This window comes from Bombina bombina, chromosome 4 (assembly GCF_027579735.1).
Source record: "Bombina bombina isolate aBomBom1 chromosome 4, aBomBom1.pri, whole genome shotgun sequence".
NCBI lineage: Eukaryota > Metazoa > Chordata > Amphibia > Anura > Bombinatoridae > Bombina > Bombina bombina.
In genome coordinates this window covers 1,103,057,424-1,103,129,512 of record NC_069502.1, presented here as the reverse complement: position 1 = coordinate 1,103,129,512, position 72,089 = coordinate 1,103,057,424, and the positions used below count along the sequence as shown (strand labels likewise).

Below are 72,089 nucleotides of genomic sequence, written 5' to 3'. Positions count from 1 at the left end.
TTAAAATGTACTGTCCCTTTCAGAGGGGTCTGGGCGTTCCTGATTTGGCAAGATACAGATTAGCAACACGAATACAAAGAAAAATTGATTGGATTCAAAACTCAAATAACAAACAATGGGTCCAATTAGACAGAGAAATTCATCAAGTGAGCAACGTTGGCTGGTTGGGGTGACTGAACCCCTCCCAGAGACCAAAGTTGACACAGAATTATCCCCTTTTCACAAAACTTTTCTTCCATTGGGACAAGTTACTTGCAACTAGCACACATATATACACTAGACCCTCCCCTCTAAACCCCATAAGAAACTACCCTGAATTCCCCTTTCTCCCACAGTTTGCCATCCCCATACAGAATCACCCTCCACTCCCAATACACAACATGAAAATTATCCTTTCAGAAGGGAAAGTCATTGCAAAACAAGATCTATCTGAAAGGAAAGATTGGATACCCCATTCTTGGCTTACACATATGCAGCTATCGCATTATCTGACCACACACAAATATAAAAAGAATATAACCCGACCACTAACAGCGACCGAAACACTATGCATGCTACAACATCCCAATCAACACACAATCTCCTCATATACAAAATAATACCAGACACAGGGATGAGTTCCCTCTCCCTTCCTATAAATACATGTGGAACACAGATCTAGGGCTTGAAATAACCCTCAAAGAATGGACAAAGATATTCTTCCACCACAAAAAAGTCTCAGTATCAGCAAAATATTTAGGAGATGAACTATAGGTTCTTATACCGTTGGTACTTGACTCTCTTGAAACTACAAAAAATGTACAAACACTATAACGAACATTGCTGGGGAGGCTGTAAAGAGAAAGCAGATTTGCTACACATTTGGTGGTCTTGCAAGAAATTAGGGACATACTGGCAAGACATAATAGCACACATGACTAAAAACACTCTCCTCTCAGATCCCAGTAGGCCTGAATATCACTCTTTTTCACAACATACCGAACCTCAAAGCAGTGTTAATTTTGACGGCAAATTTCAATTTAGTCTTAGTTTTAGTCTTTTGACTAAAATGCCATTTTAGTTTTAGTCGTATTTTAGTCATCTGAATTGTTTTAGTTTTAGTCTAGTTTTAGTCGACTGAATCTCCAGTAGATTTTAGTCGACTAAAATCTAAGGGGTTTAGTTAAAGTGTAATGCATTATTTAAGCATTTCTCTATAATTTGCAAACTCCAGGAGTAAACATAACACCTGTTAATATTTATGGTATTAAGGTTTAAACATGCAATACAGACACAGATTTAGCCGTGGTGATATGTAACATCTTTATTAAACTTAAAATTAAATAAAACCAAGTTTCATAAACAAGCAGAAGTGCAACTTTAAAATATAAAAAAATCAAAACTGTAAACTGTATTGGCTGTATTGCACATATTACCTAATATAAAACCTTTAACAGTTCTCTGTTAATAATTAAAACAAGAATCAAGTAACTCAACACAACAAAACGTTTCTGCAGCTAGCACAGGCATAGCAAACCCATTTTCGTGGTTTATGCTTATTTCTATAGGAAGAATCAATTGATTGTTCACAGATTCGTAATATTTTCGGCAAAGATTAGCACTGCTCTAGAACTTCCAAACTCATTATATACTCCTGGAGTAAAGGTTTATTAACCTGTTTTTATTTGTGGAATTAAGGTTTGAACATGCAATACAGATTTAACAGATTTAACTGTTGTGGTATAGAACATGTCTTTATTTATCTTAAAATTTAATAAAATTAAGTTTCGCAAATTTTACAAAAGAGAAGTAATTGGATATGGATTGATTATAACACCTTGCATAAAATGTTTTTGTCAGCAAATTTTGATTTAGTTTTAGTCATAGTCTTTTGACTAAAATGTAATTTTGATTTAGTTTTAGTCATAGTCTTTTGACTAAAATGTCATTTTAGTTTTAGTCGTATTTTAGTCATCAGAATTTCTTTAGTTTTATAGTCATTTTAGTCTAGTTTTAGTCGACGAAATTAACACTGCCTCAAAGACGAGGCTAAACCCTCACTACTTTACTTTATGATTAGTAGCGCTAAGATTCTGATGGAAATTTCAAAAGGTACCCATCCTCGCTACTTAGAAACGTCAGGTCAAAACTTTACTCTCCCTGGAGAGATACCACTTCCTCAGAACAGGTAAAATTGACAAACACAAAATTATGCTCATGAGATAGAATTCCACCAAAGACACCTAAAGAATAATTCATCCCCAACACTTACAATCTACCCACTCGTGCAACCCTAGCCCTTCCCCTTTTCCCCAATACCCTCTCACTTATATTGAACAGGCTACATCTGATCATTAGTCTAAAATAGCATGCCCTAGGTCACTGGTCCCCTCTTTACTTTTTACCGTTTGTTATTTCCTATATATCGCTTATTCACTATTATTTTAGTATAGTAGTTACTTATAAGCTCAAATTTTCAACAACATGCTTGTACTAAACACAACTCCTTTATGCTATATAACACAACATGTGAACTGTACGAAACACAACTTTATGCTATATAAGCCTACAACATGTGAACTGTTTACAATGTGTCCTTCAGCGAACTGTTTCAACTACCCAAAGTGAGTTCCCTCTATACAAAAGGACATTCAACATTTTATTTGCTCTGAATGGAGCCACATGGACTATATCACTTTTGAAAAATATGTTACACTTTGATTTTCTGTGCCATTTTCCGGTCCTGATTAATATGTTGTATTTACAAGCAATATTTTTCTTCAATAATAAAAAAAAAAATGAAGGGGAAAAAAAATGTAATGTCCCTTTAAACCCAATGTACCCTTCACATTGGCTGTCTGTAGCACTTCCAGGGCTGTAGGAGAGCAATACTTCTGAGTCATGCAGAAATAACCAGAGCCTGATTATCTAAAGGTATTTGGGCTGGAGAGATTAGTAAAGAATGCTCACCAGTTCTTCTATCTCCCTGGTGATATTATCTAAAGCTATTTTTTACCCTGAAAACAGGGTGTCTTGCTAAGGGGTGTATACTGCATTTTTGTATGGGAAGGAGATGCAAACATTACAAAAGTGCACAATGAAAATTGTAATTTAAAAATCACACAAAATGAATAATTGAACCATTCACACAAAATACACAGGAAAAACTTGTATTGTTAAGGTGCATTAAAAATCTTACTTTATCAAAAATGTAATATTTGTTTGTAAATTACACAGGAATTAATCATATTTAGTATGCATGGCTTAAATTGTAAATTTAATTACACTGGATGTGCAAAAAAACATAAAACTATGTACGTATAAGTACAAAATACAGAGCGTAATTGTTGTTTTATCATAAAATGGGTTGAACGTGGGCATTCAATGGGTGTTTATGAAATTGCCTATCAAATGCATGCGTAATCATCTAAACATTACCGCCCTACAGATCTCACTGTTTTTTCTCATAACCGAAAAGGTGGCGAGGTTGTGACAAAATACGCAGAATACTAGGAGTGAGCATTTGGATTATTTGGATTAGTTAAGATCCGAATGTGAAAGAAGGCAGCTACTCAAGGGATCTGGGTCTTTTTTTAATTTTGTGAAAATCCTGTGAAAGTTCAGCACACTAGGATTTGTGCAAATCCAAATCCAAGTGTGTTGAACTGTCAGAAGAATAAATGCAGATCCGAAAAGAGACTAATCCTAACAGCGGCCGCTTTCTTCCGCATTCAGATCTGAACGCCTACCCCGAAAAACAAATGCATACGGAAATAGAGGCGATTGTAAGATGCTATACACATAAAGCAGCGTAATATGATTTGTTTTTGACGCAGGATTTCATTTTTAATGTGCGCCCCTGCAAAGTTTCCCTTTCCAGCGAGCTCCACTACTTTCTAAAGGAGATATCTCGCCATTTGCAGGAACTGCCCCTTTTAAAGATAATTCCATGAGGGCAACGTGAAAAACCACGTCTGTTCCAACGAACTTTAGATCATCAGGCACCCAGTATTTCTGTTGGTGAAACCCGCTCTCGTAAAGCCCTGAAAAATAATACAATTTTAATCCATTTTAAAATGATCTTATCTATATTGAAGACTGGGTAAATGCTAAAATGTGTCTTTAAATTAGATTGCCAGTGAATACAGTATATTAAAAAAAAAACACACATGTTCCCTGAGAACAAATAAACAGAATATGTACATATAACTGTAATTGCATGAAACAAAATTTCCCATGCAGAGATTTTGCTGCACATATTTAAAGAAAATGAGTGATACTTCTACAACAAGGAACTAGCTGTATTGCACACAGAATAGGTGAGTACATACATTTTCCATTATACAAACATTATTTGGTAATTTTAGAAACCTGAAGTCTATGAAAATGCATTCTCTCATCATAGATGGTTAAATATGTCTAACATAAGTGTTATAAAAATAATCTATTAGAATCAAGTCTAAAGGGTGCAGATATAGAACCCAATTTTTGGTGTGGATCAGAAAACGTAACAGTGAGAGACAACTGCATGAGATTTGCAGCATGGATTTTTGTCAAACTGTTTAGAATCCTTGGAAATTCACTGGGATCCAGGAAAGCAAACACAATAAGTTAAAACAAATACAAAAAACAGCATTCTAATTCAGGATACCTTGGTGTGAACTCTGTCTCATTAGCATTAATAATGAAAAGAAACGTTCAATTTATCCTCACAGCATGGGGTTGATGGAGACTGGACACTTCACAAACTTTTGATTTGCATTCCTCAGGCACTAATCCCAAACCACCCACAGGTAAAATTGTAATGTAAAGTACCTGGGTTGGTATAAGAGTTTTTATCCTATCTTTAAATAAAGTGTGTCTTTAGGCTATTGTTTAATAAAATCTCCCAGGAAATAGACTATAGGGAAAGATATTGTCTTTACTTGTGCTGGGGTTAACTGTACCCACTACTGATTCTGGAAATTAATTTGTTAAATCTAAATAATTACTATGCTTTCAGAAAAAAAAATCCTTAAATTGCACCTCTAGGTTTTGGCAAAAGACTGTGTGTATTAAACATTTAAAAGGTGTTGCAAATAAATTAAATTTATCTGCAACTGTTTATATACAGCTGTTAATCCCATGCAGATGTATACTGAATTGTAAATGTCTGGGGGGATTTATATGTGACTGTAGATAGTTGGTTAATTTATAATCAAATCCTTGATAACATTAAAATCTGGTAACAATGCCTTCTAATAATGTCATTAAAAAAGAGCACTTAATGATGCAATTAGCAGTTCAATTTGCATAAAGAAAACACAGTTACCATAACTTCACTGCTTGATTTGTTGCTAGAATAACCATTCGAATGTCTGGTGACTTTTGCATAAATTAAACAATTTAACTGAATGAAAGGACTTTATACTTATTTATGATTCATCTGTATAGTTAGCGTACATACATTATTGAAACATAATAATTCCCATGCACTAATATCAAGATATCACCCCATAAATTTGCATTCGTTTATTTTATTTTTTTTCTTGTGATTCTAACATAATATTTTAAACTTAAGAAAATACAGCACATTCAGATGGCTGCTCCAACACAGCAAGTTCGGCAACCTATTTTCTGCCAGTAGATGGCGCTTTCTCGAAGCCTATTTAGGAATATATATTCTATATTTTTTTTGCAAACACAATTTGAGTCACAACGTATAATAATCTAGATTCTAGTGGTATTTTTTTTACATTGGGGATTTTCCTGAAATTACAAAAAAACAACAACAAAAAAAAAACTGAGAACTACTATAATGTAATATTTTTTTCTTTATACCATTATGCAAGCTGAAAATTGACAATTGTTTGGGACATTTAAAATAATTGTTGCAAATCAAACTTATTACAGGCAAAAGTTATTTAATTTGCATTTATATTCAAATGCTTTCTTTTTTTAATTATTTTTTTTTTGAGGGAGTTTGTATTTTCCCCAAGAAAACTAAATGAGACTGTAAAATGTAACGGTGGACTTATTGTTATAAGATCACTTAATGTTGCATTTAGGTAGTTATGTAACCTGCTTATATAATGAGCACACCACTATTTGCATCTGTATGGCTGGTGAAGTCAAGATACTGTTTATGTTGTTTTAATTCACTGTTTATTGGGAATTTGTTTAGTGGCACATATGTAATACTAAACCATTTATAATAAATATCCATGTTGATGTAGTTTTATAGTCACTAAATGATCACATTAGTGTGGCGAAAAGCTGATTTTTTAAGTTGATCTTTACATGTGTACATATGTAAATATCCTTAAAGGGACATGAAACAACTTATTTATTTCATTATTTCAATCTATCATACAATTATTAACAACTTTAAAACGTACTTCTATTGTAAAAATCTGCTTTATTCTCTTGCTATCCTTTGTTGAAGGTGCAGCAACGCACTGCTAGGAGCTAGCTGAGCACATTGAGTGAGTTAATATAAGAGTAATATATATATGCACACACCAAGCAGCAGCTGATCCTGAGCCTACATGGGTATGCTTTTCAACAAAGGATACCAAGATAATGAAGCAAATTTGATAACAGATGTAAATTGGAAAACAGTTTAACTCTTGGACCATATTGTATAAACTATACTTTCTGTTTAAAAGCAATTCCATATATCCACTACACAATTTAGAAAAACAGTGCATTACCTTGAGCAAACTGCTTGAAGTACCCAACCTCAAATGCTGGCATTTATATATCCATTTAAATATGGACTTCCTGTGGTTTGTTTGATCATGTAATATTTTATGAAATTGTTGTAAAAGCAGTGCGCAACATACCAAGTCAGCATACAGCATTTCTACTTAGAGTTGCACATTGCACAGAACCTGCTGTAGAAGTGGAATGTTTGAATACAAATCCACTAAGTTTGGTATAACACACATTACAAAAAATTGAAATACATATTTGGGAGTACAGCCAATAAGACCAAATAGTTATACAAAACAAAGTATTGGCACACATCTACTTGCAAATAAAAAGAACATATTTAAATTCTGGAAAAATGCCTGCAAATTTATGTTAAAGGGACAGTCTACACCAGAATTTTTATTATTTTAAAAGATAGATAATCCCTTTATTACCCATTCCCTAGTTTTGCATAACCAAAACAGTTATATTAATACACTTTTTACCTCTGTGTTTATCTTGTATCTAAACCTCTGCAAACTGCCCCCTTATTTCAGTTCTTTTGACAGACTTGCAATTTAGCCAATCAGTGCTGACTCCTAGGTAACGCCACATGCGTGAGCACATTGTTATCTATATGACATACATGAACTAACACCCTCTAATGGGGAAAACTGTCAATATGCATTTAGATAAGAGGCAGCCTTCAAGGTCTAATACATTTGCATATAAGAATACCAAGAGAACAAAGCAAAATTGGTGATAAAAGTAAATTAGAAAATTGTTTAAAATTACATGCCCTAACTGAACCATGAAAGTTTATTTTGGACTAGACTGTCCCTTTAAAATTAGGATCTTAGTCACACAAAATGGCCATATTCTGCTTAAGCCAGTGACCAACTTACAAGGTGTCCCAATGTTGACTTGTCCTAATGCTACAATGCTTTGTTTTTATGAATTGAATCGTTCATGCTTTAACTCTTTATAGTAGAATGAGACTCCTTGGCTTGATACACAATCCCAATACACTGTCATGAGAAAACCTGTGTTGGGTGGAGTACATTCACCAATGGAAGATGGTCAGCTTCCCTTTATTTTTAAATACAAAGCCACAAAGTTTGGTATAGCACATCTTAAAAAAAATTAAAAAGCATCTTTAGGAGTATAGCATAGGTGTGTGTGTGTGTGGGGGGGGGGGGGGGGGTTTGCAGGCAATATTGCAGCATTTAAAAATGTTTGTTTATTTGGAACTGGAATATTTGTAAACTCGAAGAAAGCAGGAGGACTCCTGGAGTTTAATACTTACATCTCAGCCAAAATACAATTAACATTTTAGGCCTAGTCTCACAAATGGACATAAAATTGTGCTTTGTCCCATACTTCCTAGAGAGGCCAGAAAGCTAAATCTGTAACCAAAGGCCAATTATAGTCTCAGTGGTACTGACTGTAACTAAAGAGGAATGACACTTGGGAATTATTACTTCTGAATATTTAAAATTTGATAGACAATGCAGCAGTGCAGCCAGCGAGGCCAGTCAAATACTTGGTTGTTTTTGGAGAGGTATTAGTAGTAGAAGTATCAAGGTTCTTGTGCCACTTTACAGATCACTTGTTAGGCCTCATCTGGAATATTGTGTACAGTTCAGGAGACCATATCTCCAGAAGGATATAAATAAAATAGAAACTGTCCATAATAGGGCTACTAAAATGGCACATGGGCTAAAATATAAAACATACATAGAAAGACTCTATAATCTATAGTACTGGTTTTCAAACCTGTCCTCCGGCCTCCCTGACAAGCAAGATTTTGAGGATATATGAACTAGAGCACATGTGAAATAATCAGTTGATAAGTAAACATGGTTATTTTACCTGCTCTCATTCAAGGTAATCCTGGAAATCTGGCCTGTTAGGGAGGCCTGAGGGCATGTTTGAAAACCAGTGCTCTATAGTTTAGGAGAGAGAAAGGAAAGAGGTGATATGATTGAAACCTTCAAATATATTAAGAGACTTAATAAAGTGGAAGCTGAAAGAATATTCCACACAAAAAAACAACAAATAAATACCAAATCAAGGGGACAGGACATAATCTTAAATCAGAAGGTAGCAGATTCAGGAGAAATTTGCATTTTTGTTACAGAAAGGGTGGTGGATTCATGGAACAAACTTCCAATAAACACAGGGACTGTATAAGAGTTACAAAATGCTTGGGACATGAATAAGGCTATACTAAGTAAACAGTAACATGTAATATGGGTAGACTTGATGGGCCTTTTGATTCTTATCTACCATCAAATTCTATGTTTTTATGTTTCTATGTCAGTTTTCAAAATACTGCAAATAGCCTAAACTATTGATTTGCAGCATTTTACAAGTTACATAATAAGAACCATCTATAGGACTTGGTGTCCTCCTCTAGCTAGTTATTTATCCCAGTCATGCCTATAAATAGTTTAGCTCAGAAGTTATCCCTTGTGAACTATGATAGCTAATACTCTTGATTTAGTGTTGTTGGACAGAATACCGAAAACTCTAATTTGCACATACTTTTTCCTAGTACAATTGGATCCAAATATGTCTTTCCCATAGCTCTCTCTTTTTTTAAAATCTGAGGTCATCTATTGTCCATAGGTTGCATCATTCTAATTATCTAATCATAAATTGTAATTCTAAAGAAAAAGACCTAATTTTTCTCAAGGCTTGTAAAGTGCATAAACAAGACAATGTATCCTTTTTAATGTAGGAGACCAGTACATCTTAAAGGGACAGTCAACACCAGAATGTTTGTTGTTTAAAAAGATAGATAATCCCTTTATTACCCATTCCCAAGTTTTGCATAACCAACACTGTTATATTAATATACTTTTTAACCTCTGTGATTAACTTGTATCTAAGCATCTTATGACAGCCCCCTGATCACATTACATTTTATTTATTATCTATTAACTTTAATTTTAGCCAATTAGTGCAGTGCCACAGGCGTGATCACAATATTATCTAAGTGGCTGACATGAACTAGCTCTTCCCTGTTGTGAAAAGCAAATTAAAAAGCATGTGATTAGAGGCGGCCTTCAAGGGCTTAGAAATTATCATATGAGCCTTCCTAGGTTTAGCTTTCAACTACGAATACCAATAGAACAAAGCAAAATTGGTGATAAAAGTAAATTGAAAAGTTGTTTAAAATTGCATGCCCTATTTAAAACATGAAAGCTTTTTTTTTGGACTTGACTGTCCCTTTAAGTTAGGAGAGAAAAAAATGGGGGAACATGCAACATTCTAGATATTGAGTTGTTGAATGTCCTACTAATGTCTTTACATCTAAAGGAATATCTGAATGATTTTTAATTTGTTCATTGAAAAATGTAAAAAACAAAACCAAAAAAGAGAACAAATGTTCTTATGCTGTGGCCGATGAATTTATATTTACAACCTTTGACCAATAGTTCAGCATTAAAATGCTACAACTTTTTTATCATTTTTTTCATGGCAAAAAATTGTGTGTTTGATGCTATTTTGTATTTATAATAGGAGTTTCTAGTGTACCCTTTTAAAGGGATAGTTTACAGCAAAAGATAGATAATGCCTTTATCACTCATTGCCTAGTTTTGCATAAGCAACTGAGTTATAGTAATATAGTTTTTACGTCTGTGATTACCTTGTATCTAAACCTCTGCAGACTGCTTCCTTATCTCAGTGCTATTTACATACTTGCATTTTAGTTAAATAGTGCTGAATCATGAATAACTGCACAGGAGGGAACATAATGTTATCTACAGGGCACACATGAATGAGCAGTGTCTGGCTGTTAAAGCTATAAAAATGCTCTCAGATAAAGGCTGTCTGCAGGGGCTTAAAAACAAGCAGAAATGTAGAGGTTTAAGGGTAACTTTATAACATTTAAACCTCTAAATGTCTGACTGTTTCTAAGCCACTACAGACCCCCTCTTATCTCAATGCATTTGTATAGCTTTTAACAGCAAGACACTGCTAGTTCATGTGTGCCATATAGATAACAGTTTGCTCACTCCTGTGGAGTTATTTATGAGTCAGCACTAATTGGCTAAATTAAAGTCTGTAAATGGCACTGAGATAAGGGGCAGTCTGCAGAGGCTTAGATACAAGGTAATCATAGAGGTAACAAGTATATTAACATAACCGTGTTCGTTATGCAAAACTGGGAAATGGGTAATAAATAATTTAGGAAAGACATCAATAATAAAAACAATACTTGAGTCTTGATAAAGGCCTAATCAGGGCCGAAACGCGTTGACCCAGCTAGTAAGCACCACTCCTCTATTATTTTCTATATCTGTATCATCTACACTATTGGTTTATTTCCATAGAACACTCGTTATTGGATACAAAGGTACAAGGAGCACCTAGGACCCATTTGAGGACAACTCCTATCAAAAAACAAGTTGGTTCACTAACTTTCTTTTCAAACAACAGGAGTTACAAAAAATTCAAACATGTTAAACTGACTTCATCGCTTGCTTATTTATTTTTATCACCACTTTTTAATTTGATCAATCACCAATATCACCATTTTTATTAGTGTATTTTTAGTTTTATTTTATTTTTCACACGTGTAATTTTTCAAGTATTGTCTAATATTTTAACTATTTTTGAGGTTTTATATCCCACTGTGGAAACACATTGGGAGTGTTAGCATTCATCCGCACCTACTTTTTCTTCACAATTTTTGTATTTTTGCCACTTATTGCCACTTTTGTATTTTTGTATTTTTGCCATTTTTTTATTTGGAACACAATTTTGCACACCTTTGTTTCAAGTTATGGATGGTCTAGATACACGAATTTAAACACCAACCCCATTACATCATGAACAGCTCATTGGACACTTCAACCAGGATCCTAACACGCATTTAGAGTGTGGACTTACAATCAGTAACTATCATAGATAGCTGCACAGGTTCATTTGCAGCTACACCCTCTCATATATATCCCAGATAGGATCACCACCCCTTTTTTTAACGCCAAGAGGATAGCTGTAATTGCAGAATTAGACACCTTTCTCACTGTCCAGCTTTGCAAATACAGGTTTCATTGATCCATGATTTATTTGATTTTATATGATCTACAAGTTTTTATATTGTTATTGAGTATTGTTTTTATTGTTGCTTATAGTATTGATGTCTTTTTTATTGATGCACAACATTAAACACTCCTTTTAACCAAGTAGTGTGTATCCCACTTCATACACTCTTTTAGCCAAGCAGTGTATACATTTTTCCTACCACCCATCTATAACCTACAAGTTTCCTTTCTGGTTTATTTTGACTTGCCATTAGTCATCTGGGCCTTATAGGCGCTTTGCACACCACACCACTATATATATTCTTTATTGGCCAGCTAGGGGGCCTCTGTGCAGAGCTAGAGGTCCATATCTGGGCACTTGGGCTCTATTTTCTCATTTAAATAAATAATTTAGAATAAACTGTTCCTTTAAAGGGACACTATACCCCAAAAATTTTTTTCATGATTAAGGTAGAGAATACAATTTTAAACAACATTCCAATTTACTTCTATTATCTAATTTGCTTCATTCTTTATATATCCTTTAATTAAGAAATAGCAATGCACATGGTGAGTCAATCACAGGAGGCATCTATGTGCAGCTACCAATCAGCAGCTACTAAGCATATCTAGATATGCTTTTCAGCAAAGAATATCAAGAGAATGAAGCAAATTAGATAATAGAAGTAAATTAGAAAGTTGTTTATAATTGTATGCTCTTTCTAAATCATGGAAGAAAAAAAATTGGGTTTCATGTCCCTTTAAGTGTGGTGAGGACGCACAACATGTCAAAAATGGAACTTGAAGCATGCATAATTGGAGAATATGTGTGCAGATGGGTTTCTGCTTCTAATGCACTTGTGTGCTTTTTTTATAATGTTACAGAGAGTGCTACCACTGTCTGGTAACACAGAAGTGAAATATTTATTGCTTAAAAAATATATAAAAAAGCAAGTATATTGCAAACATGCTTCTAATCATATCCAATTCAGGACGTTCATTTATCCTTACTATCCTGTCAAATAAAGGTATTTTTTATTTGTTAAATCGAATACATCTCTATACAAAAGTGTTGCTCCTTATAGATTTTAATGTAGTCAACAAAACATCACAAATCTTTTATATATATATATATATATATATATATATATATATATATATATATATATATATATATATATATATATGCATTTGTCCTATAAATGAATAACCCATTGACTTTGTGTGCACTTTTTGGACTCATCCAGCACTGCTTGTTAGAAAACTATAGCTTTACTTATACTTTGACAGTTCTTTAACAAGCTGGATTAAAAAAATATTCATGGCACAGTTAGAATCATTAACAAAACAAGAAGAGAGAAAAAATAATTATATGTAGTAGTTTTTATTTATTTTTATACTGATCAGTTACAATACTGAAACTCTAACATGGCTCATGCTTGTGTGTACTTCATATGGGGTGGAATTCACCACAAGGTTTCACCTAGTTACAAGTGAGCATTAGGTCTTACTCCACTTTTACAACTTGAGAGTAAATAATAGCTATTCATTAAGCTTCTACGGTCATAAAATTAGATTAATTTGAGGCAGTAAAAAAAGTGGCAAATAGTGTTTATCTCTTTAGTGGAAGCTGTGAAACAGAACACATAACAAGGGCATTTTATATATCTAGAAGATAAATAAACCTCTTAATATACTCTGGATAAAAATGAATGAAATGATAATTACAGACGCCATAAGAATGAAAATACCCTTTCTTCAAATTATAATTTCTAGAAACCGAATTCATGTTGCATAACGTGTAAATAAATATACGTTGTGGAGATGCATTAACATTAATGCATTACTTTTATTCCTGCAGTACTTGTGCACAACTGTTATGTTGTTGTTTGCATAAATAAATAAACAAGCAATTAAAGTACCTCCTTTGGGGGCGCTCTTTTAATGTGCTCAAAAGTATATACTGCACATGCACACTAAAGCCATAACATTTCTACATAAATATACATGCACATGAAAGTAATTATGCTTTCATTTTAGAGCTAAATATCTCAGCACATAATATTTGGATTTATATTTGATTTTTTCTTTAAAAAAATATTCCAGAAGCTACCCTTCACCTGTTTAATTTCCATATTAATGGCAATCTATTCAGCTATTCTTGTTATAGCCATGACTACATTTGTCGTTTGAGCAAATAAAATAAAATATAGTGTATGTTGCTTTGAAGCCTGTCTTTTTCTTTTTTAATTTTGTCAATTGAATTCAAACCTCCCAATACCAATAACTCCTTACATTTCGGAGATATGACCATTTTAAACTTACACTAACATCAAATTCGTTATTCATATAATTGTATGCTTATTAATAGAAAACGCAGCACTTGGTTCACAATTATTGTTATAAAAATCTAATATATTATGCACATATAACAAAAGCATAATAGATAGATAGATAGATAGATAGATAGATAGATAGATAGATGATAGATGGATGATAGATAGATAGATAGATAGATTGATAGATAGATAGATAGATAGATAGATAGATAGATAGATAGATGATAGATGGATGATAGATAGATAGATAGATAGATAGATTGATAGATAGATAGATAGATAGATGATAGATAGATAGATGATAGATTATAGATAGATGATAGATAGATAGATAGATAGATAGATAGATGATAGATAGATAGATAGATAGATAGATAGATAGATAGATAGATAGATAGATAGATGATAGTTAATAGATAGACAAAGACAAATATAGACAGACATAGATAAATAGATAGATAAATAGATAGATAGATGATAGATAAGATAGATAGACAAAGACAGACAGACACATATAGACAGACATAGATAGACAGACAGACAGACAGATAGATAGATAGATAGATAGATAGATAGATAGATAGATAGATAGATAGATAGATAGATAGATAGATAGATAGATAGATGATAGATAGATAGATAGATAGATAGATAGATAGATAGATAGATAGATAGATAGATAGCTTAGACTATAGACATAGACAGATAGAAAGACAGACAGACCAATAGATGATAGATATATAGATAGATAGATAGATAGATATATATATAGATAGATAGATAGATAGATAGATTGATAGATGGAAAATAGATAAGATAGACAGACAAAGAAACACAGACATACAAATATAGACAGACATAAATAGATAGATAGATAATGGATCGATAGCTTAGACAGACATAGATAGATAGAAAGACAGACCTATAGATAGATTAGATAGATAGATAATGGATCGATAGCTTAGACAGACATAGACAGATAGAAAGACAGACATACATACAGACAGACAGATATATAGATAGATAGATAGATAGATAGATAGATAGATAGATAGATAGATAGATAGATAGATAGATCATATAAAATAGATAATACCAATCAATCTGAAAAACGTGTAAAAATATTCAGGGGGCTAGTAAGTCATACTTTCGCTATATTTAACGATTCTTCCTAACAAGTATATATTTGTATGCTGGCTAGCTACCCCATATATATAGACAGACACATATGTAACAATGAAAAAAGCACAACATATAAAGCACAATACATAGCAATATTACACTATGTATGATTTGCTGCAATTATTCAGTTTCTGCAACTGTGTGAAGCCCCTCCTGTCTAGTTTACAACCACTGAGCAAGTTGTTTATGACATATAACTGTTTAAATAATCTGCTACTGTGTGTTAAATAGTCAAAACAAAAGTAACAAAACGATGTGTATTAGAGGCTTTGTGGCAGCCAAGTGTGATTTCAGTGTGTATTCAATGTATTTATCCATTTAACGACATTTTTTTTTTATTTGCTTAAAATAACTGACTGAAGTCAAAATTCATGAAAGGAAAATAGATTAATCTCTGTGTATAGATGGTGTGATGGGATCATTATGTTGTGTGATGATGACATTAGATGTGATTTAGCTGAATGGTATTGTCTGCAGGTTTTACCATAAAACCCCATGCTACATTATTAGATGGAAAGCTTTCTTTACGCCCATCACTGCTGGTTGCTGAAGCCACTTCTTTTTACCAAGATGAACTTTAGCTTGGAATTCTCTAAGGCGTTTTATTGCTTTCTCTTGTTGATGTTCTTTTCATTGTGAAGTCCTAGGGCTGATTGTATTTGTTAATTAGTTGCTAACAGCACCATAATGTGGGCTTGATGGATAACCATGTCATTAGCACTCACCCCTGCAATTCACATCTCCAGCAGGGCAAGGGTTACCCCATGTTGAGTCCATGATTTGTAGATTTAGTATAAAGAGCAGATCTAACCTACATAGTAACTTTCAGCAGTCCTTCTGTTGCTGAACAGAGGAACATCCATTATACTTACCAGGGCAGACAGTGCATTTGTAAGGGGGGGGGGGGGCGTTAAAGAGATCCATATTTTGGATTGTCCTCAAATTATACATAGGTTTCTTACAGTATAGATCATTATTGTAGTCTGTACATGTGGGTAACATATGCATTATTTTATCATAATAATTCAAAAGTCTTTCATTACTGTGTCTTATTAAATGACTATTTATTGGCTCTGCCAGATTTTTTTTTATTATTAATATTATTATTATTTTTTGTATTCTGACTCATACTTACATTATATGAATTTAAATCTGTATTACTTTGTGTTAAATTCCGAATAAATTATCATGTAAATACCCAGCTCTTTCTATTTTTTTTATCCCCTCCCAATTTTCAGAGGTTTCTTAAAAGTACCTATCTGAGATATTTATCTAAAAACTAATATAAAGATTAGGACTTGGTGATTTGCTTTTATATGACAGTCGTACATCTATGTTGCATAATGTATACTGCTCATATTATACACACTATTGATAATTATGGTGTATTTATTGATTTCAGGTTGTAGTAGAATAGCTGATGTGCAATATAGTGATATATAAAGTGAGACAGGCACCGATAAATAGATAGATAGATAGATAGATAGATAGATAGACAGAGGGCAGACAGAGAGATAGACAGACAGTCAGACAGAGAGATAGATAGACACAGAGATAGATAGATATATAGATAGATAGATAGACAGACAGACAGACACACAGAGATAGATAGACACACACACAAAGAAATATAGATAGATAATAGATAGATAGACAGAGATAGATAGACAGAGAGAGAGAGAGAGAGAGAGAGAGAGAGAGAGAGAGAGATTAGATAGACAGATAGCTAGATAGATTATAGATAGACAGGTAGGCAGACAGACGAATATATATATATATATATATATATATATATATATATATATATATATATATATATATATATATATATATATATATATATATATATATATATATATATATATATATATATAGATAGATAGATAGATATTTAGAGATAGAGATATGTAGATGGATAGATAGATAATAGATAGAAAGAGAGAGAGAGATTAGATAGATAGATAGATAGATAGATAGATAGATAGATAGATAGATAGATAGATAGATAGACATGCAGACAGACGAATATATATATAGATATTTAGAGAGAGGGATAGATGGATAGATATACTGAGATGATAGATACAATAGATATAGATGTTAGCAAAAAGACTATAGACAGAGGATATATATGGATATACTGTACTTCATCTTATTGTGGTCATGTATTATAAAATATAACACTAAATCTGTGCTATTCTGTATATGCATAAAGTGCAATAATGAAAACAGCCACCGACTGAAGTGGTTTATGAAAACCATCCCTATTCCAGCTCAGATAACAGCAGCAGCTTGCTGGAGTGCACGAAGCACAAAGAGCCCGCTTGTGCATTCACTGCTACAGGACACCGCTGCAGGCACTCACTCACTTGCCTCCAGGCTACAGCAGCACCGTGCAGACCACTACACGGGACTACAAATCCCACAAACCCCTGCTGCCGAACTGCTTTGGCCGAAGAGAAATCTTGAGCTGCCCATCACCTGACGTCACAGGGATCAGCGCTCAGGGGCTTACTCTGGGTGGGTTGGATTTAGCTCATGGCTAATAAGCGCTTTAGAAGTTTAAAAGCACAGAGGCAAGTGTCACACGAGTCTTCCTTATATGGGTGAGGTCCAACAGTGCAGGGATTTATCAATATTACAATGTGAGAAGAGACTTGTGCAGCCCGCATCCTTCCATCTGCACACAGCTGCAAGCTGGGGACCCGGACACAGCCTGACCATGAGACGCAGGAAGATCGCAGTGGCAGCTGGTTTCTGCCTGTCCTTTTTTCTGGGCACACTGCTTAATTTGCTGTGCATCCCTGGATTTGATCCCCACCATCACCAGCTGCATAATGGGGTCACCCCTGCCCCTCTGCACCCTTCCTTATATGTGAGGAGCAAGCAGGGCAGGGGGGTCTCTCTGGACCTCATAAAGCAGCTCCGCGAGCGCTACGAGGAGGTGATCCGCTATAAGGAGCACCAAGCCCCTGAGTCTGCCACTGGTCGGCAGGTTCGACCCTTGGAGAGAAGACTTATGGACCTGGCCCAAAGGACTTCTACTGAGCAGCACCGCACATGGCAGTACCAGAGCCAGAATCAGGACATACTATCCCCATCACACCTCAGGTCCAAAATAGACTTGTCTTTGAAGCCACCTTTGTTAGGGTGCCAAGAAATAAGCAATGTTACCAATGTGCGCTATTTGGGTTCTGGTTACACCAAAGCTGTGTATAAAGTGGTCTTGAATGACACTGTGTCAGTGGCACTGAAATCTGTAGATTTTGGAGGGCATGACATACAGAATTGTGTTAAACTGTATAATACACTGGAAGATTGCTACAGATTGGCATCCTTTAAAATTGTTAAAGAAATGATCCTATTGCAAAGACTTCAGCACCCCAACATACTACAGGTAAAGCTGTTTTTTAATTAAATATTGCATCTTTTTTAATGATTTATTTTTAAGTAAATCTGTTACATCCAGGTCAACTTTCTGTTCTACAATAATACCACAATGCAGATCAAGTCATATTTTAGTGGAAATCTGTGTTTATTTTTATTTTTAATAACATAATTTCCTTTTCAAATTCTTAGCATTCCTTTCTGATAATGAATTTATTAAACTATAAACACAAAAGGAGTCTTCACATGGATTCTAGAAAAAAAACAAACAAATTTCTTAGAGTTATCATCTCTACATGAAATGTATAAACAAATGATTTAGATTCATCTCATTTAAATTCATTTAAGGTATTATCTCAAAGTAACCCAATTTTTAACATACTGATTTTATTACTATTCCAGTGGACGTAATAAGGACAATCTTGATTAATATCTTGGTCAATTTTTCACACATTAATATATTATCCAGAGAAGCCCTTTATATATTTTTAAAAATAAATGTATCCCAGGGAGGGAGTCAAAACTTTTCTACATGTAGGAAAAACTCTATTTTTATTATTATAATTAAATATTTTAATGGGCATTTACCACATGCATTCTGCATGATTTATATTATGAAACACATTTTGCACAATATTTATGATGTCTGCATATGTATTTAAGGGAAGCTATTTTAGATATTGTTCTAGTGTAACATGCAGCAGACTGCATAATGTTTAATAGTGGCAGACATTGAAAGGAAATTATCTTTGTGATAGGTGGCTAATGAAAAGTAATGTCACTACATTGCAGTGGCAGGGGAAAACCCATTGGGATTTTCCTCCTGGTCTAGCTGCCTTGTTTATTTACTTTGAAGGTAAATGGTTGGTTGTTCTCTTAGAATCAATTATTCTTAAAACTTTAACTACAAAGATAATTCCTGTGTTTTTTTTAAAGGGAGATTTAAATTGGATCCCAAACTGACAAAGGAACTATATCTAGCATGTTATATGAAGTGAAAAGAAATGTGAGTCTATAGTTCATTTAGGCAGCAGAAGTGTAAATCAAATCCAGTCCTTCAAACTAGAAACAAGGCTATCTGTGTGTCTTAACAGCACACATCCAGTGTATAATCTTTACCACTATTGATAATTATAAAAATATTGTCTGGGGCTGTTTCGCAGAGAAGAAACAAGTGTGTCATTGTTAATTCTCTCTGTCTAACATGATTTAACAATATGTTTTAATCAAATAAGATTATTTTTCATAGGCCACTAGAATATACATTTCCCATTTGCAATATGAGGATTCCTCTACTAGTAGTTTGTATATGAACACATTCACACAGTTTTACTACAGTTTAATGTAAACCTTTGCATTTGTAAAGTATGTTGACTGTTTGTAGATGGATAACACATTCTGCCTTTTAACTTCTTGTTCATTTAATTGTGCCCTGTTTGTTAACTTTAAATTATTTAATTGGTACTTGATTATTATTATTTAACTCTGTTGTGGAAAAAATAGCACTCTTGGTAGGCCCTTTACTGTCAAAACGTGCATTTAACTATCCATCAGACTTTCTCTTCTTTCTTTAAAAACAATAATAATAACTATATATATATATATATATATATATATATATATTTTTATTTATTTATACTTAGAATAACCATTATTTGTGGCTGCAATTAATTTAAAGGACCTGTCCCTTTTCTCATCTAAAATATGCTGTATCAAAGTGCATTGATCATCACAATTTGGGAGTGCTAAAACGTGAATGAGTTGGGATCTACTTTATTTTTATTTTTCTACTTGTGACCATTAAAGACATAAGTATGTGTGTAGTATACAATTAATGTATAAATGTACATGTACTGAACAATAGCTTACATCTACACACTCTTGCTTTTTTTTTTCTTTAACAAATATTTGTAATTCAGAATAAATGTGTAACCTGCATTTATATATATATATATATATATATATATATATATATATAGATAGATAGAGAGATATATATATATATATTTATATTTATACACACACACACACACACACACACACACACATATATATATATATATATATATATATATATATATATATATATATATATATATATATATATATATATGTGTGTGTGTGTTTGTTTGATCAAGTCAATTCTGGTATGTGTGTGTGTGTACATTAAATATCTTCTATTATTTTGAGATATCTAATCTTAATTTATTTTACCCTGCCATAATAATAAATTATATGGCCTATGTTAGATTTAATATATGATTGACAATTATTCAGTTCAGCTCCTGAAATATTAGATATTGTTCATGTCTGGCTTTACTAAACTAACTAACTGATTTGATCTACATAGAATTGGTAAAGTAATGTAATTTTATTTTGGCAAGATCACAAGTTATTAGTAATGACTGATACAGGGGTTAGAAATAGTGAGGGTTTCCATTCAGCTATGTAAAGAAAAATATTATAACCAGAATATATTACTACCATCCATGATCGTCAAACACACTTGTTAATATGTCACTGCCGAACAGCAACATCATCCTAACAGAAAACAGACAGATAAACACACTTTTATGATAGCTATCTACAGCTAGCATTGAAAACATGACTTAGCAGAAGCAAATGTTTATTTCCAAGCTGCATTCTCATCTGTAGCCAATGGAAGCAGGAAAGCTTCATTAGAAACAGATTATTGCTCATGGACTCACTGAGCAGCAATTATGTCATAAATTAGCAGTTGCAAATCACAAGTTGTCTCTATATATAGGTGGTAGATTTGGTAGCAGTGTTACAAGTATCATCCATCAAGTAAACATTTGCAATAGTAATGCCTTCAAATAGGATAGGCTAACATAGGATTTTCTCTACAATTCAAACAGCTACTTAGGATAAAAAGTGCCCTTTAACCACAGCCTTAATGTTTTTTTTTTTTTTTGCTAGAGATGTAGCTGAATACTGTGTCTTAAAATATTTAGCTCTGCTTTAGTGTTGACCATTATTTCAAATTAATTTAATAATATAGTAATACTTGCTAATGTTATTTCTTAATTTGTTTAATACAGTCATTTAATATATTTCTACAATATTTTTTGTTGTTGATTAAGTTGTAGCACAAGAGTGCAAGTATAAAATATATGTAGTGTGAAAGTATATTAAGTTATCATGTATTTTATGCATAGCACAAAAACATGAAAAACAAAACCTGTTCCATGGGAATCAAATATTTGCATGAAAAGGCTCTTAAAGGGACATAAATAAGCAACAATAAAAATGCTCTGATGTGCTAGTCTAGAGCATTTGTTATCGCACTATTGATTAAACAAAACTGTGTATTTAACCCGTGCATAGATTTTAAACACATAGTTAAAGTCAACTTTGAATCTGCAATGCACTGCCGATTCTGAGCTGAACACAGCCGGTGATTGATGGTTACACATGCTACCCATGATTGGGTCAGTGACTTGCTGATTTTAGCTTTGTGTTTAACCCCTTTGTTTGGTTTAAACATAGTTATGTTCAAGGGCAATAATGAGTCTCTTTCACATTATGTAAAAATAGGCCTGCACAAGCTAAACGAAGTATAATGTACCAGTACTTGTTAATTGCTCTAGTGATTAGTGGTAAATAATTATCTATTTATTTATCATCCTTCTATAACTGAGTGTGGATATATAGGGCCTGATCATCAAAAACATCTGATATAGAAAGTAATCTTACAGAATCTTTGGGGAAACATTTTTTAAGGGACAGGAAACCCCAAAATTGTCATTCATGATGTAGATAGTGCAAACATCTTTTAACAACTTTTCAATTTACTTCTATTGTCAAATTTAATTCATTCTCTTGGTATCCTTTGTGGAAGGAGCAGCAATGCACTACTGAGAACTAGCGGAACACATACAGTAAACCAATAATAACAGGCATATATATGTGCAGCAATCAATCAGCAACTAGCTCCCAGTAGTGCATTGCTGCTTCGGAGCCTACCTAGGTATCATTTTCATTTAAGAATAGCAAGAGAATGAAGCAAATTAGGTAATAGAAGTAAGCTGGGGAGTTGTTTAAAATGACATGTTCTGTCTGAATAATGAAAGAAAAATGTTGTGTTGTATGTCCCTTTAAGCATTATATTATCATGTTTGTGTCTTTCCTTCACATCCAAGACCCTGCATAGTGAGATACACTCAAGCTAAAATTTGCCTTTCTAAAATTCTTTAAGGGACCCCACAGTACTGGAGAGACTTGTTAGATAAACTCACTAGAGCGGAGAGCTTTAGATCACTGGGCCCATAGAAATAAAACGGCCTGCGTCCTGATTTTACCCATCCCTCTCAGTTGTTCTTCAAGTGCCAGACAGAAATCTTTCCCAACTTAGCCATTTACTTTACACCCTCCAAAATACTATATATATATATATGTGTGTGTGTATATATATATATATATATATATATATATTATATATGTGTGTGTGTGTGTGTGTAATTTAAAGCATGGTAGAAGAGCACTCAAGCACTTAGAACTTTCCAGATTTTGCAGATAGACCTTCAATAATATTTGTTCACTATTATTTCAATATATTTTACATTGTGGCACTGCTTACTTTGTACTCTAAATTTAAATTCCTCTAGTTCTCAATTTCTGGAATAACCCTGTTTTTTTTTTTTTTTAATTTTAGACACCACTTCTGTGCATTTCTTGGGTTTCATACATTCCTCTCTAAAGACCTATTGTTATAGGCAGGTGCACTTCCATTAAAATGGAAATGTATTTGGTTTGGAGGGTTGTTCATTAAAGCAGATTTAATAATGAGGGGCATTTGGGAAGAGGGGGATTTGGGTCACTGATTTATTGTAACACAAGGCTTAGCAGTCCGCTAATTGCCTTCCAGTTGCTATGTATCAAATAGACTTGATGTCTTCTCTGTCAGGCTCCACTTTTGTTTCTCGACTTGAAAGTTAACCGATCATTTTCAATCTCACATGTCTTAAGATAAAAAAGGGGAAAATGTCTTTTCTCTTTCTCCACCTAATTTAGCAGTGATTACAATATATACAATACAGCAGTGCATACCAATTCCTAATAATTTTAACTATCAATTAATAAAAAGTAATTCCTTGTTTTTTTAAGTAGATTTAAATAAAATTCTGAGCACCCCGCCTTACTTTCTCATGAACACATAGTAATTCAGGTTTATTTCACACTAAATTTAATAATCCAATGCATTTTTTATTACAGTGGTCATAATACTGGAAATTATTATTATAATCTGGTATGCAAGCCTTACAGATGTTCTGTAGAATACTCATGTAAGCTGCATGGTATACATTTCTATTGGATCTCAAGCTCATCCAAAAAGGGAATATTTCATCATTGTGCTATGTTCCGCGTAGAATTATATATATCACATTTCTTAAATTATAAAGTTGAAAGTGATATTACTTGCTTACCTTGTATAATAAGCATTATTTCACCTATCGATTTCATTATGTGGAAGCAGTTTATTCATACAATAAATCAGAATACCAGTTTTCTAAAATAATATTTAGACATGTAATTCAAGCATTTGTTTCTAAAATATGTTGCTTAAAAACAGAACAAAACAACAGGTATTTACTAAATGTAGATACTATCTCCGTAGGATTATTAGGTGCAATATAGAATTATAATATAAAAAAACTATATTAAAGCCCACCCAAAAACAATTATGGGACCTACTACCAAGTTGTAGAACCTATATAAATAATGAAATACATTCAAAACTGCTGAAAGAAAGTACATTGGATTTATGGAATATATTTTCCATGTACTACAATAGATCACACCAATATCATATGAAATAAACCACTAAATAGTATTATAATTTTTTTAGTTAAAAGTTGAGATTTTTGTTAGGTTTTGCTTCTTGATTTCCTGATTCGTCAATATTATTAAAAAATTATTATAAACAAATCTCAGCATTATAAAACGGAGTCATGGAATTTTAGACTTAGAGAAATTAAATTATGTTATTTTTTTTTTTAAATCAGTTAAGTCTTTGTATAGTCTCTATTAATTTCATATATTAGGGTCAATTTATTAATGTGCGAGCGGACATGATACGATGTAGCGTATCATGTCCGCTGCACATCGATAAATACCGACAGCATACGCTGTCGGTTTTTATCATTGCACCAGCAGTTCTTGTGAACTGCTGGTGCAATGCCACCCCTGCAGATTCGCTAGCAGGGGGTGTCAATCAACCCGATTGTATTCGATCGGGTTGATTTCTGTCCGCCGCCTCAGAGCAGGCAGACAAGTTATGGAGCAGCGGTCTCTAGACCGCTACTTCATAACTTCTGTTTCCGGCGACCCTTTAGGAGCTTGTTAAATTGACCCCATAATCTTGAGGTTTTGCCCTTACAAGCAAAATCAAAAATATATCTCAATACTCTTACCTGTTGAAATCTTCTGTGTCTTTTTTTTACTTCCACTAAAGTTTAAGGTACTGTTCAAGTATAATACACCAATTATTGAGTTATGTTGAACATTTTCTTTCAGTAAATTCTGCAACTTTATCAATATTATGGCCCCTATATATTAAATTCCGGACAAACAATGTTCTGTGACTTCTTCTCCATAAACTAAAGTAATGAAGTCAATCAGTTTTAATAATGAAATTGTTTTTCATATAAATTATGAGGCCTGCAAACTTTGCTTGTAAGATTTTGACCCAAGCGTATCTAGGCACACATCTTCCCAGTCTCTTTCAACATTAGACCACTAGTGTCTATTACAGCGCAGTACAAAATTCCACTTTGAAGAACATGACTGGTTTACTATTTTGAGAATTGTAGAAAATCTATGGTGATTGGTTTTTCTTTGTTGCTGAGGAATTTAAAAATCTTAATCTAACCTTTGTCATATAAAAAAACATTTCTATTATGGTTTAGTAGTTATTGCACACCTGCAGGTGAAAGTAACTGCTGTTTCCTGAGTATCTAAGCTGATGTATTTGCTGCACTTTGTCTATGATCTACAAGGAAAAAAAAAAGGAAGAGTGAATCTTGTAAAGTGTGTGTTTGTGTTTTGCAGTAATTGCCCATCAAATGTTATGACATGCTTATAAAACTGAACCTTACCACATTCAGCTCTGCACTGATTTTGTTAGTAAAACATGCCTACATCCGTTACATATTAGCTTTTCACCAGCTTGTGTCTGACTCAGTGCCGACTTTAGAAATACATACGATTCAATAATACAGTCTCTTGAGCAATAAAGAGGTTAAAGAGATGAAGTAATGTAATATTTTGCCCGCATCTAATATGATCAGCTAGTTATTTACAGTAATCATATTTGGCATTTCCGGCATACTTCTCCTTCCAAGTGCTGCTAATTCTATAACTGATTTCCATTAAATGGAAAGCTTTTTATAATATGTTATTTAAATCTTTTTAAAGACAAACAACACAGCAATATATACTTTTTCTGAGTTGCCTTAAGGCTAGTATTACTAGAAAGTTGTTAAGTCCTTTCGAATCGAGATACTATAGATAATGCTAAGGTGTTTGGAAAACCATGAGGAGTTATTTTTTATTTCTAAGACAAGGTTTTGGTGATCATGCACATCAGAAAAGAAAAAGTTTTGTTGAAGCTAAAAAAATTAAAGCACACAAACACATACGCTCATAGTATATATATATATGTGTGTGTGTGTGTGTGTGCTTTTATTTTTTAGCTTCAATAAACGTTTTCTTTTCTGATATATATATATATATATATATATATATACGTACGTCTAAAGCAGTGTGCAAATAATATTTGCAGACAGAAACTCTGATCATTAAGAGTCAGCAACTGATAAAATAAGCCATATCACCACTTAATAGATATCAGAAAACTAAGGTTGAGATAAGGTTACACATCCTTAAAAATGTTTAAGTTTTGTTGTACTTTGCATATATGGAGAACAAATCAATAGATTTTTTTTTCTTTCAAAATGATAAAAAGAGTAAAGTTTATATCTTATCTTTGCTGTTGCTTTAAGATATAACGTCTAGCTGTTTTTGCTCCAGCTTGGGCAACATAAATTTATTTACAATTTTTGTATTCTGTTTATTATTATATTATTAAAATCTGTAAATAAAAAAATATATAGGTTAATATTTTACTGTTGATGTAAGCCAATTTTGTTTTTTTATAGTTAGAAGCTGTGTGTAAAAGAGTGCCTCTTCTGGTTGCCCCATACAGGTCTATGGATGGATTATACAAAAAAAAATAAAAAAAATAGTTTTGGATGAGTCTGTATTGATAATGGGATATGTATACTTCAGAATGTTATAAACAAAAATTCTAAATGATTTATTTCTAATGGAGACCTTTTTCTGATTACATTGATAAATAAGCAGTGTGGTTGAGTCATTTTGCTTTAATGTTTCTATAAAGTCTACTTTTAAAATTAATTTTTGTTTACAAAGTGCAAAAGCACTGAAAAGTGTTTTTTTCTGCCACCATAAGCAATTATTAACAATCTTAATATGCAGTATACAAATTATATTGATTATTAGTGTAAATAGTATAGTGTTTTTGTTTGGTTAATATATGGGTCTAATGTGGCCAATAATACACATATTGTTCACTACTTAATCTTTTTTTTCAATATAATGCAAATTGTTAAAAACTAAATTAGAAATTAGTAGAATTGTCAAACTGCCTTTGTATTTAGAATAATTTAAACATGTAAATAAAAAAAGAAAAATAGGTGAGTCATATTTTTTTGGCCTAAAAGAAAAAGTATATTTCAATTGCAAAGAACTAAATTATTTTTAAGGTAAAATTATAATATACAATTTTTTTTATATTTCATAACTTTTATTTATTGTATATTCTTCTTGATTTCCAATATAATATTTTTAATTTTTCACATCTAAATTCAGTCCATTTTTTTTTAAGTATCCATTAGTAGATAGTGGAAAATAGTTTCATGCGAATCAATCTTGGCTCAGTAAGATTTGTTTCTGAATTTTTAGCTGATGTCAAATTTAAACAATCAGTTATATTACTGCCTTTTATATTTTAGTGTTTCTGGTGGAACTATGTAAATAAGTTGATAAATCCTTTTGAAACCCTACATTAGTGTCTCTCCTAGTGCAATAAGTGAGTCTGTAGTTTGCATAAACTTACACATTGATGACAGCTTAATAAGAGCTTTTATTTTGTGTTTTTGTTCAGATGACTTGTCAGGCTTTGTGCAGAATCTGACCTCTTCTTTTTTTATCTGAAAAGGGCAGCTGTGTCACTTTAATTTGTGGTAACTTGGAATGCTGAATTGACAAGAAATGACATGGCTCTGTGAGTTTGTAGCCTTATGGAAGAACAACTTGATTCCTATTGTTACCTAGAATATCAAAGCACATAACCAATTTGTATTATCTGTTACTGACAGGGTAGACAACCTTTGGAATATAGATTTACAAACAGAGACTGCCAGAGCACATATTTAAACAATGTAAGACAGAGACAAACATTACAAGCAAGTGGCTAAAACAAGCTTTTTGTTGCAGCCTAAATAATGAAATTGCTGTTATGTGGTTGCATGGGAAACTATGAAAGCAAGTTATCCAAATGCTTCATCACTGATTGTATATTTTAAAGATGACATTCTGGAATATACTCAGACGTCTGGTATAACTCTACATGGGCTTTTTTTTAGTGATGCTGGATATTTGGAAAACAAAGGATTGGATGTGTGTGAGTATAATCGTTGGATGTTGCTGCACTGTGTCAGTAGTATAGAAGGTAGATTCTTATAATAATTTATATGTACTGGGATGAATCTATGAATTCACAATATTAAATCAGGAAAATGAAAAAGGCACATGTTATGTTGTACAGTGAAAATATTCTGTAAAGCTATTTGAGATACAGTGAGTAATTAAAGCTTTTACAAATCTTCATCTTAAAATAAAGATGTCAACCATAAGATATCATTTAGAGCAGAGGTTGACACTTTATATCAAATGTGGTAGACACAAAGTTTATGGATGTATGCACCCATTTTAGGAGTGAAGGATATTTTGATATTTATATAGATATTTAAAATAATCCAAAACATTAGGGGACATGGGTAAATTTACAGGATTCAGAATGTGTCTATTCCTCATATGGGGTATATAGTTATATGTGTTCTACAAAGTACACGTTCTAGTGTGCTAAAATAAAACATATCTATGTATCGCCATCATCTAATAGTCTCAGAAAACCGCACTCTCACCTCCAATCATCAGAAACCTTTAATCATTGCACAAAAAGACTAGTACTCACTGGGTTTGTGCTTTATTACACACTAAACAAGTGTAACGTTTCGGGGATCTCATCTTCATCTGATGAGTTAGTGAGATTCTCAAAAGGCAACACTTGTTTAGTGTGAAGTAAAGAACTTTGGAAATGTTTGGATGTTTGGGCCTTCAGAGCGACCTATTCAGTGAGAGCTTTATTAAACATAGACTTCCCAACATTTATACAATTATGCCCTGGAAATTTGTAGGGATGGGACATGTGCAATCAAAGAGCGTGGGTCTTGTTCATGTCTTTGGATTAACTGATGTTTGGACTATCCCAGATCTTCCATTTAAAAGCGAGACATATTAGAGGAGAGAGGGACAGTAAACTTACCTCTACATATGTGACCACCCAGCAAATTATAGTACCGCTGAAAGGTATAATTAAGAAATAAAATGGGATTTTTTTTTTTTTAAAAAAAGGAGAAAATTAAGAGATAAACAAACAGATACAAATGTCATTTGCAACTTCTAAATATGAAAATGCAAATGAAATAATAAATATTGTGATTTTCCCTTCCAATTACCGGTAATACAAAAAATAAAATGGAAAGACATTTTGTCACTGGTTTTCAGAAAATGTATGTGACTCTTTATCCCAGAACGTTTTCATTCAGTTTGGAGTAAATGTTTATTCAAAAATTGATACATGTCCTTAATTCTAAACAAGTGTCCTTTAGAAGTCAGCTGTTGAGCAGTGCGAACAACTGTACATTGTCATGTTGTATTAGTAATGAATCTACTGTGTATGTATCAGGGGATTTTTTATGGGGAGCCAACAAGAATATTCAGCCAGTCATGCAATGTTAGTGAAGACCACAAGATAGATTTTCTATATAGATTTATGTATAATAATCCAACCATCATTGGATCAGAAGTACAATTTTTTTTTTTTATCTTTATTAGTTCCAGCGAAAAAATAAATTCATATCAGGTTACACTTCATTACGCCACACAGGGCATTCATAAATATACTAAGGTATATATAAAAAGAATAACAATGATAAATAATACCACAGATAGCAAGACAAGTATATACCAATACCTGCCATTCAAAGTATAACTAAATATATCGCTGGAGATTTTATGAATATTAAACAACTAATAAACAAACTAAAATAAAAAAAGGAGAAGAAAGAAAAAAAATAAAAATCTATACACTTTCTCTCCTTTCTCTCTCACTCCCCCCCTCCCTGCTACCTCCTTCTCTTTCCTAACCTACCCCCTCTCTTTCTCTCCTTACTGTTCCTTAATTCCTATTTCATATAGTTATCTCCCGAGGACCAGAAGTACAATTATAGGAGCCATGGATTTCAAACCCCACCATATATATTTATATACACTGAACAGATTATTTTAAGTGAAATTAAGAGTTTTTTATCCAATTTTGTGAAATGAAATTAAAGAGAGTTGACAGCACAATTTAGCTGCTATTTAAGAAAGTATTTTTTTTACTTCAGGGAAATTAATGATAAAGTCCCCTTTTAAGACCCAACATTTTGGCTCTAGCAAAAAAAATATTTTTAAAACTTCATGCTAGAGCTAAAATGTTTTATCACAATAAAAGATGTGTAATGCCTGGTAAAATGAGATTATTTCCTTTGGTTTTAAAGGGACAGCCTAGGCCAAAATAAACGTTCATGATTCAGATAGAGCATGTCATTTTAAACAATTTTCCAATTTACTTTTATCACCAATTTTGCTTTGTTCTCTTGGTATTCTTAGTTGAATGCTTAACCTAGGAGGTTCATATGCTAATTTCTTAGACCTTGAAGCCCACCTCTTTTTAGATTGCATTTTAACAGTTTTTCACCACTAGAGGGTGTTAGTTCACGTATTTCATATAGATAACACTGTGCTCATGCACGTGAAGTTATTTGGGAGCAGGCACTGATTGGCTAGACTGCAAGTCTGTCAAAAGAACTGAAAAAAGGGGCAGTTTGCAGAGGCTTAGATACAAGATAATCACAGAGGTTAAAAGTATATTATTATAACTGTGTTGGTTATCCAAAACTGGGGAATGGGTAATAAAGGGATTATCTATCTTTTAAAACAATAAAAATTCTGGTGTAGACTGTCCCTTTAAACTTTTGAGGATATTGTAATATCCAGAATTTTCACTATAGAGTTAATGAGTATTTCTGTAGTATACGGACATTTAGGCATGTTGACAGGAACTGTACCTAACAAGGGCTTTATAGTGTTTCCACAAAAAAATAATAGTGGATATTTGGACTTCAACATTTTAAATTTCTACCTTTAAAAAGAAAGAGAGAGAAAGAGATAACTGTACTTATAAAATATAATATAGCCACAGAAATGTTAGTTAAAAAATTACTAATTAAAATGCAGCCTTACTGTAAAAGCAGGAAGGTAACATGTATATGGAGGAGCTTAGATCTTCATAATGATTAATTCAGTTGTTTAATTAAGTGGTTTCAAGTGTTTTAGAGCAGTGACTCCCAACCAAGACAGTATGCAAAAAAAGGTCAAACTAGTCACGGAATATGACACATTGTGACAAATAATACATCCTTTTTATGTTCAATGTTTGTAATTATGTATTCATTATGTTATCTTAAAGGGACACTCAAGTCAAAATGATTTATTGATTCAGATAGAGCATACAATTTTAAACAACTTTCCAATTGACATCTATTAACAAAATGTGCACAGTCTTTTTAAATTTACACTTTTTTTTGCGTCACCAGCTTCTACTGAGCATGTGCAAGAATTTGCAGAATATACGTATATACATTTGTGTTTGACTGATTGCTAATACTCATTTGAAGTTCAGACTAAGAGCTATTGGTTTCTTTTTTATCATGCATTTGTCGATTATGCAAATCTACTATATGTACTGGTTCTTTAAAGGGCCATAATACCCAAATGTTTAAACACTTGAAAGTGATGCAGCATAGCTGTAAAAAGCTGATTAGAAAATATCACCTGAACATCTCTATGTAAAAAAGAAAGATATTTTACCTCAAAAGTTCCTCAGTAGCCACTTCCCATTGTAAAGGATTTCTAAGCAGCATTTTAGTGTGTTTGTCCTGGGACATCTGAAGGGATTAGCATCGTGCACTCTCATATTATTTCACCAATCAGGTAAAGGAAGCTTACTATGAAATCTCATGAGAGTTAAGTCAAATCTCATGAGATCACAGTAAGAGTTCATGACCTCAGCACTGCTGATGCTGATTGGCTGCTGTTAATTTCTTCATTTTTTTTAAATTTTTTACCTGCAGCTGGGAGCAGCTGAGTATAACTTTTTACACAGAACTTACTCTGGTGAGCTGAGGAGATTGTGAGGTAAAATATCTTCCTTTTATACATAGAGATGCTCAGGTGATATTTTCCTGTCAGCTTTTTACAGTTATACTGCATCAGTTTCAAGTGATTTAGCATATGAGTATTATGTCCCTTTAACAATGCCTATGGGATATCACAAACATGAAAAATGGTAAAAAAATACATTGAGAAATCACAGGAGTTTCCAAATTCCCCATGTCTTAAACGGAAAAACTTGGGGACCACTTATTTAAAATATTACTTTGCAAAATAGCTATGTACTTTTTTTTTTTTTTTTTTTTTCTCTCTCCCTGTTTTTAGAATTCCAAACAAATATTTTAGAATGTTACAGTCACAACAAAAATGTTTATTATCTGTATCAGAAAGCTTTTCATATGTGTCCAAATAGTGAATTAAGCTTATTTAGACACTTAAAGGAATTAAAACAATTTAGGAAATTGTACAACTCACAAAAGTATTATTTTGGACAGGATGTCTTGCATAGTGTGTGGTTTCTTTCCTAACTTGAAATACATTGCCATCTGTTAGTATTGCAAGAATTTTTTTACATTTTGCAACAAAGGTTTGATGGCAATGGTTGATAACTGACCTTTGTAAAGAGACACAGTACTTGCAAAATATTGAATTACAATGCACTGCAGAAAAAAGATTAAAGATGCAATAAGTGGCTGCTATACAAACAAACAAAAATGTAACAGAAATTTAGATAATCAAATGTGGTGTGCTCATATATTGTTTTATTTTTAAAAAAATCTCAGATCGATATGATTGGACTTTTTTGTATTACAGTTTAACAAATGTATATTATTAATTTACAAACATTTAAAGAATAAACAAACACACATACATGCACACACACATACATGCACACACACATACATGCACACACACATACATACACACACACATACATGCACACACACATACACACACAAACACAAACGCACACACAAAGACACGCACAAACACACGCTTACACATGCACACACACACACAAACACATACATACACACACACATATATATATATATATATATTAATATATATACACACATACATAGACACAAACACAAACACAAATATATATTTATATACTTATAACGGGATACAGCTGTGGTCTGTAAAAGCAAATGTGCTTAATGGTAAATCCAAAGATGAATCTTTAAGTTAATATCAACACAGGAGAAAATGCATTTTAAATATTCCTTGTGCTTTATGTTATTACATTACTTTAATAACATTTATGTAAGGTGTCATTTGAATTTTACTTCATGATAAAATAGGTTAATAATTAGAATTTTAAAAACCTCCCAAAACTGTGTTTTTTTCTGTTAATCGATTAAAAAAAGCATTGTGAAGAAGAAAGTCACAATGTTATGTATAGAAAGTAATTCTATGTGTAAAACCGGTCCCTGACACAACACTTTTATTTTGAAACCATGAGTGAAATCCTGTGCATCCTAAACTAATAGTCCAGACAGTACTGCAAAGCACTCTGGGTATGAGCAACAATGCTACATTCTTGCCCTCAGAAGTCACAATCTTCTATGTCTGTTCTAACCCAACCAGCATATCAAAAAGTAAGGAGGCTAAAATACTGATAGCCATAGGGGTATGTTTTCATTTTAAATAGCCCTGAAAAAAATATTATTCCGTTATATGTCACTGGCTTCAGTAGAAAGATGTTTGAAAGTTAAAGCTATTTCCAAATCCTTTTAAATGTGTGATGGTTAAAGAATTCTCATGGACTTGGATTCTTGATGCCCTAAATGTTGCCATTGGGGCCAAAATATGTTCTAAAGATTTAAATAATATATCTTTATGGATTTCCTGGCTCCTAAATAGTCTGCCTGTCTTATATGCCCTGCCAAGCTCATTATTTTAAATGTCTTATTGCCCGCCAGCATACATTCCGTGTTAAGTGACTTAATTGCTTGTTTCTTTATCTTATTTTAGTTATATGGATTTTGTTATCAAGACAGTAATGACATATCAGACACACTGACCACCATTAATGAACTGGGTTCCCCACTGGAGATGATTCAGCTGTTACAATCTTCTTGGGAAGACCGATTTAGAGTAAGTGCAAATCCTTATTTCATGTTTTATATAAATATGTAGTTCAGTTGTATAATGTATTTAGCAACAGTGCTATTAAACTGAATATATTTCTTTTTATTTAACATTACTTTATTCAAAATTCTATCTATCTATCTATCTATCTATCTATCTATCTGCCTGTCTGTCTGTCTGTTTTTCTGTCTATTATCTGTCTATTTCTGTTTCTATCTATATGCATATTTTCAGTTTGTTAATATTAACACACTTTTCAGAATGGGGAAATTATATCCGCAATATCCAAGACTGAATTGATCCCCATGTTCAGCATTATGAAAAAGTGGTATGATAAAAACACAGGAAATTAAAACGTTCTCTGAGCTACTCTGGACTTTATTTTATTATTTTTTTATGTCTCAGTGGAAATCATTCAATAATCATCTAATTATTTGTGAGCCAAAATCCCTTCGTCGAGAGAAAACACAAACTTATTTCACACCCATGAAAAGGTATAAAGAAAAAAATGCACTTGAAGACTAGCAGTACAGAACTGGGTAATGCTACATTATGAACCATAACACTAAACCAGAATAAAAATACTTTATTACAAGGCAATCTAAATAGTGTAGTTAAATCATTGGTACTCATAGTTTCAGTTAAAGGGAAATTAAAGTAAAATAAATGTTTGAAAGGACATTACTTTCTTGTAATGTGTGTTCTGAATGTTTGAAATATTTTATGATAACGTACATACAACAAGCATTGCTTCACATTCCTGTCTTGCAACAAGAGTTAGCAAAGGATTTGAGAATCACATTAAAGGTTTTGGGGCCTATCGATCAAGCTCCGAAAGGAGCTTGACGGCCCGTGTTTCTGGCGAGTTATCAGACTCGCCAGAAACAGCAGTTATGAAGCAGCGGTCATAAAGACCGCTGCTCCATAACCCTGTCCGCTTGCTCTGAGCAGGTGGACAGGAATCGCCACAATTCAACCCGATAGAGTATGATCGGGTTGATTAACACCCCCCTGCTGGCGGCCGATTGGCCGTGAACCTGCAGGGGGCGGGGTTGCACCAGCAGCTCTTGTGAGCTGCTGGTGCAATGCTGAATACGGAGAGCGTATTGCTCTCCGCATTCAACAAGGTCTTGCGGATCTGATCCGCAGTGTCAGATCAGGTCCGCAAGACCTTTGTTAAATAGGGGCCTTTGAGTCAAAGGTGACTCCAAGATAGTGAAATGAGGGGTTATAGTGATGAGAATGATGTCACCAATAATCAATGATTTAATGGGTGAGGGCAGTGGATTAAGAGGGAAGAGGAAGTGCTCACTTTCAGCTTCAGGTTATAAGAAAACATTAAAGGGGCACGCAAGTCAAAAGAAACTTTAATGATTCTGATAAAGCAGCAGTTTTAAACACTTTCCTATTTACTTCCATTATCAAATTGTGCACACTCTTTTTATATTCACACTTTCTGGGAAACAAGATCCTACTGAGCATGTGCACAAGCTCAAAGGGTATACATATACTAGTCTGTGATTGGCTGATGTCACATGATACAGGGGGCTGGAAGATAGAATAATAATTGCATTTTCTACTGCTTATTTTAAATTCAGAGTAGGTGTTAAATCATTGTCTTTTTATTATGCACTTGTTAATTATGCAATTCATCTGCATTGAGTGGTCCTGTAAGGATGAGCTTTTTGATAGATATTTGGTGATACGAGTAAGCAAGGAATATAATAGAGTTAGATTTGTATGGCCCTAGTGTATAGGAGATATTGAAACCTTAAAGGAACAGTAAAGTCAAAATAAAACTTTCCTGATTCAGATAGAGCATGCAATTTTAAACAACTTTCCAATTTACTTCTGTTATCAAATTTGCTTTGTTCTCTTAGTATCTTTTATTGAAAAGTAAAACATGTAGTCTCATAAGAGCTCAGGAGTGTGCACGTGTCTTTAGTACTCTATGGCTCCAGTATAACAAAGCTACAAACAAAGTTGCAAAACACTTCTGTCATAGAGTACTAAAGACACCTGCACACTTCTGTGCGCTTATGAGCCTACCTAGTTTTACTTTTCAATAAAAGATACCAAGAGAATGAAGCAAATATGATAACAGAAGTAAATTGGAAAGTTTATTAAAATTAATCCTGAAAGTTTAATTTTGACTTTACAGTTTAAAGGAAAATGTTGATTCTCTAGTGTTTATGAGAATCAGATTCCAAATGTTAATTTTTCTGTTATGAATGTTTTTTGCTTTACATTGGATGGAACATTGGAAGATACTAATGTTATCATTTATTTGATACAGAATGTCCAAATGTTCAGCAAACATTGAAATTAGTACATGGTAAAAGTTTGGTAAATTTGATTTTTGGGAGTCATAAAGATACATGAATTCCAGGCTAAGAAGCATTTCCATCACTACATAAAATTATCTCTTTATCATTCACCTTTGTCGCTTAACCTGCTCACTGTAGTCTCTAGCTTAAATGGATTGTAAGCGGTAGATAGACGCTAGATATAATGATGTATTCAAATCAAAGATTAACATGAGAACAATATGTTGATATATATTTTTTTAATTATATTAGTTGTTTAAATATTGAAGATATAATTATAAATGTGTTTAGTTTCTACATAGTAATTTAGCTTCTATAAAGTAAAGGGTACCACCATGTGGAAAGCTAGGTTTTCCTGTAATACATCTCTTCTGCTGAGGACTATTAGAGACATAAAACAGGCAACAAAGGATAGTGTGCAACTAAGGGGTTTGCACACTCACTTTTATACAGCTTGATTTATATCTTCTCTATTTGCCCTTAGTAAAAGAGATAGATAAGGGAAAACCTATATTCCCACATTGCAACACCTATTACTTTATAGTACTAATAATTCAAAGCTAAATTACACAAAAGGGAGCAAAATAAATGATGAAAGTATAGTCCAATTTTTTGTTGTTGCTATACATAACTAATATTTTATATTACAATCTCAAGCTATTTAATATCACTTTAAAAGTGCACGGTAATATTTTACTGCATCATCAAAAATATGAAATAGTTCACATAATAAGTGTATACTTTCTCATTTCAGATATGCCTAAGTTTAGTGCGACTTTTACATTACTTGGCTCATTCCCCCCTGGGCTCTATCACACTTTTGGATTTTCGCCCTCGCCAGTTTGTGATTGTAGACGGTGAATTGAAAGTTACTGATTTAGATGATGCAAGTATGGATGAGACCACTTGCTCCAAAAATAGTGACTGTTTTATGGATTTTCCAGCAAGAAACTTTACACTTCCGTGCTCTGTTGATGGGAAATGTGAAAACATGAATGAGAAGAGGAATCTCTATAATGCATACAGGTATGTTTGCATTTAATTACTCAGTTATGATTACTTATAGAAGATGAGCAGGATTTTCTTTATTAAGGTGTAAGACCATTTTTTTTTAATTAAATTTTAATACATGCATTTTTTATATTTAATTTTTATGCTATTATGTTTTTCCTTCTTAAAGGGAGTTATAAATTAAACTCAATTACCTTGCAGCATCTCTTATTATTTTATTATTATTATTATTAGTATTATTATTATTATTTATTTGTAGAGCGCCAACTGATAAACATAGACGGTATACAAGGTAACATTAATGGGGATCGAATGGGTAGAGGGCCCTGCTGAAAGTTGCACTATTGTAGTCAGCTCTTATGAAGATGATCTGCAAACAGTAGGGCTCTTAGGCTTACATGCTTAGGGTGTTCATGGCGGATAGTAATGGAGGAGAGGAACTTGGATTAGGAAAGGTTAGTGTAGGTTGTATGCATCCCTGAACAGTAGAGTCTCTAGGGAGTGCTTTAAGCTTTCAAAACTAGGGGAGAGTCTTATGGAGCGAGGCAGAGAGTTCCACAAGATGGGAGACAGTCTGGAGAAGTCCTGTAATGGGAATGTAACACGAGAGGAGGAGAGTAGAAGATCATGAGCAGAGCAAAGGGGATGGGAGGGAGAGTATCTGGAGACAAGGGGGTAGATTTACCAATGTCTGTCCAACATGATACGCTGTAGCTGTCAGCATTTATCATTACACAAGCAGTTCACCAAAACTGCTTGTGCAATGCCACCCCCTGCAGATTCGCGGCCAATTGGCCACTAGCAGGGGGTGTCAATCAGCCCGTTCGTATAGGATCGGGCGGATTGCAGACCGCAGTCTCAGAGGCAGGGGACCATTTATTGAGCAGCGGTCTTTAGACCGCTGCTTCATAACTGCTGTTTCCGGCGAACCTGAAGGGGAACAAGGACCATTCGGTTCTTGTTAAATCTGCCCCAAGGTCTGAGATATAGGAGGGAGCAGTGTAGTTGAGGGCCTTGTATGTCAGAGTCAGAATTTTGTGTTTAATCCTTGAGGCAATAGGAAGCCAGTGATTGTTTTTTTTTTTTAGTTTAGAAGTTTATTTTATTTTGACTATTAATTTCATTTTACATTAGCAGTAAATATTTTGGTAATGTTCCAGCTGTACTGCTTTTCCCTACTACACCGAAACAGGTTATCTTGGTGATTTGGCCAACTGCAACACCTGTCCAGACCTTATTGCTGGAGGTTTCTACCCAGCAGATCCAACTCTTTAATTCCCGGTTATTTAGCTAAGTCCCATAAAGTTGGGTTATAATAGCAACTATTATATAACAGGAGCTGGTAAACTGTTAAATTTGAGGCTGTGCGTTGTATTTTGGGTCTCTTTAGGAAGATATTATTTAAATATATTTTTCAATTTTTAAACACATACAGTTGGTGTTGTATGGAAAATCTAAGTCTATTATTATCCACTGATATTAACTATGGTTGCATTGAGTTTATATTCCCCTACAATACCCAATAGCTTCTCTTATTGCATTTGTGTTTTTTCTGTATGGCTAAAATGGTGTTGCCTGGCCTGTGTCAAACAGTCATTGCATTGTAGTAGGGATTATTTATAAGGGACAGAAGAGTGTTACCACTAGTTTGAGGAAAGCTCATGTATATATTGTTGCAAAAGCAGAGACTCATTAAAAAGTTGAGCAATCCATGTTTGGTTTTCAGTTAACACACAAACCGGTATTAAAGAAGAAGACCAGGAAAGGGGCATAATAGTCAAAATTTAATTGTGCATGAGTACATTTTCATTTTGGTTAGAAGCACTTAGCAAAATACATTTAGCAAAATTGCTTCTAATAAAAAATGTATTAGTGATTGAGTGGTATATGTACATGTTTTGCACATGTGTAGGGAGCTGGCAGTGATTGTTATGATGCAAATCAAGTCATTGTTAAAGGACCATTAAATACAGTAGAATTGCATAATTAATAAGTGCATACTAAAAAGACAGTGCAATAACACTTAGGGGTAGATTTAATAAGCAGTGGATGCTGTTTTCTATGCCCAAAGTTTTCAGGTCCTTTTAGGTGGTGGACTGCAATCATCCCGATCCGATCAGTATGAGTGACACCCGATTGGCTGCGAATGTGCAGGGGGCGGCATTGAAAAAGTATTTCACAAGAAATGCTTGTGCAATGTTAACGCTGTCAGCATTTAGCGATGTCGAGCAGACATGATTCACTATAGAGAACTCAACATGATAATTCTACCCTTATATCTGAATTTCAGATGAGCATTTCTGACAATTGTATTTATTTCACCCATTTGTTGTCTGTATCATGTTACAGCCACCAGCCAATCACAGACTAGTATACGTATACACTGTGAACTTGCACGCATGTTCAGTAGGAACTGGTACCTCATAGGGTGTGCATATAAAAAGACTCTGCAAAATGTAATAACAGAAGTAAATTGGAAAGTCTCTTAAAACTGTATTTCTCCAACATAGGTGTGTCCGGTCCACGGCGTCATCCTTACTTGTGGGATATTCTCTTCCCCAACAGGAAATGGCAAAGAGCCCAGCAAAGCTGGTCACATGATCCCTCCCAGGCTCCGCCTACCCCAGTCATTCTCTTTGCCGTTGTACAGGCAACATCTCCACGGAGATGGCTTAGAGTTTTTTAGTGTTTAACTGTAGTTTTTATTATTCAATCAAGAGTTTGTTATTTTGAAATAGTGCTGGTATGTACTATTTACTCAGAAACAGAAAAGAGATGAAGATTTCTGTTTGTATGAGGAAAATGATTTTAGCAACCGTAACTAAAATCCATGGCTGTTCCACACAGGACTGTTGAGAGCAATTAACTTCAGTTGGGGGAACAGTGTGCAGTCTCTTGCTGCTTGAGGTATGACACATTCTAACAAGACGATGTAATGCTGGAAGCTGTCATTTTCCCTATGGGATCCGGTAAGCCATGTTTATTACGATCGTAAATAAGGGCTTCACAAGGGCTTATTAAGACTGTAGACTTTTTCTGGGCTAAATCGATTCATTATTAACACATATTTAGCCTTGAGGAATCATTTTATCTGGGTATTTTGATATAATAATATCGGCAGGCACTGTATTAGACACCTTATTCCTTAGGGGCTTTCCCAAAGCATAAGCAGAGCCTCATTTTCGCGCCGGTGTGGCGCACTTGTTTTTGAGAGGCATGGCATGCAGTCGCATGTGAGAGGAGCTCTGATACTTAGAAAAGACTTTTGAAGGCGTCATTTGGTATCGTATTCCCCTTTGGGCTTGGTTGGGTCTCAGCAAAGCAGATACCAGGGACTGTAAAGGGGTTAAAGTTTAAAACGGCTCCGGTTCCGTTATTTTAAGGGTTAAAGCTTCCGAATTTGGTGTGCAATACTTTTAAGGCTTTAAGACACTGTGGTGAAAATTTGATAAATTTTGAACAATTCCTTCATGTTTTTTCGCAATTGCAGTAATAAAGTGTGTTCAGTTTAAAATTTAAAGTGACAGTAACGGTTTTATTTTAAAACGTTTTTGTACTTTGTTATCAAGTTTATGCCTGTTTAACATGTCTGAACTACCAGATAGACTGTGTTCTGAATGTGGGGAAGCCAGAATTCCTATTCATTTAAATAAATGTGATTTATGTGATAATGACAATGATGCCCAAGATGATTCCTCAAGTGAGGGGAGTAAGCATGGTACTGCATCATTCCCTCCTTCGTCTACACGAGTCTTGCCCACTCAGGAGGCCCCTAGTACATCTAGCGCGCCAATACTCCTTACTATGCAACAATTAACGGCTGTAATGGATAATTCTGTCAAAAACATTTTAGCCAAAATAAACACTTGTCAGCGTAAGCGCGGCTGCTCTGTTTTAGATACTGAAGAGCATGACGACGCTGATATTAATATCTCTGAAGGGCCCCTAACCCAGTCTGATGGGGCCAGGGAGGTTTTGTCTGAGGGAGAAATTACTGATTCAGGGAACATTTCTCAACAGGCTGAACCTGATGTGATTGCATTTAAATTTAAGTTGGAACATCTCCGCATTCTGCTTAAGGAGGTATTATCCACTCTGGATGATTGTGACAAGTTGGTCATCCCAGAGAAACTATGTAAAATGGACAAGTTCCTAGAGGTGCCGGGGCTCCCAGAAGCTTTTCCTATACCCAAGCGGGTGGCGGACATTGTTAATAAAGAATGGGAGAGGCCAGGTATTCCTTTCGTCCCTCCCCCCATATTTAAAAAATTGTTTCCTATGGTCGACCCCAGAAAGGACTTATGGCAGACAGTCCCCAAGGTCGAGGGAGCGGTTTCCACTTTAAACAAACGCACCACTATACCCATAGAGGATAGTTGTGCTTTCAAAGATCCTATGGATAAAAAATTAGAAGGTTTGCTTAAAAAGATGTTTGTTCAGCAGGGTTACCTTCTACAACCAATTTCATACATTGTCCCTGTCGCTACAGCCGCATGTTTCTGGTTCGATGAGCTGATAAAGGCGGTCGATAGTGATTCTCCTCCTTATGAGGAGATTATGGACAGAATCAATGCTCTCAAATTGGCTAATTCTTTCACCCTCGACGCCACTTTGCAATTGGCTAGGTTAGCGGCTAAGAATTCTGGGTTTGCTATTGTGGCGCGCAGAGCGCTTTGGTTGAAATCTTGGTCGGCTGATGCGTCTTCCAAGAACAAGCTACTTAACATTCCTTTCAAGGGGAAAACGCTGTTTGGCCCTGACTTGAAAGAGATTATCTCTGATATCACTGGGGGTAAGGGCCACGCCCTTCCTCAGGATCGGCCTTTCAAGGCAAAAAATAAACCTAATTTTCGTCCCTTTCGTAGAAACGGACCAGCCCAAGGTGCTACGTCCTCTAAGCAAGAGGGTAATACTTCTCAAGCCAAGCCAGCTTGGAGACCAATGCAAGGCTGGAACAAAGGAAAGCAGGCCAAGAAACCTGCCGCTGCTACCAAGACTGCATGAAATGTTGGCCCCCGATCCGGGACCGGACCTGGTGGGGGGCAGACTCTCTCTCTTCGCTCAGGCTTGGGCAAGAGATGTTCTGGATCCTTGGGCGCTAGAAATAGTCTCCCAAGGTTATCTTCTGGAATTCAAGGGACTTCCCCCAAGGGGGAGGTTCCACAGGTCTCAGTTGTCTTCAGACCACATAAAAAGACAGGCATTCTTACATTGTGTAGAAGACCTGTTAAAAATGGGAGTGATTCATCCTGTTCCATTAAGAGAACAAGGGATGGGGTTCTACTCCAATCTGTTCATAGTTCCCAAAAAAGAGGGAACGTTCAGACCAATCTTAGATCTCAAGATCTTAAACAAGTTTCTCAAGGTTCCATCGTTCAAGATGGAAACCATTCGAACTATTCTTCCTTCCATCCAGGAAGGTCAATTCATGACCACGGTGGATTTAAAGGATGCGTATCTACATATTCCTATCCACAAGGAACATCATCGGTTCCTAAGGTTCGCATTCCTGGACAAACATTACCAGTTCGTGGCGCTTCCTTTCGGATTAGCCACTGCTCCAAGGATTTTCACAAAGGTACTAGGGTCCCTTCTAGCTGTGCTAAGACCAAGGGGCATTGCTGTAGTACCTTACTTGGACGACATTTTGATTCAAGCGTCGTCCCTTCCTCAAGCAAAGGCTCACACGGACATCGTCCTGGCCTTTCTCAGATCTCACGGATGGAAAGTGAACGTGGAAAAGAGTTCTCTATCCCCGTCAACAAGGGTTCCCTTCTTGGGAACAATTATAGACTCCTTAGAAATGAGGATTTTTCTAACAGAGGCCAGAAAAACAAAACTTCTAGACTCTTGTCGGATACTTCATTCCGTTCCTCTTCCTTCCATAGCTCAGTGCATGGAAGTGATCGGGTTGATGGTAGCGGCAATGGACATAGTTCCTTTTGCGCGCATTCATCTAAGACCATTACAACTGTGCATGCTCAGTCAGTGGAATGGGGACTATACAGACTTGTCTCCGAAGATACAAGTAAATCAGAGGACCAGAGACTCACTCCGTTGGTGGCTGTCCCTGGACAACCTGTCACAAGGGATGACATTCCGCAGACCAGAGTGGGTCATTGTCACGACCGACGCCAGTCTGATGGGCTGGGGCGCGGTCTGGGGATCCCTGAAAGCTCAGGGTCTTTGGTCTCGGGAAGAATCTCTTCTACCGATAAATATTCTGGAACTGAGAGCGATATTCAATGCTCACAAGGCTTGGCCTCAGCTAGCGAGGGCCAAGTTCATACGGTTTCAATCAGACAACATGACAACTGTTGCGTACATCAACCATCAGGGGGGAACAAGGAGTTCCCTAGCGATGGAAGAAGTGACCAAAATCATTCTATGGGCGGAGTCTCACTCCTGCCACCTGTCTGCTATCCACATCCCAGGAGTGGAAAATTGGGAAGCGGATTTTCTGAGTCGTCAGACATTGCATCCGGGGGAGTGGGAACTCCATCCGGAAATCTTTGCCCAAGTCACTCAGCTGTGGGGCATTCCAGACATGGATCTGATGGCCTCTCGTCAGAACTTCAAAGTTCCTTGCTACGGGTCCAGATCCAGGGATCCCAAGGCGGCTCTAGTGGATGCACTAGTAGCACCTTGGACCTTCAAACTAGCTTATGTGTTCCCGCCCTTTCCTCTCATCCCCAGGCTGGTAGCCAGGATCAATCAGGAGAGGGCGTCGGTGATCTTGATAGCTCCTGCGTGGCCACGCAGGACTTGGTATGCAGATCTGGTGAATATGTCATCGGCTCCACCTTGGAAGCTACCTTTGAGACGAGACCTTCTTGTTCAGGGTCCGTTCGAACATCCGAATCTGGTTTCACTCCAGCTGACTGCTTGGAGATTGAACGCTTGATTTTATCGAAGCGAGGGTTCTCAGATTCTGTTATCGATACTCTTGTTCAGGCCAGAAAGCCTGTAACTAGAAAGATTTACCACAAAATTTGGAAAAAATATATCTGTTGGTGTGAATCTAAAGGATTCCCTTGGGACAAGGTTAAGATTCCTAGGATCCTATCCTTCCTTCAAGAAGGATTGGAAAAAGGATTATCTGCAAGTTCCCTGAAGGGACAGATTTCTGCCTTGTCGGTGTTACTTCACAAAAAACTGGCTGCTGTGCCAGATGTTCAAGCTTTTGTTCAGGCTCTGGTTAGAATTAAGCCTGTTTACAAACCTTTGACTCCTCCTTGGAGTCTCAATTTAGTTCTTTCAGTTCTTCAGGGGGTTCCGTTTGAACCCTTGCATTCCGTTGATATTAAATTATTATCTTGGAAAGTTTTGTTTTTAGTTGCAATTTCTTCTGCCAGAAGAGTTTCAGAATTATCTGCTCTGCAGTGTTCTCCTCCTTATCTGGTGTTCCATGCAGATAAGGTGGTTTTACGTACTAAACCTGGTTTTCTTCCAAAAGTTGTTTCTAACAAAAACATTAACCAGGAGATTATCGTACCTTCTCTGTGTCCGAAACCAGTTTCAAAGAAGGAACGTTTGTTGCACAATTTGGATGTTGTTCGCGCTCTAAAATTCTATTTAGATGCTACAAAGGATTTTAGACAAACATCTTCCTTGTTTGTTGTTTATTCCGGTAAAAGGAGAGGTCAAAAAGCAACTTCTACCTCTCTCTCTTTTTGGATTAAAAGCATCATCAGATTGGCTTACGAGACTGCCGGACGGCAGCCTCCCGAAAGAATCACAGCTCATTCCACTAGGGCTGTGGCTTCCACATGGGCCTTCAAGAACGAGGCTTCTGTTGATCAGATATGTAGGGCAGCGACTTGGTCTTCACTGCACACTTTTACCAAATTTTACAAGTTTGATACTTTTGCTTCTTCTGAGGCTATTTTTGGGAGAAAGGTTTTGCAAGCCGTGGTGCCTTCCATTTAGGTGACCTGATTTGCTCCCTCCCTTCATCCGTGTCCTAAAGCTTTGGTATTGGTTCCCACAAGTAAGGATGACGCCGTGGACCGGACACACCTATGTTGGAGAAAACAGAATTTATGTTTACCTGATAAATTACTTTCTCCAACGGTGTGTCCGGTCCACGGCCCGCCCTGGTTTTTTAATCAGGTCTGATAATTTATTTTCTTTAACTACAGTCACCACGGTACCATATGGTTTCTCCTATGCAAATATTCCTCCTTAACGTCGGTCGAATGACTGGGGTAGGCGGAGCCTGGGAGGGATCATGTGACCAGCTTTGCTGGGCTCTTTGCCATTTCCTGTTGGGGAAGAGAATATCCCACAAGTAAGGATGACGCCGTGGACCGGACACACCGTTGGAGAAAGTAATTTATCAGGTAAACATAAATTCTGTTTTTCTTTCTGAATCTCTTGGGGCTGATGTGGTGTTTGGATGCAGGGACATGAGCAAAATATATATTTATACCCCTGAACCTGACAGATTTTACCAGAAGCACTTTTAATGCTAAAGGTATTAGTATATTGCAAACATGTTTCTATTCAGAATAAAATTCATTAATGCAAATTTAAGTTCTGTATGTTCTACCCCTTTTGATACACAAATAATATTCAGTTACTTAGTATGATTAGCTATTTGGAGAAAAGGGGAATATACTGACATGTACTGTAGATGTTGGGGTATTTTGAATAATGGAGCAGAAATGCTGCACCCCATTATGTTATAAAGTAAGGACATTTTTGTCTCTAACCATACTTTCCCTTTATACAGAGTTGTTTTCAAAGCCACCTTTGAACTAACCAAAGATGTTCTTGTTGTTCATATTCTGTGTTGTACAAATGACACAACATGCTAAGAATATCCTATCTTGCTTTCAACAGACAGTGAGTGGGGCGATGATTTATGACATTTCCAATTAGGCTCAGTTTGATGATTTAACAAAAAAAAAAAAAAAGAGGCTACGGTGAAAATGAACAGCACTAAATGGGCTTCATGTGGAAACTCTATTCATCTCAAACCAACCGCTAGTAAATAGATTATAGGGGTACTTGGCTGGTAAAGCATATAAAAACTTTCCAGCAGTAACTAGGTTTGTTAGGGGAAAAGAAGTTCAAATATCACTAGGAAATACAGATGTGTTTATTTTACTACCTCCTATTACCAAAACTGCATTCAAGGTTGAAAAAGTAATAATATTATACATTTGGAAAAATAAAATTTAAAGTATTATTCAGTTTTATCTATTAAATATAAACTTAAGAATCATATTGCCTTTTAAAACATACATTATTATTATTTATATATGTGTAAATATAAATATATATATATATATATATATATATATATATCATAAATAGTAAGGAATTTTACAGTATAATTTAAGATTCTGGTTTGATGGTTTTCACAGTCAAATATTTCTCTTTTTACAGTTTTTTTTTATTTATTATAATTTCCATTTTCTGTTCCAAATTTTCCAGTGGAGAAAGCTAAAATACTTGTGGAATACACCCAAAATTTTTAGGTTCCACCACTGGTGATATAAATGCAATAAATTTTATCCAAGTGCCAGACATCCTTACAAATAGCCGCAATCCACTAAGCTTCACAGAAAGAGACTGTGTTAATGGAGCATTTAAAGGTGATTACAAGGGCAGCCTTGTGTCTAACCCCTCACATTTGGTATGCCAGACAGTTGGGTTAGGGTCCGTTATGTATTTGTATGATTATGATATATGGTTATGTTTCCTGAACAGTGTTACAATTTTATGTCTATTAGAATTTTATTTCAAATGGTCTCGTTATTTTTTTACAAGACACTTAGAGACTTGTTTTTTTCTCCTGGCGTAGGTTTTTCTTCACGTACCTGCTTCCACACAGTGCACCTGAATCACTAAGACCATTGCTGGATGCTGTAGTTAATGCAACAGGTAATATGCAACATCAAGGATAATGTCCTACATATCAGAATATTTGCCATATTTAATACTTGGAGTTATATAAATATAAAGATTAAAGGAACACTAACCTCCAATGTTTTCTGACCATAAAGTAACACGTCATAAGGTAAAGCTAATATTTTTACTAATTTTATGTATACTTGAATGATCATACTGTGAAAATATGCATGTTTATTTCACTCTTTATAGTCTCTGTGCTTTTTCACCTTTTGGCAAATGAAACAGTTTGGGATTGGTTGTAATTTGTGTTCTCAACTTTTTAGAATTTTATTTATGGCTATATATACACACACTTAAACATCGTTTGGCATGGCTTCTTAAACGGACAGTCTAGTCAAAATGAAACTTTCATGATTAAGATAGGGCATGCATTTCCATTTTACTTTTATTATTAAATGTATTTGTTCTCTGGGTATTCTTAGTTGAAAGCTATACCTAGGTAGGCTCATATGCTAATTTCTAAGCCCTTGAAAACTACCTCTTTTCTCAATGCATTTGACAGTTTTTCACAACTAGAGGGTATTAGTTCATGTGTGCCATATAGATAACATTGTGCTCATGCCAACGAAGTCACTAAATGGTTAAAATACAAGTCTGTCAAAGAATTGAAATAAGGGAGCAGTCTGCAGAGACTTAGATACAAGGTAATCACAGAGGTAAAAATTGTATTAATGTAACTGTGTTGGTTATGCAAAACTGGGGAATGTGTAGTAAAAGGATTAGCTATATTTTTAAACAATAAACATTCTGGAGTACACTGTCCCTTTATTATTCCTTCTGGCTTCTACATATAAAAAAAAAAAAAACATTATTATTAAGTAGCACCTGCCCATAAACACGTGAGAGAAAGGGACAAGGGAGAGCCATATTTGATGAAAATTTGATGAAAAATTGTAGGAGTTGATAATTTGACCACAACATATGACAACTAATTTTGTCACATTCCCCATGTATAGTTAATATAGATTTAAAAAAAATCCAAAATACTTAAAATAAGTTTATATTGAACCCTTAAATACATTGCTTTTTTGCTTACCTGCTGTTCCAAGAAGAACAGTTCTCCTGTTTGTGTAATTTATGATATATTTGCAACTAAAAAAAACCACACAGACAATATTTAAGTAAAAATAAAATTAGTAGTAGGTAAATAAAACGATTAATGTGTTTTAACCTAATATATATTGACATTTCAGGTGAACTGCGTTGGGGGATCGACGAAACTCTTGCACAGTTAGAAAAAGTTTTGTATTTGTACAAAAATGGTTTATATCTGCCAAATGTCACACACACACACAACGCTGGTAGGTACCGACATATTTTCTTTTCACATATTTTCATTATATTCTTTGCTGAGTGATGCATGTCAACAGTATGATCCTGATTAAAAGCTCTATCTCTGAAATAAATACTCTATTATAGAAAGTCTTTGGTGTAGGATATAGACATGTATGACATCATGTAAAAATGATAGAAAAGATAAAACATTTTTTGGAACAGAACATTTTGATGTGTCTTTAAATTATTAGTAGATAGATTGTATAAAGACAATTTTATGTCTAGTATAATGTCACTATGATTTGCATTTAACATTTTAAATACGTTTTGTATATCAGTCAGACATAAATAAGTTTACAGCCCTACAGCCCTACAGCCCTTTACTTAAAGGAATATTCTGTTTGTAGGCCTTAACTTCTGGGATTTCTTGGTCTACAAATAAGACATCATTATTAAAGAGACAAGTCAAAATCAAACTTTCGCCGTTCAGATACAACATGCACTACAGGGAACAAGCTGATCATTAGTTGCTACACACATATGCCTCTTGCCATTGGCTCACAAGATGTGTCCAACTATTTCCCAGTAGTGCATTGCTGCTCTGGAGCTGAGTTTAACAATCCATACCGCCCAACATTTTTGGCTAAAAGGGATTCAGGAAGTTAAAGGTGGGGGTATTGCCATTTTGTGGCCGGGGCCATGTTGGGAGGGGCAGGGGTCACGAGTGGATAGTGTAGATCATGGACCTGTCTGGAGGGTTGGTGGGCATATCTGGTCAGTTTGTGGGCGTGTCTAGGTGGAATAGAGGGACTGTCCCTCTCAAATTTGGACCATTGGGCGGTCTTGTGTTTAATTCCTTTACAGGGGTTAAAACATAGTTATATGCAAGTAAAAATGCAATAGGCTTTAACACATTAGAGCATTTCCTTTTAGCACATATATACCTTTAATCTTGGCAATAAACATAACAAGAACTTTTAAAGGGTCAAAAGCAGAAATTAAACATGTAAAAATGTATTAACTAGAAAGGATACGTTTGTAGAAAGAGTACAGCAAGAGAAATCACATAAGGACAGTTATTTGAGTCTTGCTAGGCCTCATTAGCACATGATCAATTTCTGCTTGCTGACATAGGGCATTAGCTAAAAACTAACAACGTTTTTAATACAGTTATTTTTTTAGTTTCTATTTATATCATTTTATAAGCTGTTCATTTATAAAGAAAATACTTTTTTTAAAGTTGATTTGAGAACTGTATTTAACATTTTCATGTAAATATTCTTCAAAGCAAACGTTTATATGGCAGCTTGTCCTAATCCCTCTAATAAAAGTCTAAGCTATAGCACGTTTCATTGACACTTGGAGATGACTGTTTAAACTTGATCTAACCACCAATTTTATGGTGAATTCGGTTTCATGCATTTCCTATAACTATTTTTAGATGAAAGATCTCACTTTATTTATTTTGTTTCCTTAAAGGGACATGAAACCCATTTTTTTTCTTTCATGATTCAGTTAGAACATGCAATGTTAACAACTTTATATTTTACTTCTATTTTAAAAAAAATGTTTGTTCTCTTTTTGTATCTTTTGTTGAAAAAAGCTCAGGAGCGAGCACGTCTGGTGCACTATAGGGCAGTGGTTTTGCAAGTACCATGAGAACAAGGCAAATTTGATAATAGAAGTAATTGTATGCAAAATATTTTGGGTTTCATAGCCCTTTAAATAACAAGCATAAGAAATAAATGTTTCCAGAAAGTTTAATGTTTGTTTTTGCCAAAAAAAAGGGCACTTTTATCTAAAGTAAAATTTCATTATCAAATATAACCTTTAAATATTGAATATGTTCCAATGTGGACAGTAATAATTGAATCACATTGACACCCTTCAGGAAGAGCATAATTATGTTCTAGGACTCTTCTGCTCACTGGCTTAATTGTTTATTCAGAGCAGGAACAGGTTTTTCAAAAAGCAAATCTCTGTAATATATTTGAATCTCTTTTAGATAGAATGGATACACATTTGGAGTTTCTTGTCCCTTTAATAAAATGCGTATTTAGCCTCTAAAGGAGGTGCTAACAGTTCATCATTTAACCATTTTGCTTCTTCATGTCTCCCATTGCTTTTTTTGGATTATAAAGAAAAAAAAAATCTTTCAACAAGAGCAAGTGTGAAGAGTCATATTAACAATTACTATGAAAATCCAGTGAAACAGCATGTCAGGCCTAGGGCTCACATAAAACAAGGTTTAACAAGGTGAACTGCGATCAGGTTACAAAAAAAAATGTAGGTCTTAAGCTTTAAAAATGTTTGAGTTGTAAAACATTTATAGTGCTTTAAATTATAATGTACTCTGAACTTTGTTTTAGCAACTCTGGCACACTGTATAGAGAGAATTTAAAACCTGCTCATGTGCTGAATGAAAAGTAACTACCAGTATAGTGTTCTGACAGCTATTGCAAACTGCAACATTAAACTTCCTTTTTTTAGTTTAAACATTTTAACGCTAGACCAAAATACAAGCCTTGTCGAAAGAATGTGTTTATTTGATTTTAGAACATAGATGTTTCTATTAAACTTCATAAGATACTCTTTTATCATTACCAAAATCTTGTATTTTGATTTCACATAGAATATAAGTGCAGTTACTGTATATTTGTAGTATACATGGTTTAACCGAATAGAAATCATTTTAGTGTTCTTGGTTTGCTTGGATAATATTTTAATGGACATTGAAGTCATTTATTTTCTTAGCTTAATCTAAAAGAGGGCTTTTTAAAATATATTAGATTTTTATGTATTCTTGTGTTCTGGACATTTTCTTACATTATAAATACATTAAATTATAGCTAAAAACATATTTTAGGTAGTGGATTGAATGCACAGTGCTCAGTCACTATTATCAGTATATACAGTATATATATATATATATATATATATATATATATATATATATATATATATATATAATGTAGCATTTGAGGGCCTGCACTCCAATTCCCAGACACTGAGAAATATCCACCAGGGTGCTCTGACAGAAATAAACACAGTCCAGCAAAAAGACAGCACTCACTGGAATTTAATTAAAACTTACCTTTTATTATTGAAATTGAATTTCTACTGAATTTCTACAATAAAAGCTAAGTTTTAATTTAATTCCAGTGAGTGCTGTCTTTTTGCTGGACTATATATATATATATATATATATATATATATATATATATATATATATAGTTTTCCTTGGATTTATAATGTTCATGTTTGGAACTTTTTAATTTGGAATAAAGATTGGAAGTTTTATATATACACATACGCTTTGGAATTTTCTGTGTCCAGGATTGTGTGCGCCACTACTTTGAGAATCTATATATATATATATATATATATATATATATATATATATATATATACATACATACACGCACACACAGGACAAACAGCCACCACTCACTGATGAAGTTGCATATCCGAAAATAGTTTTATTACACAGTGACACTTTGGGGTGGTAAACCTTTTTCTCAGACTAACTACCCTTGAAACATAACTGTGATAAAACTAATTTTATATATGTATCTTGATTAATTAATTACTGTTTGTCCTGGTTATTGTTTTTTCAGTGCATCCTGACAGTGAGAGTGCATGGTATTTGGACTGATATATATCTGAATCTGAGGAAGGGGTTACACCCTGAAATGTCACTGCATTAAAGCTTTGTGTCATGATAAAGCCAGTGAGTGCTGGTGAACCAATCGTCAGCAAATGTTGCATGACCCAGCTGTGCGACTGCCATTACTGATTGGTCAGCGGCTGTATTCACCCAGTAGCTCTCAGAGACTCCCAAACGGTACTTAACTATGTGTTTAACCCACTTGCAGGGGTTTCAACATAAAGCATTGCATTGTCGCTAGTGCTAGAATTACATGTTTTGATGAATTAGAGCGTATTATTTTTGCCCTATAATGTTGCTTTATATACAACGTGGCCATAACTATTTTAGATAGATCTCTCTTTTCTGTAGTGAATATTGCTTCTGAACATGTGAAGTTCTACTTCGGGGTCATTGAATCATAGAAGCACTGGCAGGTGATAATGAGAAAAGAATATTGGGCACCTTTCCAACTGGTAGCTAGAGTTGGTAGTAAAATGCAGTGAGGTTTGCTAGGACTGAAATAACTGATCATTAAGGGTGATTAAAATCAGATTTAATGCTCTTTTAACAATTTAAAACACTAAAAATCTGGTCACAAGACTTTTTTTGGTTCAGAGACAAATCCTCATTAGAGAACATACCATACTTAAAATTCCAAATGAAATCAAAGCTGCCATTGAGTATACATTTGTTTGAATTTTTTTAAAATATTATTTAAAACAACTTTTGGTACTTCAATGTATATTCTTCTACTACTCAACAAATAAGAAATACAGCAATGGTTTAGAGGAAGAAGTTACTTTCTAGATAAAACGCTGCAAGTTGTTAGTGTCTATTTTTTTCTTACCATGGACCTTAGCTAACTATGGCCTAGTTTCCATTGTTATTGCAAACTGTGGAAAGTGGGGGAAAGAACAAGTAACTCTATTAAAGTTTATGGAGATGTTTTATGTTACCAACAGTTTACATAGCAATGTGTTTTTAACCCTCACAAATAGATTAAAAACATAGGTGGAGTCCTGCTTGGGAGACACAAGCATTTTAAGTTTCCAAACAAAACAAGGATAGTAATTGTCGTGTGACTAGTGTTCTTGATTGGCTAAACATCTATGTCACATGTATAAAACATTTGCATTGCTGAATACACAGTTATTTTGAGTCAGTAATGCAAAAATAACATCCTTTAAAAAACAATAAATTGAAAAAAGTTTATTAACCCATTTACTGCTAAGCCTTTTCCACACCCCTGTGCTAAGCCGATTTTGACCTTTCATTGCTGCTTACATTTAAACACTATTGTAAGTCATATTTCAGTATGTAACCCACGCAAATTATATACTGTTTTGTGTTTGTTTGTTTTTTTGATTAAGAGTTTAGTAAAATAACATTCAAAATAGCCAGGTGATCAAAGCTGCTATTGTGATCACCTTACTAAATGGTCATTAAGGGTAACCATATTTGAAAAAAGGGTCTATACAGACTTTTGTGGGTTGCAAATTAAGCTAAAAGGGTTAATTTGTGCAAGTGCAGAAATAAATGCAAATTTTTTTGCCAGATGATCACTGTTGTCACAGTAATTACCTGGCTATATGGACACAATTTACATATTGATTTAAGAGAAGAACTTGTCCACTATAAAATGCTTTATAATGTACTGCTGAGGGGATCTTCTTGAGTTACTAAGATCTTGCACCAGTAAATCACTTTGTTTTGTCTTTTTAACTATTTTTATTTTTGGGAGGCTCAGTGCTTTCTAAGAGGGATATTGGGTGTCTGTTAACTACTAAGGGAACAGAAATTGATGGGATTGAGTAACCTCCCCCCATCCAGCTCCCTTGACACATTTTTGGCAAACGTCACCAACGCTCCCATTGAAGTGTTGGGCGTGCCATCTACTATGTGACTGTAGTGTGGGGAATCACCAAAAATGTAATTGGCAGTAACCCTTTGTGATGACAAATAGTAATTTTTAGACACTGGCCACTAAGCAAATTATAACAGGTCATCCTGCTCATCAAAGTAGTTTAAAAATATAACTACATCTATTTTTATAACTTCTGGTTTACATCTATGTCTTAGGTTTTGATTTTTGAATGGCTAGAAGAGATTTGAGAATTTTCCTTTAGAATATTTTATCTTTCCATACTAGTTTTGAGATTGTGGAACTGTTTAAAGATGGATAGATGATACAGAAATGTAAGTGCTCTGGAAATATTATTCTTTGTTTTTTGTTTTTTTTTAAGTATCATGTATCTAACCTTAAAATTTATGGCTGCTTTTCTGGTATTAGGCAGGTATATATTTCTTTTAAACATCATTAGTCTGGAAATTGACCAGAACTTTGACCTTTTGATGATGTGATTTAGTGCTTGAAGATGTCAAATTCCATTGGCCTTATTTAAATACGCTTCCTTTTAAGCAGAACCAAACACTGATCATTAGCAGTCTACAAGAAGGGTAGTGTGATATTTTGTACATCATTTCCATTAAAGACAGTGATGCTAAAGGGAAATTGAAACATTGCCTGGATTAGTAAATATATATTAATGCAGTTTAAAAATGTAAACATAATTTTCAAAGATTTTGATTGTAAAATTGTTTGTGTTAGTAACAAATCCCTTAAACATATAATCCAAAAAAATTGATATGTAGGAAATTTGTTCACACATTTCTGTTGATCGTAATCAAAATTAATAAATATTTAACCAAAAATAATTAAATAATAGGGATTACTATGAAAATTAAATTGATACTTAAAAAATATAATGATTATCAAAAAAATCAGAAAAGCCATTAAATCAATTTGTAAATAGTTTTCACAGTAAGTCAAAATTAAACTTTTATGGTTCAGATTGAGTGTGCAATATTAAGAGACTTTTCAGTTTACATCTATTATTAAACTGACTTTGTTTTCTTGATATCCTTTGTTGAAAATTATACTTAGTAAGCTCAGGGGCTGCAATACACTACTGGGGAGCTAACTACTGATTGGTTACTACACACATATGTCTATTGTGATTCTGCTCTGGAGCTGAAAAGCTTTGGCCGCGTCTGGTGAAGACCTCGTGTTACAAGTTGAAAATAAACATGATCACTTGAGCGCAATTTAAATTAACGCGGGTTGGGTTAGTGCGTCCTCAGAGCTCTGGTTAACTGTTTTGCAAAACAAAAAAGTGTCACAAAACACATAAAAAATACATTACAAATTACAGTTACACTCACAATAACACCATCTAATAAAAATGATTTAAAAAAAATATTGCATAAAAATATAAGGGCTCAAACATATGAGGTCTCAGGTGTTGGGAAAAAAAGGCAGACTAAGAGCTTTAAACTCATAAATACATATGTATACATATAAAGACGTGTATTGGAGCCTTTTACAGTTAAGTAGATAAAAACATGTAAAAGCATATTTATGCAATATTCATATTCAAAAAAGGTTTTAACTATATATTTACTGTAAATATTTCACATGCCAATGTTCTGCACATAGCAGAATATGTTCTAAGTATTTATAAAGTACGGTATCTATAAATACATATTCTATATATATCTATATTTTTTTAATATATATATATATATATATATATATATATATAAAGATATTTATTGTACCAAATTACCAAAATATATAATTACCATCAGATATACTTAGAAATATGTATTTATGAATAAATAGAACATATCCTAACTTAGGCTTTTTGCACACATCAGGTTAGCATGCAAGCGAAAACTTTTTACTTTCAACTTGTAATAAGAGCATTACCCAATGCACGCAAAAAGGTTACTTTTAGCAGAGTTAAATTGCGAGCAGGAGCGTTAAATACTGCTCCACTTGTAATCTGGCCCTAAAGGGCCGATTTATCATTGTCTGTCCAACATTATACGCTGTAGCGTATCATGTTCAATACACATCGCTGAATACTGACTGCATACACTGTCGGCATTTAACATTGCACAAGCAATGGTGAACTGTTTGTGCAATATCGCCCCCTGCAAATTTGTGGCCATTTGGGGTGTCAATCAACCCGATTGTATATGATGGGGCAAATGGCAGACCGTAGCCTCAGAGGCAGTGGACCAGTTATGGAGCAGCGGTCTTAGCGCAGAAACAGGGGCATCAGGGCCATTCGGCCCTTGATAATTCGGCCCCTATGTGTTTAATGCTTTTGGCAGGGATTGAACATATGAAAATATAGAGGCAATAGTGAAAAACTAAAATTATCTACAAATTGGTTAACATAATTTAATCTTATATAATCTAATAAATATATCCTACTTCGAAGCAGGATGAGATCAATGAATCAATAACTAAACTAGCTTTGAGGATATATTTTATATAAAGTCACATAAAATGTAATCCTATGTGAAAGTTGCTGTTTCTGATCTACAAATGTCCCAAAGAAATTGTTTTACATAAAAAAAGCAAAACAAGCAAACAAATAAAAAATGATTTGTGGACTCCCAAAAATAAATTCGTTAAACCATGCAATACTGAAATAACTTGATGTAATGATGCAAACTGTATTTTAATATATTTCCATTATTAAAATGAAAATACTTTTTGTTATTTTGCTAGTGGAACTCAAAGCTTTGGACATGTACTCATTTTCCACAAAAACCTTTTACATATTATAAGGTAAACGGAAATAGATATAGCATACAGCAACGTCTCTGAGCGTAAATCGTTTTTTAAAAGATTTAGCATGGATTAAGGCAGGCTATTGTAGCCAAAACCTTTCTATAGTACGGATAAATACAATTATTGTTGTGTCAAAATCGGTAGTGCTTAATCTCTTAGAAATTTTAGGCTTATTCTGAAACTTTGCAGAGATTTCCTGGTCTTCAAGCACCTAAAGGAATGTTCCTTTGTACCATTTATCACTAATTGCTTGAGTGCTTTTCAACTGTATATTTTAATCATTTGGGACTAAATGCAAAAGGCCCGTGGTTCTGCTTTGCAACATAATTTACTAGTATACATGGGCAGAATACAGCGTTAACCTAGACAGAAACATTTATTTAGTTAACCTTTTAAGTGTAAGTTAAATTAACATCAAGTATGTTTTACCTTATTACATCTTAACAGGTTTATAATTAATTTATTTCATTTTATTATTTTTTAATAAAATTTTATCTTTTTTTGTTGGTCTGAAAAAGTGTTTTCTTATGGGTAGGGAGTTGCACCTCTGTCCACCGATATAGATGTGGGGTTAGTTCTTATCAGCCAGTAAACTACTGATGTCCATGTTTAAATATGCTTTAACATAACTGAAAGATAGATAGACGGACAGACAGATAAATAGATAGATAGGTGATAGATAAACGGACAAGCAGACAGACAGAGTGATACATAGATAGAGACAAACAGATGGACAGACAGACAGAGAGATAGGCAGAGATACAGAGTGATACAAAGATAGACAGATAGGATAGATAAATAGATAGATAGATAGATAGATAAATAGATAGATAGACTGATGGGCAGGCAGACAGATAAATAGATAGACAAATGTACAAGCAGACAGAGTGATACATAGATAGATAGATAGATAGATAGATAGATAGATAGATAGAGAGACAGACAAATGGACAGCCAGACAGAGCGGTAGACAGGCAGACTGTGATAAAAAGATAGATAGATAGATAGATAGATAGATACAGTATCTCACAAAAGTGAGCACACCCCTCATATTTTTATAAATATTTTATTATATCTTTTTATATACAACATTGAAGAAATGGCACTTTGCTACAATGTAAAGTAGTGAGTGTATAGCCTGTAGAACAGTGTAAATTTGCTGTCCCCTCAAAATAACTCTACACACAGCCATTAATGTCAAAACCATTGGCAACAAAAGTGAGTACACACCTAAATGGAAATGTCATAATTGGGCCCAATTAGCGATTTTCCCTCCCCGGGGTCATGTGACTCATTAGTGTTACAAGATCTCAGGTGTGAATGGGGAGCAGATGTGTTAAATTTGGTTTTATCGCTCTCACACTCTCTCACACTGGTCACTGGAAGTTCAACATGGCACCTCATGGCAAAGAACTCTCTGAGGATCTCAAAAAAGAATTGTTGCTCTACATAAAGATGGCCTAGGCTATAGAAGATTGCCAAGACCTTGAAACTAAGCTGCAGCACGATGGACAAGACCATGCAGCGGTTTCACAGGACAGGTTCCATTCAAAACAGGCCTCACCATGGTCAATCAAAGAAGTTGAGTGCACATGCTCAGCTTCATATCCAGAGGTTGTCTTTGGGAAATAGACGTATGAGTGCTGCCAGCATTGCTGCAGAGGTTGTAAAGGGTGGGGAGTCAGCCTGTCAGTGCTCAAACCATACGCCACACACTGCATCAAGTTAGTCTGCATGTCTGTCCTCCCAGAAGGAAGCCTCTTCTAAAGATGATGCACAAGAAAGCCCACAAACAGTTTGCTGAAGACAAGCAGACTAAGGACATGGATTACTGGAACCATGTCCTGTGGTCTGATGAGACCAAGATAAATTTATTTGGTTCAGATGGTGTCAAGCGTATGTGGCGGCAACCAGGTGAGGAGTACAAAGACAAGTGTGTCTTGCCTACAGTCAAGCATGGTGGTGGGAGTGTCATGGTCTAGGTCTGCTTGAGTGCTGCCAGCACTGGGGATCTACAGTTCATTGAGGGAACCAAGAATGTCAACATGTACTGTGACATACTGAAGCAGAGCATGATCCCCTCCCTTTCGGAGACTGGGCCGTAGGGCAGTATGCCAACATGATAATGACCCCAAACACACCTCCAAGATGACCACTGCCTTGCTAAAGAAGCTGAGGGTAAAGGTGATAGACTGGCCAAACATGTCTCCAGACCTAAACCCTAGTAAGCATCTGTGGAGCATCCTCAAACAGATGGTAGGGGAGCGCAAGGTCTCTAACATCCACCAGCTCCGTGATGTCGTCATGGAGGAGTGGAAGAACTCCATGCCGAAGTGGGTTAAGGCAGTGCTGGAAAATAATGGTGGCCACACAAAATAGTGACACTTTGTGCCCAATTTGGACATATCCACTTAGGGGTATACTCACTTTTGTTGCCAATGGTTTAGACATTAATGGCTGTGTGTTGAGTTATTTTGAGGGGACAGCAAATTTACACTGTTATACGGGCTGTACACTCACTACTTTACATTGTAGCAAAGTGTAATTTCTTCAGTGTTGTCACATGAAAAGATATAATAAAATATTTGCAAAAATGTGAGGGGTGTACTAACTTTTGTGAGATACTGTAGATAGATAGATAGATAGATAGATAGATAGATAGATAGATAGATATACTGATGGACAGGCAGACAGATGGAATAATGAACAGTCAGACAGATTGAATAATGGACAGGCCTACAGAGAGACGTACTGACCGATAGACAGACAGATTTAATATGTTTTAGTGCTTTTTCATATGCATTTGGGTTTAATGTTTCTTGGATGTTGAATAAAAGTAGCCTGTTAAAAAGAGGTATAAAACTCAGAATATTGGGGTTAAACTTTATATTTCTACATGAAATGAAAGAAATGAACTATTCCTTGTTTTCTTGTACCTTCTTTGTAATTTCCTTCAAACTGTGTGTCATTCTTCAGTGAGTGCCACAATATCTTCATTAACCTAAATGAGTCTAGTGCAATTTGCTGCAATTATAGTGTGGGCTTTTCAGTTGTAGTAACGATGTCATTCACACAAGCAGCAATAATTGTTTCTTTACATTTCTTAAAATTATTGCCATACGCTTTATAACTTACATAAATCATAGATCAGAATTATGAATTTACTGAATCATTACATCTAAACATCACATTTATAAGAGGAACTAAGTTGTAATGTTTAAAAGTGATTAATTTACTGAAGTTTTTAGTAATAAAGGACTCTCAGTGATTACAGAGAAGCTTAGTGTTGCTGTGCACAGAGAACAAGAGTGTGGCTTATAAAGCTTAGGGAGACTGAACGGCAGCCAAAGTGCCCAAGTAATATATTAGGCAATACACAGAGGCCGGGTGAGAAAATAAAATGACATATTCCTTATTCTTTATACTACATACTATTCAGGGTTATTAGCCAGTTTGTGGGAAAAAAGGTTAAAGGGACATCTAACTTTTCAAACTGAAATATATCTCCAATATATACAAATATAATATTATTATGATCAGTTTCTTTGTAGAGTACCAACATATTCCACAGTGCTATAAACATAGGTGCAATATACAAGTGGTAACATTTATTAGAGCCAATGATAGACCAGATGAATAATTATAGGGCCCTGCCCATGAGCTGCCAACTATTGTAAAACACCTTGCATGAAGGTGATTTACAGAAAAGCTGGGCTATTTCATTGTATATTAAATATATCAATATATGTGGACATAAGTCTTCTACAGTGTATGTGAGTATTTGCATTTATGTTTGAAGTATTGTCTGAAGTGGACTGGTCTGCGGCTTGTCAGGTGCAACCTTCTTTAGCATTCTGGGAGTGTAATACAGTTAAAGAGACATTACAGCCCAAATTGAAACATATATTATTGCATCTCAAGTATTTTATGTAAATATTTTTTTGCGAAAAACATGTTTTATTAAAAATGTTTCTACTAAAAGTTATCACTGTTTCAGTGAGAATTGTTTACTGTGTATGGGTATGTAGAGCATACCTAGATATTCTCCATGCACCAGCATTTGAAATAACAAGATTGCTTAGATAGGTGGAGATGCTGCCAATTACACCGTTTACAAGATACAAGAAGTCACCACCAGTTCTCTGGGTCTTTCACAATTATATTTGAATAGAACTTTTTAGCACTTACAGGCTTAATGTTGCACGCCACCTAAGGACCACTGCCTAGGTCCCAAGTTCACAAATCAAAGAAGAAGCAGGCAGGTGACAGCAAATATTATTACCATTTATTGAGGAGGTAAAAAAGGCAACGTTTCGGGATTAGTCTCCCTTATTCATGGCATGAATAAGGGAGACTAATCCCGAAACGTTGCCTTTTTTTACCTCCTCAATAAATGGTAATAATATTTGCTGTCACCTGCCTGCTTCTTCTTTCACAATTATGTCACTATTTTTTTTAACTTGTTTTCTAATTCAAGAAAGTGAAATGATGTGAGTGAAATTATGTAGAATAATATCATTATTTAAACAGCTGGAATTCTATAATTTTATTTTGTCACTTATTATTTAGAGGTCACATCTAATTGTTTATATAAAAAAACTCCAAAGTGGGGAGTGATCAATTTGGCTTAGAATAACAATGGATAACATAGTAATGGTGTTTACTTCTGTAGCTGCACCCAGTGATTTGTTTAATTATTAATTTATTGGTCATTTTTGTATTGTTTCAGAATACAAGCAAGTGAAAGACTTTTCTATCGCTGAAGAAGATTATAGATGTTGGCCTTCCTATCATCATAATGGCTGTCTTCTCTCAATATATGATATTAATGAAGCAATTGAATTGTGTGAGAGCCATACTCAGTGCAAGGCTTTTGTTTGGACTAACCAGACAACGTGGACAGGTAAACAGATATACTCAAAATTGTATTTGGGTCTATTCTCAAAGCTCTGACTTAGTAATATAAAATTAATATATGATTGGTTAAAGAAAGCTGCATTAAGTCCGGCCAAATCTGTTCTTTCCATGAAAAGCCGACATTTTAAAATCAGAAATGACCTGGAACAGCTTTGAAATGGCTTTTACTGATTTCTTTGGGTTAAATTAAATTTGGGTTAAATTTATTTTGATTGTCTATAAAACAATTGTTAATTCAAAGCACTAAGTTGGCACCTGCATATTCTATATACAATATTACACCCATAGCCACTCTATAGCTCACAGCTCTCCCACTACCTATGAATCCTCCTTTTCTAGGCAACAAATAGCATCCGCTCTAGTCAGCCTCAAATGGGGGCATATCCAGCCGAAACGCGTCAGTGGGTCTAGGGATTGACCTGTCATCCTTCCCAACTTTTTCTGTTTATATTATTGAAGGATTTTATCGAATTTGATGAATAAAAGTTATTTTTTAAGATCAATGGAGGTGATCCGTCTAGCTTTTTGAATCTGTAAAATGTGCTAATTTCTTCTGATTGGCTGTAAATCAATTGTTTTTTTCCGTTTGAAATGTCATCACTGTTTTGACCCACAAAATTGGATTTATTCAACACATCTGACACAAGATGGTTACAAGCTGATGTTTTAGGGTTGACCAGCTTGCTATACTTGTTCTGCAAGCAAGTTGACTGCTTTTTGAATTGATTTGGGCTGAATAAGTTTGTGGTGACAGGTATCTTTAAACCAGTTTGAAAAAATATATTTCTTAGGAGAACCTTGAAAATATTAATATTACAAAATAATAGATAATAATGTTAAAAAGTCAACAAGGTAAAAAAAAGACAATTTATAGGATCTTGATCTCAAAACATATGCTTTATATAAATATATATAGAATGTATTGTAAATTTATACCTATAGCTTGTTCAAATACATAAGCAGATTTTCTTTATTAGGTATTTCAGTTATTCCATTTAAAAAGGGGAGACACTTTTATCTTTGAGCAACTAACTCAACCCCTTTTTCATTTCAATAACTATCTGCCTACATAAATCCACATTCGAAATGTTAGAATTTAACTACATGTCTTCCATAAAAAAAAGTTACTTTATACAGAAGAAAAAGTAAAAGGGAAACAGCTGCAGAAAAGATGAGATACATACCACCATTTTACAGCATAATTCACTCGCTTGAACACATTCCAGAATTCAGCAGACATAAGTGGTGCCCAATTCAACAGCTATTAGATCAGATAGAAGTATCTAAGCACCAAGTAAAAAAAGAAAAAAGAAACCTTATTGAAATATAGCCGGGTGGGGGAAAGATTCATTGAGTAAAATTATTAAAGGGACAGTCAACACCAGAATTTTTGTTGTTTTAAAAGATAGATAATCCCTTAATTACCCATTCCTTAGTTTTGCATAACCAACAAATTTATAATAATACATTTTTTACCTCTGCGATTACCTAGTATCTAAGCCTCTGCAGACTGCCCCCTTATTTCACTTCTTTTGACAGACTTGCATTTTAGTCAATCAGTGCTCACTCCTTGGTAAATTCACATGCATGAGTTCAATGTTATCTATATGAAACATATGAACTAACTCCTTCTAGTGGTGAAGAAGTGGTCAAATGCAGAGGCGGCCTTCAAGGTCTAAGAAATTAGCATATGAACCTCCTAGGTTTAGCTTTCAACTAAGACTACCAAGAGCACAAAGCAAAATTGGTGATAAAAGTAAATTGGAAAGTTATTTAAAATTACATGCCCTATTTGAATCATGAAGTTTTTTTTGGACTTGACTTTACCATTAAACCTTTAAATACATTTTTATATATATAACAATATAAGGCAATTGCACTCTCTGGATTTAAAGCATACAAAAAGTTTTATTGTAAACATTTTCAGGGAGTTCTCCCCTTCCTCAGAACTCCCTGAAAACGTTCACAATAATTTTTTTTCAAATGCTGTAATTTCGGCGAGTGCAATTGCCTTATATTGAGATATTGATAATTGCTGCACCCTGATTTCTTGTCTCCAAGTTTGTGAGAGTGCATCTCTTCAGGGATTTTATATATATATATATATATATATATATATATATATATGTGTGTGTATATATATATATATATTTATTATTAGTCAATTGCAGTACTGAAATTGACAAATAATAAACTCAAGCAAGGCACACATACATATTACATATGCATGTAAAAATAAAATGAAGACAAAAAATATATTCTATATTATGTTAAGTGCTAATAACAGCCTAACATTTGTTCATCTTCTCTTTTCTAGGTCGACAGCTTGTCTTTTTCAAAGCAGAGTCAAGAAATCTCATTTCAGATCATGGCAAGATATCATACTTGAAAGTAACACAGAAGGACAGAATAAATAATGAAACCCTGTAGAACAATATGTTTTGGTGCCATCGAGATCGTTTTCGATAAAAAATTGCACTAATATTCATTCTAATTTTTAGAGTGTTATAAGTCATGAAAATTATACCTGATTTGTCAGGAAAATATGTGCAATAAATTAGATTTTTTTTTTTTTTTAAAAATGTGATAAAGATAATGTGATACACTGTTAGAAATGAATATATTGTGATTTTCATCGGAATGAATAGAGATTTAGCTCAATATTGAATACAAATAGCTAAGAATACAACTGAAAAAAGTATTTTAAGCTCAGCAATAGCCCAATAGCTTATGTCTTTTTTTTAACCTTTAAAAAATGTTGTCAATTGATTGTTTTATCATATGTTATGTAAATTAAATTATAATTATCATAATTATAAAACATCTTACTTTAAGCTGGTAGTTGCGATACAAATTACCCAAAGCCATAAATCACAGATACCATAACATTTACATGCAATGTACCTGTTATTTAAAATGTACTTATTCACATAACTAATTCTGAAGCTCTTGTTATCTCTGCAATCCAGTCACCAGTTCATTAGGGTCACTCGTGCTTGTTATTATTAGATTGTGCTTGTTATTATTTTTTAAGAGACATAATACTTATATGCTAAGTCACTTGAAAGTGATGCAGTATTACTGCAAAAAGGTGACAAGAAAATATTACCTAAACATCTCTGTGTAAAAAAGGAAGATTGTACCTCAAAATGTTGCTGTGCTGTGTGAACAGTTATATTGCAGCTGCTGTCCAGCTGCAAGTTAAAAAAAAACCCCCAAAAAACAATAGCCAATCAGCATCAACAGTGCCGAGGTCATGCTATGCTTTGCTGTGATCTCATGACATTTCACTAAAATCTTGTGATATTTCATAGTAAACATTCTTAAACTGAATAGGGAAATAACATGACTGTGCCTGCCAGATGCATGCTCCCTTGCAAGTCCAGGGTCTAGCATCCTGATAGGCTACCTAAAGTTTTCAGTGAGTTGTAAATACTAATTTTGAAGTAAATATCTCCCTTTTTTACATAGAGATGTTCAGGTGATATTTTCTAGTCAGCTTTGGACAGCTATGCTACATCACTTTTAAGTGCTTCACCATTTGGATATCATATCCCTTTAAGATAGAGCCATATTATGTACATGCACTGAATTTTATATATGAGGTAAATTACATCACTTTGATTATGCAGTTTATGTATAACAATACCAGTACGGACCCTTTGTATATGTAGCACAAATTTGTGAAGTGTAGCAGAGCATCTTTTACTTGTTAAGTTGGGCATTCACCTTGTTTCTAATCTTTGAATACATTGAACATCAGCTCAAAAGAAAAGTAAGAAAACACTGAATGATATGATGATAAAAATGTGTTGAGGGCCACTGAATGTGCTATTGTGATTGCAGTGCTTAAACTGACATGTAAGTCAAAATTTGGACCAGATTACAAGTGGAGCGGTATTTAGCACTCACACTAGAGCACTAATACCGCTGAAAGTAAATTTGTAACGGGCACCTATCGCTTGCGCGCTAACACAACACTCGAAACAAGTAATACATATTTTACATTCCTATGTTCTTTAGATGGGATAAAATGTTCTTTTTATTTATAAATATTTATTTATATATACAGTATATATACACATATATGTATGTAAATATTTAGAAATACAAAGAACATTTTCTTCTAAGTGAAGAACATTGTAATGTAAACTTTTTACAGTAAAAACACAGTGAAAACTTTAATTCATATTAATATTCAATAAAAAATATTTTTCTTGTTTTCAGGTATTAGAGTGGACAGGGCTCCAAAGTATATATACATATGTATAAATGTGTATATTTGTAAGGGTATTTTCAACTTGTAATATGAGCGTAAGTTAATGCAGGTGTGATATTGCGATATCACTCCCGCTCTAACAATAGCTTACCACTTGTAAACTATCCCTTAAACTTTTATGATTCAGAAAGAGCATACAGTAAAAAAACAGTGCAAAGGATACCAATAAAAAGAGGTAATTTTGATAATAGTCGTAAATTAACAAATTTTTTAATTGTACATTTCATCTTAATCAAAGGCGTAATTAGAATTCACAGGGCCCAGTTGCAAGAATCTAAGAAGGGCCCAGTTGCAAGAATCTAAGAAGACTTCCTTGTACCTCTAAATGAAAATATGTTTTCATTTATTGCTAATCCAAAATCATCAATGATCCTTACATAAGAGTTTCATATATGAATATATTATAGTAAACCTAATTTATCACCCTGCAGGACCAAGCAAATATTTTATTGGATATTTGTATCTGGGCATCTATCTATCTGGTCTACTCATCCCAAAATTCTCTGTTGGTTGGATCTCGATAAGTATTGTCTCCATGAGTCATTGGTTTCTTCTGAAAATATCTTAGCTAATGCTGTATTAGTTATTGCCCATGTGTTCTCATTGCTTCCTAAAATAGATCAGAGCATCTTGTTTGAATCTCGACGGCTTTGTATTGGGAGTGATTTCCCGGCTGTCCATAGAAGATACTCTCGCTATCGAAGCAGATTCACAGGAAACTTTCTTATCTAACTTTGAAGAGTTATATCAGCTTCAGTTTTAATCTCTAGACTGACTGCGATTTAGTTTCTTACTTAACTAGCCGCATGAATCAGGAAGGATACTGTTTTAATCTGTTAACCAAATAACTGGGGGGGGGGGTTAACATTGCAGTCTAACCAACTGGATGATAATGTCTAGGTTGTACATAATGTTGAATTTAAGTGATATTTAAATGGTACAATCAGTATCTATTATTTGCTTTCAGTGAAAGCTCCAGCTGGCAATTGCTATACTGTTTTGTAAATTGTACAGACCGTTTTTGTACTTCTGTATTTAAGATGTTTATTTTTCTAAAAAAAATAAAAGTAAAATGATGTTAAATTAATCTAAGAGTTTTTCATTTATTATTCTGTTGTTCTGTTCTCTGGTTAATATATGTGGGATTGACTGTGTTCACAAATAATTTTTTTTTTTTTTTAAATATTCACTTTTTTTAAAATGTTTTTGAGGGGTTGTTTCATCCATTGCACACAAGAAGGAATATGTATAACTATGGTCCAATATTAACACTATGGAATCTAATGACACATTTTAAATAAATATAATAATAATCATTATCATCATAATTATAAAGCTAATGAAAAAAAGTCTAGATAACATATTTTACATCGATTAAAAAATCCTATTAACATATTAGCTTTTATATCAAATATCCATGACGATAAGTGCCAAAAAAACTGATGTCTGTTTTTTGTTAAATATATAATAAAGGGACAGTAAAGTCATAATTCAGCTAGAACATGCAATAAAAAAATTTGCTTAATTTTCTTTCTCCTAGATTACGAGTGTTGTGCTAACTGCAGCGCAAGTGCAGTATGTTTTTTTGTTAGGCTCCCTCGAGCATTTTCAACCTCTCTAGCCTCACCAGTCCTTATGTTATTAAATATTATTTAATAACATAAGGACTGGTGAGACTAGAGAGGCTAAAGATGCTCTATGGAGTCTAACAAAAACCATCCTGCACTTGCACTGCAGTTAGCGCAAAACTCGTAATCTAGGCATTTGTATCCAATGTTGAAGAGCACACCTAGGTAAGTATGCACTGGTTGAAGCTAGCTGGTGATTGGTGGCTGCATGTAAATGTCACTTGTCAGCTCACCAGATGTATTTAGTTAGCTCCCAGTATCACATTGCTGCTCCTGAACCTATTCTTCAATAAAGCAAACAATAGGAATGAAGCAAATTTGATAAAGTAAAAGAAGTAAATTGGAAAGTTGTTTAAAGCTGCATACTCCTACTACATCTGAATCATACAAGTTTAATTTTTACTTTAAATTTAAATTCCCTTTAAATTTGTTATAGTTTTCTTCTTCAGTTGTAAATGTAGCAAGTCAGTAGATAAAGAGCATGTGACTATAAATTGAAGATTTAAGATTGAAGATTTGAAGCATAAAATTAGCTGACTTGAACTGACTTGTAAGAGGGTTGTAAATGTTGACTCTACAATCAACTTTTCTTTAGAAAATAGCTGAATAGAAAGCTATAACATTTGTAGATCAACTATCTATATATATTCACATTTCAAAAAGTGTTCATATATACTAAGGAGTATATAACACACCACAATATTCACGTTATGTTATAATTATAAGGTGATAAAATATTAGATAGTGTACACAGTCACCAGTTACTATTGAGTTCCAATTCCATTTGTTCCATGAAAAGTGATAAGAGTCTTGGGCATCTACTTATCAAAGCGTCGACTTTCTTGCATTCAACGGCACCAATATGCTTGCCTAAGATTGCCTAACATTGCTGCTGCGGACCTGAATACGTTCTCCAAAGTTAGCAAAAAAGCTGTCAAAAAGCCGCACACCAAGTACGGGGCGATGAGCAGCGGACTGTTGTTAACTAACAGTCATCGATCTCGCTGCTCTTCGTTTTTTTTTTCAGCTTTCTTGGTACCCTGTCACTAAACACCCACACTATACTAACTGTTTTACCCCTATACCGCCACTCCTGGACCCCACCGCAACTCTAATAAATGTATTAACCCCTAAACCACCGCTCCCGGAGCCCACTGCCACCTACATTATACATATTAAGCCCAAATCTTCCGCCCCCTATACCGCCGCCACCTACATAAAGTTATTAAACCCTATCATGCCGCTCCCGGACCCTGCCGCAACTAAATAAAGTGTTTAACCCCTAAACCGCCGCTACCGGAGCCCACCGCCACCTACATTATATTTATTAACCCCTAATCTGCCCCCCCCTACACCGCCGCCACCTACATTATATTTATTAACCCCTAATCTGCCCCCCCCTCCACCGCCGCCACCTACATTATATTTATTAACTCCTAATCTGCCCCCCTAAACCGCCACAAACCTACATTATATTTATTAACCCCTAATCTGTCCCCCCTACACAGCCGCCACTATATTAAATGTATTAACCCCTAAACCTAAGTCTAACACTAACCCTAACACCCCCTAACTTAAATATAATTTAAAAAAATCTAAATAAATGATTCCTATTTAAAACTAAATACTTACCTATAAAATAAACCCTAAGATAGCTACAATATAACTAATAGTTACATTGTAGCTATCTTAGGATTTATTTTTATTTTACAGGCTAGTTTGTATTTATTTTAACTAGGTAGAATAGTTATTAAATAGTTATTAACTATTTAATAGCTACCTAGTTAAAATAAATAAAAAAGTACCTGTAAAATAAAACCTAACCTAAGTTACAATTACACCTAATACTACACTATAATTAAATTAATTACCTACATTAACTACAATTAAATACAATTAAATAAAATTAAATAAAATTATCTAAAGTACAAAAAAACCCAAACACTAAATTACAGAAAATAATAAAATAATTACAAGATTTTTAAACTAATTACACCTAATCTAATCCCCCTAACAAAATAAAAAAGCCCCCCAAAATAAAAAAGCCCTACCCTATACTAAATTACAAATAGCCCTTAAAATGGCTTTTTGCGGGCATTGCCCCAAAGTAATCAGCTCTTTTACATGAAAAAAGTACAATACCCCCCCAACATTAAAACCCACCACCCACACACCCAACCCTACTCTAAAACCCACCCAATCCCCCTTTAAAAAAATCGAACACTAACCCCTTGAAGATCACCCTACCTTGAGACGTCTTCACCCAACTGGGCCGAAGTCCTCAATGAAGCCGGGCGAAGTGGTCCTCCAGACGGGCAGAAGTCTCCATCCAGGCGGCATCTTCTATCTTCATCCATCTGGTGCGGAGCGGGTAAATCTTCAAGACATCCGACGCGGAGCATCCTCTTCTATCGACGTCGACTGTAGAATGAAGGTTCCTTTAAATGACATCATCCAAGATGGCGTCCCTTCAATTCCGATTGGCTGATAGAATTCTATCAGCCAATTGGAATTAAGGTAGGAAAAATCCTATTGGTTGATGCAATCAGCCAATTGAAGGGACGCCATCTTAGATGACATAATTTAAAGGAACCTTCATTCTACAGTCAACGTCGATGGAAGAGGATGCTCTGCGTCGGATGTCTTGAAGATGGACCCGCTCCGCGCCGGATGGATGAAGATAGAAGATGCCGTCTGGATGAAGTCTTCTGCCCATCTGGAGGACCTCTTCTACCCGGCTTGGATGAAGACTTCTGCACGTCTGGAGGACCACTTCGCCCGGCTTCGTTGAGAACTTCGGCCCGGTTGAGTGAAGACATCTCAAGGTAGGGTGATCTTCAAGGGGTTAGTGTTAGGTTTTATTAAGGGGAGATTGGGTGGGTTTTAGAGTAGGGTAGGGTGTGTGGGTGGTGGGTTTTAATGTTGGGGGGGTATTGTACTTTTTTTTCAGGTAAAAGAGCTGATTACTTTGGGGCAATGCCCCGCAAAAGCCCTTTTAAGGGCTATTTGTAATTTAGTATAGGGTAGGGCTTTTTTATTTTGGGGGGATTTTTTATTTTGTTAGGGGGATTAGATTAGGTGTAATTAGTTTAAAAATCTTGTCATTATTTTATTATTTTCTGTAATTTAGTGTTTGTTTTTGTACTTTAGATAATTTTATTTAATTTTATTTAATTGTATTTAATTGTAGTTAATGTAGGTAATTAATTTAATTATAGTGTAGTGTTAGGTGTAATTCGCCTAGATTTAGAGTTCTGCGGCCAAAGGGGTGCGTTAGCTACGCTGGCTTTTTTCTGGCCGCACCTTTTAAATACCGCTGGTATTTAGAGTTCACAGAATGGCTGCGTTAGGCTCCAAAAAAGGAGCGTATAGCATATTTACCGCAACTTTAACTCTCAATACCAGCGGTGCTTACGGACGCGGCCAGCTTCAAAAACATGCTCGTGCACGATTCCCCCATAGAAAACAATGGGGCAGTTTGAGCTGAAAGAAAACCTAACACCTGCAAAAAAGCCGCGTTCAGCTCCTAACGCAGCCCCATTGTTTTCTATGTGGAAACACTTCCTACGTCTGCACCTAACACTCTAACATGTACCCCTAAGCACCCCTAACCTTACTCTTATTAACCCCTAATCTGCCGCCCCCGCTATCGCTGACCCCTGCATATTATTTTTAACCCCTAATCTGCCGCTCCGTACACCCCCGCCACCTACATTATCCCTATGTACCCCTAATCTGCTGCCCTAACATCGCCGACCCCTATATTATATTTATTAACCCCTAATCTGCCGCCCCCAACGTCGCCTCCACCTAACTACACTTATTAACCCCTAATCTGCCAACCGGACCTGAGCGCTACTATAATAAATGTATTAACCCCTAATCCGCCTCACTCCCGCCTCAATAACCCTATAATAAATAGTATTAACCCCTAATCTGCCCTCCCTAACATTGCCGACACCTAACTTCAAGTATTAACCCCTAATCTGCCGACAGGAGCTCACCGCTACTCTAATAAATTTATTAAACCCTAAAGCTAAGTCTAACTTTAACCCTAACACCCCCCTAAATTAAATATAATTTAAATCTAACAAAATAAATTAACTCTTATTAAATAAATTATTCCTATTTAAAGCTAAA

At 34.5% G+C, this 72,089-nt stretch overlaps 1 protein-coding gene across 1 annotated transcript; it reads left to right on the top strand.

Moving 5' to 3' along the window:
• The first annotated feature begins 17,714 nt into the window (after positions 1–17,714).
• Positions 17,715–67,408, top strand: PKDCC (protein kinase domain containing, cytoplasmic). Its single transcript, XM_053712344.1, has 7 exons — positions 17,715–18,605; positions 34,181–34,303; positions 37,379–37,650; positions 47,447–47,526; positions 48,750–48,857; positions 61,855–62,028; positions 64,360–67,408. The coding sequence occupies exons 1-7, from the start codon at positions 17,811–17,813 to the stop codon at positions 64,470–64,472; spliced, it is 1,665 nt and encodes a 554-aa protein (XP_053568319.1). The 5' UTR covers positions 17,715–17,810; the 3' UTR covers positions 64,473–67,408.
• Positions 67,409–72,089: the final 4,681 nt, after the last annotated feature.

Excerpts from the sequence above, each read along its gene's own strand:
- PKDCC (XM_053712344.1), top strand. The coding sequence starts at position 17,811 with ATGGGTGAGGTCCAACAGTGCAGGGATTTATCAATATTACAATGTGAG. Across the intron at positions 34,304-37,378 it reads CTTGGGAAGACCGATTTAGA|ATATGCCTAAGTTTAGTGCG; the intron begins GTAAGTGCAAAT and ends TTCTCATTTCAG. Across the intron at positions 62,029-64,359 it reads TAACCAGACAACGTGGACAG|GTCGACAGCTTGTCTTTTTC; the intron begins GTAAACAGATAT and ends TCTCTTTTCTAG.